General features: G+C 38.3%; 1 long non-coding RNA gene across 1 annotated transcript; it reads left to right on the top strand.

Moving 5' to 3' along the window:
- The first annotated feature begins 22,104 nt into the window (after nt 1-22,104).
- Nucleotides 22,105-31,789, top strand: LOC148116921 (uncharacterized). Its single transcript, XR_015731550.1, has 2 exons — nt 22,105-22,480; nt 30,961-31,789. It is a non-coding gene; the product is annotated as an uncharacterized LOC148116921 (long non-coding RNA).
- The last annotated feature ends 40,300 nt before the right edge of the window (nt 31,790-72,089 follow it).

Genomic DNA, 72,089 nt, shown 5'->3' with positions numbered 1-72,089 from the left:
TAGAATTGTAGATTTGTACATTCAGGCCATCAACTCCAACCCCCAGCTCATTCCACATTCAAGCACCATCCAGAGAAAGCTATCTAGCCTCTGTCTTGATGCGTGTAGTAAAGGGGAACTCAGCCTATCACTGCTCTGGTAACTAATTCTACAATTAGTTTAGAATTAGTAGAATACTGGTTTATCTAAAGCTTTAACTTTTGAATCTATTCTTTGATATATCCTTTGCTAGTGTGTCTTCATTTGCATAGGTTTAGATTTAAAGGGCTTTAAACTGTACATTTTTGGAAGCCACCAAGTCATAAACTGACTTGAAACCTGTTTCCAATTGCAACCCTTCCAGTACTTTATGTCCAGCACTAAACTGTAATTTTAAATATGGTGAAGCATTCCTCAGTACTGGCTAGGAATCCTGGAAGTTATGATTTAATAATTTCAAGAAACTTTCAGAATCTGGAGTTAAATTTTGAGAGTTGCATTCCAACAAATCCAGAAGCTATCAGTTTAGGAAAGGCTGGTCTACAGAATTTCTATCCACCTTAAGAGAACTGAAGAAATACCTGTTCATCTTCATCCTTTAACTACTATTGCATAGTTTTCCTGGAAAACATCAGCCCCAAATTCTGGCTATTTTGGTCCCTTCTGTTTGACCACTATTTCTACCCTTAAAATCTGCAGAAATACCTTCAAACAGATTCAGATTGTAAATCCTCACTGCAGTGAACCTTGAAACACTAAGTATATCACATGAACTGTTCCCTTCTGACCAGCAGTTCTCCTCACATGCTGTGTTTGCTTCTTTGGTGCTTTGTAAAAATCACCGAGAGGAGGAAATTACTTAAATGGGGCAACTGCCATAGCACTATCCCTCTTCCCAAAATGTAAAAGAATTGTGAATGTTGAAATGGTGGATGCCACCTTGGCTTAAATTTATTTGTTTTGTGTGTGTCTGGTAGGGGGAGGTGAAGGAGAGTTCAAGAGCTCATTGTTTTCCTCCTCAAGCTTTGCAGTGTACCAGATGAAAAAAAAACCTCTGGACTCATTGGTTGCACTGCAGTTGAACTGGAATGAAATAAAATCAGCTGCTGAAGAGGACCAATATCATGAGACCACAGGGTATGCTGTCTATCCTGGAGTGGTATAAATGCCTTAAGTAGAGGTGCTCTAGAACAGCAAAAGCCAACTGTTTGTTGAAGCAATAATCCTCCCAGATCAGATCTAGCAATTGAGCAAAGAATAAAAGGAAAAAACAACAGCTTCATGGAACAGAAAGGGACAAGCATGGGTGTAATGATGGGATATCCAACTATTATTGTCTTTTAGTTGAGAGCCACACTTCACCTTAGAGTGAGTGGGAAGGCCATAGTACATAAGTGGGTGGACCTGCATAAAAATGGGTTCAGTCTGCCAGGGCAAAACAAAATTTCATTTAATATACTGTAATTTAAATGTAATGTAAAACTAATACAATTAATTAGCTAGTTAATATGTCTAGATGAAATTGTTATTCTTTTCTGTCGCATTAAAAATTATAATTCACCAAATGCTACTATAAAGTGTTTCAGACTGCAGTGGGGGTGGGAATAATATATTCTATTGGCAGATGTTTAAGATGGTTTAGGACAGGGGTCTCCAACCTTTGCAACTTTAAGACTTGTGGACTTCAACTCTCAGAATTTGCTGGCTGAGGAATTCTGGGAGTTGAAGTCCACAAATCTTAAAGTTGCCAAGGTTGGAGACCCCTGGTTTAGGAAACTGCATCTTAGCTATCTGCCTGAATGTTGTTAGTCAAGACTCTTTTGTCTTTGCTCCTCTTTCTGTAGAGAACTAACCTCACTTAATTTGGGAATGTGTGTTGCAAAAGAGAAGAAATCACCATAGTGCCACCTTTCCAAACATTCTAGGCAATACTATTGAGCCATACCAAAATACTGTATATAGAGGTTAGTTATAGAGAACTTACGGAGGGGGGACACACCCAAAGTTTTGTAAACTTCAGACAGCCCTTAGATCTCAGATTGTTTTCCATGCAGTCAATCATGAAGCAGCAGAGTTATAGGATCTGGGAGCAAAACTGACTGACATTTATTTAGAAACTAGGTGACACTTCTTCTGCCCTAAGTAAGTATGAAGAAATGGGATGTGCAGAGAAAAATAAAAGAGTAATGGAGGGTAGCTCACTAGGAGTCATCTTTCTGGAAGTGCACTCAGATTGCTTGGCTATTTGAACCAGGAACAGTTTTCTTTATGCATTATGCACATAATCTAAAAAAAAGATTCTGAGCCCACTATATAACCAGCTTATTTAGAAACGGCTCATGGTTAATGCCTGTTGTCTGGAGGAAACACCCTTCTCAATTCAATAAGGTTGTATTGCAAGTCAGAACCAGTAATATTGCAATAATTCATTTAAGCAAAAAAGCAGACAAGTCTATAGCTGAATTAAACACAAGCCATTTCTAAACTGACTAGACTTGCATTTGGCCCAATGTCACTTATTTAAGTTATGTGCATAATATGCCCTGAGAGATTATGCCACTTGAAAGTTTGGGGGTATTTCTAGACAAATGAAATGGCTCCTGTAATATTTAGAAAGTCTTCCATATTTCCTACCTTCCTTTTTGTTGTGTGAAAAGATAAGTGGTGGAAGAGCTTAGGACAAATTACATGGCGGAAAGAGACTGGTGGATATCTGATGTTTGAGAGTATATAACATAGCTTCCATCAGGGGGTTGCCCATTCACAAAACAGCAACTTTACAATTTTTTTTAAAAAATCACTAAAAGACAAAGAACAATAAAATCTTTATTTAATAGACCATTTGGTGGGAGGGGTGTTCATTAAAGCCAAATGTCAAATCCAAATTTCTGTAAGCGTCATAAAACCCATTTACAAGTGGACAAAAATGACATCAATTATGTAACTGAATTATGCAATAAAGTGTCAACAATGTAATTACACAAATGAGATCAATTGCACTAACCATCTGGTCTGCTTCAAAAACAAAGGACATTGCGGTATAGTCTGAAGAATAATTTTGTCCACTGCAACTGAAATCTGTTGAATGGAGGTTATACTATACAGTAATAAAATTGTTTAGTTGTTATGGGTAGCCCCCAGGATACTCCTAACAATCCCCAGCTTTCCTTTATAGGTGGCCCACTTCCAAACCAAACAATCGGCTGTAGACAGCCACCACAGTACTGATTTCTTATGAAGGCCTGCGCCTCTATGGGGCCAGAAGTATTTTGTAAATACACAAGATACTAGATGTCTCTTCTTTGCTGTACCTACAATATTAAATTTAAAGTTTTTACTTTACAATTAAGCATATCTTTTTTTTCCCTCTGTGAATTATACAACAATAAGATAAGTAGATAGTCTTTCTCCCAAGTAACTTCACTCTTAAAATTGTTAAAGTAATAATAAAATGAGGCAAGTAATCTGATGAATGTGCAACTAAATATACATTTGCAAGTTGCCTATCCCTGAATTGGAATAACACTTCGTCTTTTTGTTCAGTTGTGTCTCACAAATGAAACAACAACAACAACAAACAATTGAAAAACTGCCCTCAAATGTTTCTAGTAAAATATTGATGAAATCTACATTCTTAAGAATGCAGTACAATTTTGGTACTTGCTGTTTGGTTTCATAATAGTGGCACCAATTGTTTTTCAAGCAATTTTCAAGCTGGGTGTCCAGCTTTAAAAAGTCACCATTCTGTTCTGTTCAGATGAAACCAACAAGTCTCCTTAAAATACCATACAAATAGCCTTTAACAATGAGGAAATTGGTTGAAGGCCAACCAATTACAAAAATTGATTTGACTGCAATCCTAAGCATGCTTTCATGGGGCATGCCCAGCTGAACTCAAGAAAGAGATTGCTTTGTTTGTTGTTAATCATATGCATTGTTACTGATTATTCCATTAAAATAATTTGAAATAGGTATATTTTAAAGCATTTACAAAGAAAAAAAAATCTTCTGATGATAAGGAAACTTTAAAGTGTGGCTTTGACCTCAGTTAAAAATAGAAAATTATAGGTACGAGGTGGTACCCATAATGTCTTATTACCAATTTTCTCTGAGTAAAATTGGTAATAAGACATTTCTAACTGACTGGTTGACCTCAGATTTGTTGCTAACTCTCAGCAAGTCTAATCTCATAAGATTATTGAGAAACTAAAGGGGAGGGGGAAAAGTACAAATGCTATGCTTTTGTAAAAACAACAACAACAGGAATGAGTTTTTATTAGAATAAACAAAATTGTGCTTCTTTGCTGTTAGAAGAAACATATTTAGAATTGTCTTCATTGCTCGGTACAGCAACTACTAGAAATATCAATAAAGCTTATTTTGCTTCCTTACCAATTAAAATGGATCAGGTTAATTAGCAGATAAGACTGCAATCTCCACACCTATGCACACAATCAGGATTGGAATAAAAAAAAATAAGGAATTTTATGGCACCTTAAGGAGAATGAAATTATGATCATATTTTGAAGATCACACTTCACTGTTCTTAACCAACTATGCTGGGATGCACATAAGCTTATGGGACAATCAATTTGTTTATGGTAAAGTGATATAAGACAATATGAGATTGTTTTGTTGCTAACTGTGTGTGGGTATGTCTCTGGCAAACTATTATTAGGGAATAAGTTCTACTGAAAAACAAGGGGCTGGCTCATGGGCCTTTCTAAGTAGTTTGTTTAGTTTTCTGTTAAAGTAGTATTGTGAACCTAGACACTAGTAGTATGTAAATCATGGTTTGCATTTTAGCAGATTGATCAATCTCCCAGTTTTATTCAATAAACCATAACTAAAATAAACTATGGCTTGCATGTTCTGTAATCCCAAGAAGACATGTGTAGGAGTGCATCATTAAGATAGACTTTTTAAATGCTTATCTGGGACTAAATTCCATCAAACAATACAGGTCTCACTTTTGAGTTGGTATCTATATAACTGCAATTTTGTTCATGGATACTTTGGAATATGATCCACAAATCTCACTGAGATTAATATAATATAATATAGCAATTTTATGATGTTTGTGTGTCTATATTTTTCTTGACTGTACACCGCCTTGAGTCCTACGGGAGAAAGGCGGTATAGAAATATAATAAATAAATAAATAAATAAATAAATAAATAAATAAATAAATAAACAAACAAACAAATAAATAAATAAATAAATAAATAAATAATATGGCATCCAGATTAAAATAAGCTTTACTTTATTTTTTAAAAAACTATTTAAAAACCAATCATGCTACACTATTCTGATTGGTATATAATAAACAGAAACATCCTAGAATTAGGGACACTTCTGTATTTTTCAAATGTTCCTGTTTCTGAATGGGAGTGAGCTCATGAACATCTTGAATCAAAACACATTTGCTTCCTTCCAATACAGAATGCACTCTTTTCCACTGGGCCCCTAAGACCTCTGCTGTGTTCTTACCTTTGCATTTCATATTTTCACTTCAACATAACATTCCCCTTTCTGAATTATACCAAACAAATGGGATCACAACTTGGTGTTTAAGATTCTCTTTCTTGTTCTGCTGTCTATTGCCTATCCAACGTGAAAATCCTAAAATGTCTGGCTATTGTTCCTGGGTTATGGAAACATGATTTTTTCCTTCCTTCCTTCCTTCCTTCCTTCCTTCCTTCCTTCCTTCCTTCCTTCCTTCCTTCCTTCCTTCCTTCCTCCCTCCCTCCCTCCCTCCCTTCCTCCCTCCCTTCCTTTTCTATGTAAAATCATATTTATTTTCTGTCTACAATTGTACCACCATTTAGGAGCATCTTATAAAGATAAGAAAAGACCCTTGTAACTATATGACTATATATGGGAAATATGATTAAAAATTATTCAAAACACATATGTACTCTAATAAGAACATTTGGAACATCCAGACAAAATGGAAATAAAACCATGTAAAAATAACCACCTCCATTTTTGACCTCTTCTAAAGGACTGCATAGAGGATGCTTCAGCCTGCGTTAGCCCTTCCATCACTCTGTATGAATGAGGCAGGAGGCCATTCATTCATCATTCCTATACTGATCACAATCAGGTTTTCCAGGCTGCATGTTGTGGAATTCTGTATACAATTAGAATTTGGTGAATTTATAAGATCAGTGAAATGACTGACTGAAACTCAAGGTCATTACAGCAAAAGCTCAGAGTTTCCTTAACATGGCACCATTTACACATTTCATACTATATCCCACCTAGTCTCTGCATTAATGGTTGGTTATGGCAATCGCAGTCCAGCATCTCTGGTGTCCACCAGACTAAGGAAGAAGTTGAGCAAGATATACAAATGGACTGTTTCAAGGACAAAGTTCATTCATTCTCAACTACAAACTTGGGTTAACAAAACCCAGTCTCTGTGTTTATATACCACTATGTACTCAAACAAATAAACCATATTATAGCCTTTTGTGATGGTCTGGTTCATACTATCCAGTAAAACAGCTGGGTTCCCAGAACACAGTGAACCACAAAACTACCCATTGCTATTTTAACTTCGTTTAATGTGCTACGTGAACCCAAAGTCAGTATCTTTTAAATTGCATTTAACAATAAGCCCTGCAGTTATACAAGCAATTGCTACAAATAAATATATGCCTGGGTTGATCCCTGTTTATGACTGATTTGTGAACACTGTTTGTCCCAGTGACTTTGTTTTACAGTGCAGATGAAATAAAGGTGTGCTAACTGAAAACGATGCAAGCACATTGGCTCTGAAGGTCATAGTATTAAGCTGAGGGCTCACCTCTCATGTAAAAAACAATGACACCTTAAGAGAGTTTGAAAAATCAACAGAATAAAAGCAACGTTTATCAGGTTGTAACAAGTAGGAGAAAAACATATTGCTCTTATTGCTTTCTGAAGTCAAGGAAGTGTATCTACCCAAATATACAAAATTCAGAAAGTAAAAATAGGATGATATTCACAAATATATCATATAACAGAATAACAGAGTTGGAAGGGATTTGGAGGTCTTCTAGTCCAACGTCCTGCTCAAGCAGGAAACCCTATACCATTTTGGACAAATGTTTGTCCAATATCTTCTTAAAAACCTCCAATATTGGAGCACCCACAACTTCTGGAGGCTAGTCATTCCTCCAGAAGTTGTGGGTGCTCCACATACATTACACGTTACTGACAAAAAAAATCTTGTAACCAAGAGCTCAAAACTACTCAAGCAGGAAATATTCAGACCATCTCGGTTTACGTTCTGCATTATACCATGATCTGCTGAACAAGCCATAGTAACCTTAATCATGCATGTTACTAAGCCATCAATCATTATTTATAAAGCACAGTGGCTGGGATTATACATAATGGTAAATCAAAACACATTATGGTGAAGTAAAACTGTTTCTACTTGGATTAGGTTATTCTAGTCCCAAAGCTAAAGTGTATAGATAATTTGTGGCTGTGGCCTAGATCTTTTGTCCTTGAAAGTATGCTAGCATATAACCTAGTAGTAATCAGAACCAAAATCCAACATTATGCACATTTTTAAAAAATTGGCATAATTTCAGTATGTAGTCCTGACTCTGTGATTTTGTAGAATGGAATATACATTTTAAAAATAAATATGAATGATGAACGTTGTTAAATGTCATTTTGTACATTTAACTTGGAGTAATATTTTAAAGATAAACAGATTGAAATCCTGAATTTTGCTGATTTAGGAAGAATTCTGAAAACTTCCTTACACCGTATTAGTCACTCCAGAGCTCCTAGTGGGGTTAGAAAAAGTGATTACACATACTAATATTAAAATTAATTATAAAAATAGACAAGTAATATAAGCAACACACCCAACCCAGCTTAGTTTGCAGTGGTTTTACAAGCCTTACCCTTATTTGATTTAAAACTAAAAGAAAAAGCGCCTTCTAAACTCATTAAAAATAATTTCACCTGTTTGAATTTGGAAACACAAATTGCTAACCACTCATAGCCTCCTGAGTTGTCATTGTAATTTTTCATCCTCTTTCACACACATCCTGTAAACAAGATGAATGTCACAGAAACTGCTCTTCTGCAGAAGGCTTTATACATGACTGGAAACCTTTATTTAAACTTGGCTTTGAAAGTGGGTTTGTAAAACATCTGTAACAATGATGTCATAGTTGTGGAGTAATTCAGCAATTTCTGGGATATGTAAACACACGCAAACAAAGGTATATACAGTATGGTTTCCTCCCAGTGTTGCTTTGGCCTTGCTGGGATAATAATATGCTGTCCTAAGTGATGAAATGACTAACAAATAGCCCATGGGAAGATTTTCTGTCACCCTAGAATCAACCAGGCTTGATCACTTGAAAACACCTAACACAAAAGGAAAGGGGGGGGCACACCTAAAGTCATTTACACACTATATTTCTATAGTTGCTTCAACAAGAAAAACTGGTTATTTGTTGTAACATGAAAGTTTGACTAAGATTATTGACATTTTTTGCTGCAGGGCATGGTGGTTGTGGGAGGGACAATATTGGGCATTCAGGCATTCAGGTTCTGATGTAAACAGTGAGTGTTGACGGGGCCTAACCCTATTGCTAGCTAAAATGTGGCTAGACAATGATTCTGCTTCCTTTTTTTTTCTCTGCAAAAACTAATTCTCAGACTAATCAGTTGTATTTGGCAAAATGAATCACAAACCATGCAGACCTGATGCATGCAGATCTACATGATTAATCTACTCCAATGCTTCCTGCAATTTAGGATTATGTCAGAGGTAGCTAAACTATAATTCCGAAACGTCCTAGTTTTGAATAGGATGTTGGGATTTGTAGTTAACAACTTTTACAATGTCTCATGGTGTTGTATTTAGCTATTTTTTTTTTCAGGGAACATGTGTTCCCCACATCAACTTGTCCTTCACATTTTTGTTCCACCTTATCTCTGTGAAATTTCATTACATGCAATGTCATGAAAATGTGATGTTAAAATGTGGTGTATGAATAAATAAAACTCTTCCTTCACCTCAATTTTATTAAAACTGCAAAATTCCAAATAACAACTAGGTGGCATGGAAGAGTGTTTCTTATATCTGTTGGAAGGGACATCTGGATTTCTGCAACCTTGATGACATTACCACAACAATACAATGTCTCTTCTATTATTTGGACATGGGATGACAATTAATGGAAAGGGTGGCTTCTATCTGTATAATAGATTTCTCTCAACTAAAACCCATGATTTGTGTTAACATGATTGATTGAACAGCCCTGGGAGATCAAAATGATAAGCTTAAGCTCTCCCCACTAACTGTTAGCTAGAATAGAATAGAATAGAATTTTTTATTGGCCAAGACAAGGAATTTGTCTTGGTGCATACGCTCTCAGTGTACATAAAAGAAAAGATACGTTCATCAAGAATCATAAAGTACAACACTTAATGATAATCAGGGTACAAATAAGCAATCAGGAAACAATATCAATATAAATTGTAAGGATACATGCAACAAAATTACAGTCATAGAATCATAAGTGGAAGGAGATGGGTGGTGGGAACGATGAGAAGATTAATAGTGGTGCAGACTTAGTAAATAGTTTGACAGTGTTGAGGGAATTAGTTGTTTAGCAGAGTGATGGCATTCAGGAAAAAACTGTTCTTGTGTCTAGTTGTTCTGGTGTGCAGTGCTCTATAGCATCGTTTTGAGGGTAGGAGTTGAAACAGTTTATGTCCTTCGAGACCGTCTTCTGCCACCAATAGCCTCCTACCGACCAGTCTGCTCCCACAGAGAGGGTCTCCTCAGGGTGCCATCAGCCAAGTTATGTCGGCTGGCGACACCCAGGGGGAGGGCCTTCTCTGTGGGAGCCCCAGCCCTGTGGAATGAACTGCCCCCGGAAATACGTAAGATCTCCGACCTCCGGGTGTTTCGCTGCGCATTGAAGACCCTGTTGTTCCGCCAGGCCGGGCTATCAACATAATAATTTTAAATTGGGGTATTTTAAATTTTTGGGGTTTTAAATCGGCCAAATCTATTTAATTATTTTAATTTTTAATCATTGTTGTGTCTTGTGTTTTTAAATTGGCTGTACACCGCCCTGAGTCCTTCGGGAGAAGGGTGGTATAGAAATAAAATTATTATTATTATTATTATTATTATTATTATTATTATTATTATTATTATTATTATTATTATTGTGTGAGGGGTCTGTAAATATTTTCACAGCCCTCTTTTTGTTAGCTAGACTATACAAACTTTGGAACTATACATCTGGAATTCTCTGGGTGGATAGAAATTAAAAGGTAGCTTGCAGAGGAAGGATTAATTATCTTCACTTTCAAAGTTGTTGTCTTCCAAATCTAAAAAATAAAGTCTCCTTTGGGTGTAGTGTCTTTATGGCTTTGGTCATGTAGGGTTTGTTTTGGCAGTGTTACAGAAGTAGTCTGTCATTATCTTCTTCTCATCTAGCCTCTCATCCTGATGTTACTTGAAGTAACCCCATCCAGATCAATCAAGCTTGACCCTATTTAGTTGCTGGACTCAATCTGTGACCTGCTAAGAACGTCTAAGTATTTGGCTACTAGATGTGGGCTAGAAGAAAAGCAGACAACCACTATATGGCAACTAAGAGTTAAAGGTTCCTGTATCTCTATTTCCAATCTAATGATTATTCAGTACTAAGCTTTATCAAACTCACATTTTAGTTAAAGGGAAAAAAAGAGAGTAAGTTGCTGATTTGGGAGGTCTATTTGCATAGCATACATGCTTGCTCTCAGAACTGCTAAGGGATGTTTTTGTTTACCTTCCAATAATTTGCCCACAATTTCCTGGCTTTTATTATGCAATTGCCTGCCTCATTCATAAACTTTTGCTCAAAGTACAGAGGATGTTGTGTTCTATTTGAATTGCCCTGTGCTTTTGTATCTTGCATGTATCTTTCCCCTATCCCCAAACAAAACCAAACAGAAAACAAATCTCTGATAAAGAAATAGCAGAACAGCAGTGCAAGTTTTAGTAGATGAAGACAGGAAAAAGTACAATTGTGGCAGGGTGGGAAGAACAGTTCCTGAGATGCAAAGGGCATACTGAGGATGCTGTCTATCACTTGCTGGATATTTTTTGATTGCAAAGCTGTTTTGTGGCTTGCAAAGGAAGCTCTTCCTTTCTCCTAAACAGCCTCTGGGGTTCTTAAAACCAGGAAGATTCCACGGAACATAGCAGGACCTATATCTGAGCAAATATATACTCTGGGAGCTGGCCACAGTTTGATATAAAATGATACAATTTTGATATAACATGATACAACAGTGTACCGCAGCAGTCAAAAAAACCAATGCAATCCTAAACTGCATTAATAGAGGGATAGAATCAAGATTTACAAAGCCTTAGTAAGACCACACTGCATCCAGTTCTGGTCACTACAATATAAAAAAGATGTTGAGAGTGCAGAGAAGAGCAACACAAATGATTAGGGGGCTGGAGGCTAAAACATACAATGAATGGTTACAGGAATTGGGTATGTCTCTAGTCTAATGAAAAGAAGGATTAGGGGGACATGTTAGCAGTGTTCTAATATTTGAGGGACTCCTACAAAGATGAAGGGATCAGACTAATTTTTAAAGCACCTGAAGGCAAGACAAGAAACAATGGTTGGAAACTAACCAAGGAGAGCAGCAACCTGGAACTAAGGAGATATTTCCTAACAGTGCGAACAATTAATCAATTGCCTTCAGAAATTGTGGGTACTCCATCACTGAAGATTTTCAAAAAGAGATTGGACAACCATTTGTCTGAAATGATATAGGATATCCTGTTCAAGCAAGGGGTTGGACTAGAAGACCTTCGAGGTCCCTTCCAACTGTTTTATTATTCTATTCTATAGGCAGCTATAGTAATATAAATAAATAAATAATAAATAAATAAATATTAAACAAATAAATAAATCTGGAATTCTTGTGCTAGGTTTGGATTTATTTTTTTATTTTTAAATGTAAAATGTCACCGTATAGGAGAAGATATAGTTTCAAATAAAGCGAAGGCTATTTTCTTTATTGTTTAAAAAGAGACAGGGAGAATAAATTCATGTTGTAAATTCTGAGAACTGCCTGCCCTCCTTCTCAAGCTTTAGAAACAGTAAATATATTTGGAAGTGCTATTGAAATATTAGAGTGTTAAGAGGATAAGAATCCACACTTCTTCACATTTGGTAGTGAAACTGGTAGTGTAATTGACTAAAAAAAGGTCAAGCTTATAAGATTCCAAGGTTGTGAAAACTACAAGGAAAATCAAGTGGCCAGTTTTTAATTATGTATCTAGAAAAAGTAAGCAGTCTGCTCTCTAAATCTGTTATGAAGCTAACTGAAATACTGTGTGAACCCGGCCACTCAGGTTTATGGCTTGGCAGAAAATTGGGCAATCTAAGTTTCCATGGCTACATTCAGCTCCTCTAAATTGTTTTTCAGCCTCCCGAATCCCCTCTGAAGAGTTCCTCAAAATAACTTCCTGTCATTTTGATTTGGGAAATACAAACCAACAATGAAATGCAAAGCTCCTCCCAAATTCACTTTCCATGGTGGCTCAGCAGTTAGAATGCAGTATTGCAGGCTAACTCTGCACACAGCCAGCAGTTCGATTCTGAAAGGCTCAAGGTTGACTCAGCCTTCTATCCTTTTATCAAGGTTGATAAAACAAGGACCCAGATTGTTGAGGGTAATATGCTGATTTTTGTAAACCACTCAGAGAGTGCTGTAAAGCACTATGGAGTGCTATGTAAGCCTAAATGCTATTGCTATTGCTAAATACCTGAGTTGTTGTGAACTTTAAAAAACAATTTTCCCAAATTCTGGAATTCCAGAATTTGAATTTACTACAATGAAAGTTTTGTAACTTTATACAGGCAGCTGTATAATCACAAACATTTCTTTGTCAGAAGAGAGAACAAAAAAAAAAAAAGAAAAAAGAAAAGAAAAAGAAGAAAGAAGGAAGGAAAGAAAGAAAGAAAAAAAATTAAGAAAGAAAGAAAGCTAAGGCATGTAAGCTAAACACGTAGAAATCTAAATGCATGCTCTCGTGGCAGCATCTCATAGGTTTCTTGGAAATAAACTAGAGATCCAGAATGAGCTATATGGATTTCATGTAATAGTAGTGCAAGCAATTGAACAAGAATACAACGAATACAATAGCATAATACCCATAAAACTTAGATCTGGGTTCAGTCCTTGTTAAGCTTTTGATATCCTAGTATGTTGAAAAGGTCATGTATGTATTTTACTTGCTGCTGGCCTGACATCACCTAACAGAATCAAGCAGCTGCTGAGGCTCTAGTTTTGCAGCAGGGAACATATGTATAGTTAACCAACTCAATGAATCTCCCTTCTAAATTTCCCCAATTTAAAATAGAGGTCACAGCTGTTTACCTTACTACTTTGTGAGGCTGTGAATATGCAGAATCTGTGTCCTGATTTTCATAAATAGCTGAAATGTGTGATGGCTGAGGGTAGGAAAATCCAGGTTCTCTTTCCACGCTTGAAAAACTGTTAGAGGAAAATATCTGATTTTGCATTTATGCAATCACTTACCGCTAAGTATTTTAAAGTTTTTCAGTACAGGTATGTTTCAGGGAAGTCACTGCAACTCCTTCTAAAGATGGACAAGAAAACAAAGTGGTAAAAAAAAAAAGAGATATCTGTACTATATTAATGTTGGTTTTATTTCTCTAAAGGCAAGCTGAGGTGGGAAAGCCAATAAAAAATGGTGTTATTACTCTTTCTAGAATCAAACTCAGACAGTGAGTGTCAAAGGCCATCCTGGCTGGAAATTATGGAAGCCCCAACAGACCTGGAGGGCAAGAGTTTGAGGAAGGCTTTTCCCAACTTTTACTGTGCTTTCATAGTTTTAAGAACACAAATGAGTTTTATTCCAAAAAATTAATTCAATTCAATTAATCAGGCTCTTTGGAGAATACATCTTGATGAAACTGTATTGTTCAGATAACAAAACTGATGTGTTGAGAAGCAAAGCAATTTACCTAAGGTGGGGGATTCTGCTTAAAATGGATGCTTTGTTTATAGCATAGAACATTTCCATTTGGTACTATTAGGTGTGCTTCCCCAGTAGGGCCATCCATGAAAAAGAGTGGAACAACCTTTGGCATATCTAGCCAGGCATAGTGCCTTATTTGTTACTACCCTCAAGAGAGAGGAAACATACAAGCCAGGTAATCTCCCATTTTCATGCATGTCCTTGTAACTTTTTCTGTAGTCCACCTATGATGGGGTTAAAGATCTACAGTAGGGAAAAGATTTTATTCCCACAGCTTTCCCACATCACTTTAGAAGACCAGATTTTTGAACCAGACAACTATGCAACCACATAAAAGAGACTTGGTAAATCCACATATTCTTCTTGGCCCATCACTGGCATGGGCCATTCCTGAGGGCAAGAACAGGTAATGTCATCTTCCTCCTACTCCTAGCCCATTGTAAATGCATCTCACACCTGTGTTTTCCAGCAATTCAAAACTGTTTTCTAAACTGAACCATTTAAGTGAAGAAGTCTTTACCCAGCTCTGCATATCTCGCTACATGGACTAGTTTTTACTAGTAGTTAAGATGCTGACCTAGAGACCAGGAGACTATTGACTTCTACTTACACGTTAGGCATGAAAGCCAGTTGGGTGACCTTGGGCCAGTCATTCTCCCTTAGATCAACCCACCTCACAGACTTGTGGGAAGAATAGGAGGAGGAAATCATATTAAGTATGTTCACGGACTTATTTATAAAAATAATAAATATGGGATTTAAATAAATAAAATTTGTGATGGTCTTAAGTCAGCTTTGTGCCTGTGTGTTCCCAGACAGAATCTATTTATTTGCAGATCAGATTCCAGTTTAACATGAAATATTTTGAATGTCATTTTTCACCAGTCATTCAATTTTGTTGAAGTTGGGGAAGAAGTAAACAGATTTCCCATTATTGGGACATTTTGCTTTGCCCTGCTTTCCAACTCTGTAGAAATTAAGCCACTGAAATTTCCTGCACTGATTTGTCTGTGGCTTCAATAATAAAGAGGAGCAAGGGAGTTTGGGAGCGTGGTGTTGTGGCAGTTTTGTAATTCCCCTCCTGGTTACAATTGTGCTATTGTTTAAAATGCCAAATCAAATTGTGCAGCCTGGGTTTTGTGTCCCATTTTTAAGAATAAATGTTGGTCAGTTGTTTTTAATGGTTTGAGAAATGAAAACAGTGGGCTATAAGAACCCTAAAAGTCTTGAATTCGAAACCTAGATTTGACTTAATTCAGATGTGAATTGGTAGCTCAGCCATATATTTCTCTGAGCTGTCATTTGGCATTAAGATGTGTTCCCAAATCACTATGCCTGGATTCAGTTCAGTGGTGGGTTGCCCTCGGTTCGGACCAGTTTGCAAGAACCGCTAATAAAACTGGTGGGACTTCTGCCCACTAACCCGGACGTCATTATAAGTGATCTGCACATGCGCAAAAGAGCGCGCGCAGGCACGATGAGAACTGGTAGTAAAGGTAAGTAGAACCCACCCCTGATTCAGTTAATAGGCACTGAAATTCCAAACAAAGAAGTGGAAGGTGGAAGAAAAAAAATGGAAGAAAATCAGAATTTCAACCAAGAAAATTTGCCCCCACTCCAAACCTTGGTTCAGTTTCTATACTTCTGGCTTCTCTTATTAGGTGTTTCTTGAACATATTGAAATTTTGGTTCAATGATTTTAAAATATGGCCTTAAATCTCCTAATATTTTCAGAAGTTCTTTCTGCATAATTGACTTTAAATTACATTGTAATCAATAAAGTCAATTATGTTGAATGTTAGGTAAACTATGGAAGCAGTAGCTGTTTGGGATACAGCATTTGGGCAGCATTCTCATGGAGGAAAAGCCAATTTTCTCCCAACCCTCTCTGCTTTCTGATGAGACATCTTTTTGTTAACTATCAGTTCTGTGGGCATGGCTTGGTGGGTGTGGCATGGCTTGGTGGCAAGGCAGGGGAAGGATACTGTAAAATCTCCATTCCCACCTCACTCCAGGGGAAGGTTACTGCACAATCCCCATTTCCTCCCAATCAGCTGGGACTCAGAAGGCAGAGAGTACATGGGGCGGGGCCAGTCAGAGGTGGTATTTACCGTTCTCCAAACTATTCAAAATTTCCGCTACCGGTTCTTCAGAACTGGTCAGAACCTGCTGAATACCACCTCTGTATAGACAGATACATAAATGCATACTTATCATTGCAGCTATATTAATTACATTTCCAGAGTGTTTCTTTTTTGCATAACTGCTATTGCCTCTGTTAGTCATGGGAGCTATAAAGAATTATACAGGAACTCAGAATCACTCTCTAAAAATCATCTTAAAGCTTGTTTAAAACGAATTCTGAGAAGTCAAATCAGTTGACTTGGATACTTATGGATACCTATGATGGATTTTTTTGCCTTTTATATTCTGCATTCAATTGTTTTTTTTCCCCCTGAGAATAAGAGCAACAAGGTCTTTCTCCATACATGTGTATAAACTTTCATTAGGAAAAAGCCCAAGGAAAGAATTAACCCCCCATCTTCATGAGGGCCATCATGCTGAGCCAAACCTGATTTCTGCAGTCTGTTTTTTTTTTTTTTTGCAAAAAAATAAAAGGGAAACCCAATTAATCCTTAATATTACCACCTCATCTATTCAAGTCTATCTTTAAAACCATGAAGACATTTTCTAAAGGGAAAAAAAAGGATAAAACATTTTAAATTTTGCTTCAAGTAAAAACTCCAACAGAACTGCAGAATAACCAAAGCCCTAGGTACGATCCATTTAATTTTTAAACCAAAGGATGATTCATGGAATCCTTGTGGATGTTTAATGTGCTTTATTCTGTCAGCTACTAAGGTTAAATTTCAGTTTTTAAAAAGTTTTAGATAAAAGTCTGACCCAGATTTATACAAAGAAATTTTTTAGAACAGTTTGGCATGTAGTTCTTGCTGTCTTGACTTATAATGCAGCAACAGATGGCTTTTAACATTTGCTATTGGAAGGTTGAGGTCCTGCAATAATAGAATCCATCTGAAATCTACTTGCAGATCTGTCTGTTAATGCTTGAAGTAAAATTTGCCTGGAGATTCCCTGGCCCCATTTCATATTAAAATGCTGGACCTCTGAAAAGCAGAGGATTCATCTGATTTGAGCTCCTGTTATAACAAAAGGCTGAACAATGATAGAAATTCCTAATCATTTCATAGAAGGGGCAATATGCAGCTTGTTATTTTGGTGATAGTGGACTTCAGCCATCTCACTTTTGTGCTTTCTAAATGTGCTAGTTACAACTCTTATCCTCCCCAATTAGCACAACAACTAAATTTTGGAAAATGTATTTTAAAACATCTGGATGGTTTAGGAACACTGGATTTAAAAGTTAGGGTTAAGGAAACTCTTAAATGTATTTTAATCCAATTACAATAACTGGGGACAACAGATTCCAACACTTTATTTCCTTGCTTAATTGCTATTTTTTTTAACTACACCTGATAATCAAGATACTAGAAAATGAGTCAGGTTTTTGTGACATCATGAAGCTGTGCTTCTCCAAATAAAGCACCATAAAATCAGCCAAAGGAAAAGAGAGTACTCTGATAAAAGGGACAAGTTGAAACATATGTCTTGGATTCTTAAGAAAAGTGGTTAACACATCACAGACCTGCTTCCAGCCATAATACATTGTGACAAGAGCTATTTGGCTGCCATTTCACTATTATAATAATTTCTAAATTTGTGTTGATACATATCAAACACTAAATGCACATTTTATGCAAATATGTGCTCAGTTTGTCCTGTCAGCTCTCTAAACAGAGAACTGTCCTTTTAAAGTAGACAAATGGCTAGGTTGTAGATAACTCCGTCTCTTTTAGTTCAATGAGTCTTTTCACAGAACCATTTTGAAGTATATCACACTGATATTCCCTCTCAGTCTTCTCTTCTGAAATTTCCTGAATAAGGGGAAACAACAACAACAACAACAACAACAACAATAACAACAACAACAACAACAACAAAGGATGGTGGGCAAATGCCATAACTTTAATTATGTGGATATTAAAAAAACAAGCAAATTCCTAATGGAAATTAGAATTTCTCTCTTTATAACCTTTTAATTCAAGCTTGTGAATTTCTGTTTGAAAGTCACCCACATCTAATGTGTTTCATCTAGTTCTGAATGAAGATACTTCTAAATGCCTGTTTCATAAACAAGGAGAACTCTTCTGACTCAGGGCTGCAACTGAGCTTAACTGCCAGCCAACATTTCTGTACTGAAGCAGATAGGAAAAATGAGTGTTAGGCAAAGACGTTGACAACCGTGCCAACGTCAGCATGGCAGCCTCCAGCAGGTTGATGCCTGCAGCAGAGCTACTGATTAGGGTACCTTTGGCAAAAGAGCCTTGGTACTACAGTGGTTTAAAGCACCCTGTTATTAACACAGCTGCCTGCAATTTACTGCTGGTTCGAATCTCTCCAAGGCTCAAGGTTGACTCAGCCTTCCATCCTTTCTAAGGTAGGTTAAATGAGGACCCAGTTTGTGGGGGCAATAAGCTGACTTTGTATAAATATACAAAAGTATGAAGGCTATTGCTTAACGCACTGTAAGCCGTCCTGAGTCTCCGGAGAAGGGCGACATATAAATCAAATTAAAAAAAAAAAAAAAAAGAACTTGGCATTGCTTATAGCCAATTGCTGGAGAGAAAGCTTCCTTTCTTACCAATGCTTGCCACACCCCATTACCAACAATGGCACAAAGAACAAGGTACAAATGGCAGAAAGAACAAGGTACAAAGACAAAATGGAGTCTTTCATTACATAGATGGACCTCTTTGTTATAAACATGGGCAGCAAACAAGCATGTCAAGCATGATAAGAGCTTCTTTTGCCTCTGTTTGCATTTTATCAGAATAACTGCTATAGTGACATGTCTCCAAATAGCAGGGAATACTTTTTCTATTCAGTTACAATGGAAGAGGGGGAAAATACCCTGAGAATGTCAGTGAAGTTCCATGGTTGGAGTAGTCTTCCCCAACCTGGTATCCTTCACCTGCATTTATTACCCTCGCATCCTGGACATAAACTGTTTCAACTCCTACCCTCAAAATGACGCTATAGAGCACTGCACACCAGAACAACTAGACACAAGAACAGTTTTTTCCTGAATGCCATCACTCTGCTAAACAAATAATTCGCTCAACACTTAGTTACTAAGTCTGCATTACTATTAATCTTCTCATTGTTCCTATCACCCATCTCCTCCCACTTATGGCTGTATGACTGTAACCTTGTTGCTGGTATCCTTAAGATTTATATTGACTGTGTCCTAACGTGATTTGATTGCTTATTTGTTCCCTATGACTATCATTAAGTATTGTACCTTATGATTCTTGACAAATGTATCTTTTCTTTTATGTACACCGAGAGCGTATGCATCAAGACAAATTCCTTGTGTGTCCAATCACACTTCTCCAATAAAGAATTCTATTCTATTCTGTTCTGTTCTGTTCTGTTCTGTTCTGTTCTATTCTATTCTATTCTATTCTATTCTATTCTATTCTATTCTATTCTATTCTATTCTATTCTATTCTATTCTATTCTATTCTATTCTATTTATTTGATTTGGTTTCTGTAGCTGCCCATCTCAATGAATGACTCTGGGCCATGTATATCATAAAATATTAAAACAAAACAGTACAAAATAAATATATATGCTACCTAGTAAAACTGTTACTATGGATATTGATACAGCCAGGAAGCTGCGTCCCTTTCTGGATCGGGACTCGTTAAATACGGTCACTCATGCTCTCGTTACTTCCCGCTTGGACTACTGCAATGCTCTCTACATGGGGCTCCCCTTGAGGAGCACTCGGAGGCTCCAGCTGGTCCAGAATGCGGCCACGCGGGTGGTTATGGGAGCGACGTGGCGCTCCCATGTGACCCCCCTCCTGCGCGAGCTGCACTGGCTCCCGGTGGTCTTCCGGGTGCGCTTCAAGGTTTTGGTTACCACCTTTAGAGCGCTCCATGGCATCGGACCGGGGTATCTACGAGACCGCCTTCTGCTACCAATAGCCTCTCACCGACCAGTACGCTCCCATAGAGAGGGGCTCCTCAGGGTGCCGTCGGCCAAACAGTGTCGACTGGCGGCCCCCAGGGGGAGAGCCTTCTCTGTGGGGGCACCTACCATCTGGAACGAGCTTCCCCCAGAGATACGGAAGATCCCGGACCTGCGCACGTTTCGCCGTGCTCTCAAAACTTTTCTATTTCAGCAAGCTGGCCTGGCCTAACTCCCATTTTTTAAATTTTTTAAATTTTTAAATTTGTGATTTTATAAATTGGGTGTTTTAATCTGTGTTTCGGCCGAAATATTTAATAATTTTAAGGGATTTTTTAATATTTGTATTATCTGTATTTTATCTTGGCTGTTCACCGCCCTGAGTCCTTCGGGAGTAGGGCGGTATAGAAATTTGATTAATAAATAAATAAATAAATAAATAAATAAATAAATAAATAAATAAATAAATTAACCCTTAACACACTTAGACCCTCAGGCCTATGCACACAACCAAGTCTTCACAGCCCCAGTACAGGTCAACAGGGTCTATCACCAACATGATATCTGAAGGAAGAATGTTCCAGAGAGCAGGGACTATGACAGAGAAGGCACATCTTCTGGTTCCCACCAGCATCATTTCTTGGCTGATGAGACCTGCAGCATGCCCAACCTGCCTTACTGAATTGGTTAGAAACAACTGGGATAAAATGGTTCCTAAATTAACCCACCTCCAAGTCAAGAAGGTCTTTAAAAATGATAAGCAGCACCTTAAATTGCACTTGGAATCATACTGGTAACCAATGCAGCTCAAAGAACAGTGGTATTATATGTGATGAATATCTGACAACCTTCATTACCAGTCTAGCCACATCAGTTGAAGCTTCCAAATTTCTTCAAGGGCAGCCCCATGTGGAATGTCTTGCAATAGTTGAGACAAGTCACAGGGGCATGAGTGAGCAAAGTCTCCCAATCCAGAAATGGGCACAACTGGCATACCACCCTAAGATGTATAAAGGCCCTACTGGCCATGGTGCTACCTGCTTTTTTAGCAGGAGCCATGAGCCCAAGAGGAGATAGTATACTGGCTTTGTCTGGGGCAGTGCCAACCCATCCAGGAATAGTAGTGGAAGAATCTTGTCACCAGGAGGCCTAAATATTCAAAGCCACTCTATTTTGCTTGGGCTAATTTGAAGCCCATTGCATTCTATCCAGATCCTTAGAGCTTCCAGGCACTAAGAAAGTATAGCTACAGCATCATTCAGGCAGTCCAGAGTTTAGATATAAAGATAGGAATCATCAGTGTTTGGTCTACAGCAATGGTAGGTTGCTCCTGGTTTTGTCCAGTTCTATAGAACCGGTAGTAAAACTAGCAGGAGGCTCTGCCCACCTGCCATGACATCATCAGGGATCATCTGTGCATGAGTTGCAATACCACTGCAAACCGGTATTAAAGGTAAGTAGAATCCACCCCTGGTCTACAGCTCCCATTATTCCTACCCAGAACTGTAAAATTAAGTCCTAACCCTTTTGGAGAATGCCAGACTGGGGAAGGCTAAGCTGGAAAATATGAGACTCTAGATTCAGATTCAAATTCATACTTATGCATGTGGTTTGCTGTGGATGATCAGTTGCATTCTATACCCTCTTTCTTAGGTTAAAAGGACAACTTTAATGGATTAAAATATAGCACCTTGAATTCCTTGGAAGAAAGTTGAGCCATAAATATGCTAATAAACGAATGAGGAAAAGCAGAGTATGCTCTAACATATGTTTTCTCAATGGCAGTTCTAATTTCAGAATTTTCAGGGTCTGGCAACTTGCCACCAGCCATCATCCAGCCACCATCAAGAAGAGACAATGTGCAGATGGAGAATTTGCTTGCACACTCCAGATGTGCTAGACTACAGTTTCCATAAATCAAAGGACATACTGGTCGAGAAAGATTAAAAATGGTAACATATTTGGATTGGGGAAGGCTACAGTAATTCTTTTGCTGAAATTAAGCAGTGTATCATTTGAGTGCAATTCAATCACAAAAAATAAGCATGTAATTGTTTCTCTGGTTTTAGGGTTTTCAGATTATTTTCTTCCTTAGTATCAGAATCAGGATTCCAAACCAATATTTAAAATTGAATCATATTTGTGCAAATATATTTATTGACCAATAAAACTGGATCTATTTAGCCCCTTCTTTGTCCTTGTTAGAACAGAGTCCCAACAGTTATGTAAAGCAGTAGTGTTTTTTTTTTAATTTCCCCTTTAACCTCTTGACTTTTTTCTTTCAGCATTTGAACAAACATGTAGCAACACCTCAACCATCAAAAGTCACAGAATATTCACACTATTTCCTACTTGAAAGGAAAAAATCAGATGGAAAAAGATACCATCACCTGCCTGAGGTAAGTTCATTACTTCAGAGTTTTTGTTGGGTTAACAGGACTGAAATAATTAACAATGTTGTTTTAAAGGGAGGGGGGCTGTGTAATTGAGCTTCAAAGCTAACAGCTCCCCTATAAAGTTGAATGGGACTTGTTTACACTTCCTAGCTCCATTGTTTTTAGCCTGGGTTTTATGAAGGTTTTAAAGAGAAAACAATGGTACATCTGTTGACACTCTCTTTCCACCAACCCAGATGGGCTGGAAAATCAGAGCTTTAAGTTTTAAGAATGGAAGGATACAGCAATTTTTGAAGGGTGAAAAGCTTTACTCTTTGATAATCATATGTAAATACGATATGTATTTCTTTAAATGCTCTTATTCAGGATCTTGAAGGTGTCAAAAATCTGTGCCTGGGTAATTTTGTAATTAAAACAAAACCTTATTTCAACATTGCTTTTTAAATATTTATTTTTTAGAAGACCAAATTGGAACCACTTAAGACATATAGCTAAGATGCAGGAAATCCAGAATAATTTTCTATATTCAGCAATGAGCTCTTAGGAGGCATGTATAATGTATTTTTCCAAACTGCTGCACTGAAGTATTCTACAGAGCTATCCCATGGTTTTCCTGCCCTTCTGACCACCACTTTCAAGCTGAGCAGCTTCTCCTGAGAGCCCCTGTTTGGCTTCCCACAGCTTGGCTCCTAATGTTTTAGCCACTTACCTTGTCATTGCCCAGTGATCTATTTATTTATTTAAAATTTGAATATGGTTAATAAAACCCAGTCCAGCCTGCTCCATTTGTTTGGCAATTTGCATATTCTTTTATTTTAAAATAATTGGATTTAAAATAGGATTCTGGTTTATCGCTGTTGAATTCAGTAAATCAGAACTTTGTCTATGTCCCAGAAAACTTGCAATCAGTCTTAGATCAGGATGATATTCCCATCTTGGAACTACCACAAGCGAAAGAAGAATAAAGAACCTATAAAGAGAAGGTTACAGGATTCCTAAAAGTCACACACAAATCTCTATGGAGATTTGGAGCCCAGTAGTCAGATGGAAGGAAGCAGTCCAGTGGTGGGTTTCAAATTTTTTTACTACCAGTTCTGTGGGAGTGGCTCAGAGGTAGGTTTCAGCAGGTTCTGACCAGTTCTGGAGAACCGGTAGTGGAAATTTTGAGTAGTTCTGAGAACCGGTAGTAAAAATTCTGACTGGCCCCGCCTCCCATCTATTCTCTGCCTCCCAAGTCCCAGCTGATCGGGAGGAAATGGGGATTTTGCAGTAACCTTCCCCTGCCATGCCCACCAAGCCATGCCCACCAAGCCATGCCACGCCCACCAAGCCACGCCCACAGAACCAGTAGTAAAAGAAATTGAAACCCACCACTGGTGTGGCTTGGTGGGCGTGGCATGGCTTGGTGGGAATGGCTTGGTGGGCATGGCAGGGGAAGGATACTGTAAAATCTCCATTCCCTCCCCACTCCAGGGGAAGGTTACTGTAAAATCTCCATTCCGTCCCCACTCTAGGGGAAGGTTACTGCAAAATCCCCATTTCCTCCCAATCAGCTGGGACTCGGGAGGCAGAGAATAGATGGGGTCAGGGCCAGTCAGAGGTGGTATTTACTGGTTCTCCCAACTACTCAAAATTTCTGCTACCGGTTCTCCAGAACTGGTCAGAACCTGCTGAAACCCACTTCTGAAGCAGTCCCAGGGCAGATTTGTCAGGTCAGTTAGAGTCCAGCAGAAAACCAGTCACTGAAATCTCCTTCACCATGCACTATTGATTGTCCTCAATAGTGGATAGCTTATGGTGCCAGTATAAAATGGAAAACTCTACTTTCTTGCTAGATTACCTTAACACAATTTCAGCCTAAACCAGTGGTGGGCTGGCCGTGAGATTGAGTATCTCCTATGAGATGATGTCTTTGGCAAATTGTAAGGTGTTTGTGCTGTTGCAAACAGGCTGGGTGGCTGAGCCCCATGCCGACTGCAAAATAGGAAATGTAGAGTCAAGTCATCAAGAACTTATCTTGTGGTGATGTTGCCCATGCCTGTTTCCTATCCTGTGATAATAGAAGTTGCAGTGTGGCTTATTTCCACCCTCATTCACGTGCTCATAATGGGAGACAGAAATTGCCAAGACTATTGAGCTTTCATTTCATCTGAAATGAAGCCATATTCCACATTACATATCAAGCCATATTCCACATTAATGTTATTTTGATGAGAGGTGGCTTAACAAGAGAGACAGCAAAAAGATATTCAACTTACATTTATTTTTGGAAGCATCTAATTAACACTGTGTGGAATACTTGCAATAATACTAGCTATATAATAATGGCATTTAAGTCCAGAAAGACAATTGGTTGAATCTGAGAGAAAAACCTAACAGTAAGAGTAATTAAACCAATTACTGTAGGAGTGGTAGACTTTCCTTTTCTGGGTGTGTTCAGGCAGAGGCTGGCAGGGATTCCTTAATTTGAACAGACAGGTTGGACTTAATATCTTCAATATAACATGGAGGTAAAAGGTAGGGCTGATGTGGACTTCTCTCCATGTTTAATGTGTGGGGAATAACTTCCAAAAGGGACTTTTCCCTTCCAGTTATATATACAAAGATTAAAATGCATCTCTGATGTGAGCAGATCTGCATTACATGGAATCAGAGACACCCAAAAAAGAAACCCAAGCCAAATATTTACATTTAAAGTTTGACTTGAAAAAAAGAGAAAAGAACAGCCTGTTTAAAAACCATCACTCAAAACCAGTATGTTCATTATGCATAGTGGAAAAAGGCAATTAAAATGTAATGGAGCTTGCATGGTGTGCTGAAAGGACACCCAAGACTAGTGCCAGAAGCAAATATGTTTTTTGAGCAAATAGGAGAGAATGAAAGCAATGTTTCATTTATAACCTGGTCATGCACGTTCAGAGATTTTTAAACACAACATAATAAGCAAATCTTACAGGCTCTATGCTGAAAGGTGCAGGTTTTATCTGGTGATAGGTGTTGCTTGGGAGTTAAAAGCCTAGCAATATGCTTGGGCCAGATCTCTTTAACAAGGACTTCCCCTAAGCAGATGCCAGAGTGTTAAAGGGATCAACCTTCTCATTCTTGGTGGATGGTGATTTTGGATTCTTTAGAAAAGCAAGCCAAGCCATTGACTAAAGTAAGGGAATAAATGAAACCAAAGTATTCAGACAAGATTGTTTCCAACCTTTACTATTGTAGTCCATAATCCAAAAAAAAAAAAGTTTGTATTAGAAAAAATTCTTGGAGAGTTTAAGTTCAAAACATAAATCTTCTGTCGTACAGGAACATTCTGAATTTTAGAACATTTTTAAATATAACCTTCTTTGCTCATTCAGCTCAGTTGTCTTTCTTTTGGTCACATGAACAATTTCATTCCATAAATGGGAGACTAATGGCACATTTGGGGAAACTGCAAGGTTTGGCCATCCATTCAAAGCGTGGGTGGAACAGAAGGAACAGAACTCCATTAAATCATAAATCAACTTCTCCTATATGCAAAGTTGAATGCATATGTGAACTGAGCATGGCCTATTTAAGAACAACTTACATAGGGCATGAACAGTCTAAACATAGAATGAAGATTGTTTGTAAGTCCCAGTAAACTCTGGAATGTTTCACATGAGCATGATACACATTTTTAGAAAAGGCTGGAGATTTATTTTTCCAGTACTTAACAGTCTTTCAGTTTATTTACTTTGTCTTCAGGTACGGTTCATAGCAGTAGATTTAAAAACCCCATAGCTTAAAATCTTGGTGGTGAAAGGACTGCTTAGCTTAGCTTTCTCTATTGTGGTGACTCCAAATATTTATTTATTTATTTATTGTTCATTCATTCATTCATTCATTCATTCATTCATTCATTCATTCATTCATTCATATACTGTAACTGCCCATATCACATACATGACTGAGCAGTTCACACAATTAAAAACAAATAGTTACAAAAAAACCCTAAAATAAATTCCATTAAAAATTAATTAAAACAATTCAAAGCTTAATTTGCAGGAGAGTAGAGTCTAATCCACCCAATTACTAAGACTCTAACCAACTGATAGGCTCCATACCACTACTGGGCCCCCAAGCACAATGGCAAACCCATTAGCTCTTTGGGAAGATCAGCATGGTGGAGCCAGTTTAGCTTTGGAGGGACTGATGTTATGGAAGATTGGCACAATGATAAAAAAAGGTTCTTTTCCTGGGTCCTGTCAGATGACATTCTTGGTAGAGGGGACCATGCTTCTTCTGCTGGTCATGATGGAATGGGTAGATGTAACTGGGCTGCATAGAGGTTTTATAAGTCATTATCAGCATCTTGAATTGAATTTAAAAGTTATACAAGAACTCTTACCAATCCTCCAACAAGCTAGGGAGTAGTGAGATGGACTCTTGCATCCTTATTAAAAAAAATAAATACAGGAGGTTTAGATCATGGTTTCGATAGACCTTTCTTCACATGGGCACAATCTTATCCATATGAATTTTTTTTGTATCTGCCCTTAAGAATGGCTGTAAGCAGTCTATTAATGCCTGTTAAAATTAGTGCCCGTGGAGTTTAGGGATAGTTATATAGTGTGGATACTTTGCTGGCTTAAAGAAGGACCCTGACAGCTCAGGAAAACATTCCTGGGTAGGGCAGATTGATCCAGTTAGATCTACAGATCTTGGACACATTACTTGAATGGAATGAGTGTTGAGCCTTATGGCTGAAAACCCATACTACTCTATTGCAATTTTTGCAGAATTGTCTTAGTCCATATTGATTCATAAAGTGTCTGCAAAAAGAAAAGAATCCAGACATTCTGAAAAGAACATTAACTTCCAGAATGCAGTAACGGAAATGCTTTGCTCATTTCAATTTTGGTTATCCTTACCTCCCTCGTTAACAGTACATTAGGAATACATAACACCCTTGAAATCTAGAGATCTGAGGAATTTGGATTACACTCTTTCCAAGGACAAAATAACAGTAAGATTCCAAAAATGCATCAATAATCACATAAGTACTTTTGCTGAATAAACCTTTAGTGTTGCTAGGATAGAGTGTGTCTGTTCTATTTTGAAAGAACAGGCAGGGAGACTGAGGCAACGGTTAACAGGAACGGTTTATTAAAATATTAACAGCAACAGCAAATGTCAGAACCAACTCGAACCTCTTTCTCTCACAGCCGCTATTTATATACCGGCTGGTAAATGCAGCAGCCAATGGCATCTCTTTTAATTGTCCCGCCGGCTGAGCTGTCAAGTCTCAGCCAATCGGGAGCGCTTCCGTGTTGCCGGGTAGTGAAACGTCGCGTCTGTAACAGTGTCCTTCTGTTAAAATGGAAGGAGTGTATAGCTGCCATTGTTTTCTGTATATTTTGTATGACTTAATTCTGGTGTGCACGTCATTTAATGGCACAATGAAAGATTATGACCCAATATTTAAAGACTTTTACTTTGTTTGGGAAACAGTTGAACTCAAGTGCTATCTCAGAGTAATAATTGGCTATATAAATTTTTCTTCTGGAATAAGAAGCTTGTGCTATGGCCAAGAGTAGATGACATATTAGACAGATGTTCTCAGTTTATGGAACAATTTTAAAAAATACTTTTATGCAAGTAGTTATTTTATTTATAGAAAAGAAGTGTCCTCCTCTGCTAATAGTTAAAGCCCATTTGTAATTTTATTTACAGAATGAGAATTAATTGCATAGGGCAGCAGAGGGCAACTATAGGGGCCACACTTTGTATTTGTGACCAGCTTGGTGACATGAGCAGTGACATCACTAGAGGAAGTAAAACAAAGTAGAACCTTTAAAAAATAAATCTTAGGGAATTTGCAGAGGTTTAAGGTACCCATTTTGTTCTTTCAATTCTTCAAAACAGGAAAAATTTCCTCAAATTTTAAAGGTTGTTTTCAAGGCTTTAAAGGAGTTCAATGGATTGCTTAACTCTTTGTAAAACTTAAGGTTCCTATTCTGCCCTTAAAATCCTCAATTTTTCCCCAAACAAAACATGGGAATCTCTCTGAAATTACAAGAAAGTATTGGTGGAGGAGGGCAATTTGCCCTCTTTTGGATAAAGTCTTTCAGGTTTTTAGCTCTGGTTTCAAACCAATATGTTGAACAAATCATCACTTCTTTGGTGCTTGCAAAGGCAAGATGAGGCTCTTTGCTTTTGGACTTGTGCTCCATTCAATTTTCTTGTAGCGGAATTAAGTTTGTTTCAGGAAAGTCTCTAAACAGCCTATAAACTACACATTAGTAGAGATACTCCACCCCCCCCCCCCCAATTTGCAAAGTTATCAGGATTGCAGCTCTTAAAAAATGATGCAGGGGAAAAATGGGAACCGAAGAAAATAAAAACTAATTATTTTACAAGCAGAGTTTGTCCACTTGAGTGCCTTGTCATCATGATTTGGAAAGTTTGGCTGTTGTGCTGGACATCTGGCTCACTTTGTACTCTGGGATAGATTGTGTCCAGACAGACAGCAATGCCAGCTGGGGAGAGTTAAAAAACAAACAAACAGACAAACAAACACACATTTCAACAAGCCAGAATAGAAGGGTTTGGAGATAACAGCTCAAGGAAGCAACTTTAACAAGCAAAAGATACAGGGCCAAAAAAATTGTGAATATGAAAACAGGGCTTGAATTACTGGCTTTCCCCCACCAAGACTGCTTCTAAATATTGAACCTTGTTAGAGATTCCCTGATATTTCATTGCATTATAAGAAAAGCACACCTATCATATGCACATACTCCGGCTTGTTGCAGAGCCGTGCAAAGAAATAGAATGACCAGTTTATTGCTATGGGTATAGAAGAATATCGATTTCTGCTAAATTTAGCTGGCTAATTTTCATTTGCTGAAGTTGGTGTGCTCCTAAGGTATTTACTTTGAGTACCCAAGTGTTTTGGGATAAACTGCACATCAAAATCTTTGCCACACTTTTATGACCAGAAGTTCCTGTTCCTGCAGCTGTACCTGCCCTAAAAGGTGCCTTAATGTTCTTTCAAAGGGGGCCATTTCCTCCTTTTATCTCTCATCCATTTACACAGAACAGTTGGCCTAATTTCCTTAATCTGTGATGCCATAAAACTTGCTCTGTGCTGCGCATTCCAGCTCTTTCTTAGGAGATACCCTTAGGAATAGTATTGAGTTTGCCCCTCACTTTCTCTGTTTGCCTTGGAAGGATGTTTTCAAATGGTTTGTTTCCAATAGTTTATTTTGGACAAAACAGCACTGGATGCTTTCATAATGTTCATAATATTGCTTCATTAACAAATATAAGGAGAGCATAAGGGGGGGGGAGCCTATATGATTATCCTGCATCAAGTTTATGAAAAAAGTATAGGCATTCTTCAGCCGTACTTCTGAAATTTGAATCTGCTATGCAAGAATAATTCCCAATCAAACTAAAGTCTAGCTTTAAAATAGTCCTACACTAAAAGAGAGGGAGCAGCCATTGACACTTAGTGAAGTTACTTTACTTCAAAAGCTGGAGAAAGATTCTTAGTTATCCAAAGTCTCTAAATTGTTAATAGTTATTGCTGATGAAATAGCAGTGTGATCCTGTACCATTAGCATGTCAAATAGGCTAATGTTTTTCAACATCTAAAGCTACAATTCTTTAAATTATTATTTAAGTAGACATTATTAAAAGTCAGTGGGAAAAGGTTTATTTTATGGTCTTCTTAAAGGCCATTGTAGATAGCAATCTCAATATATTATTTTGGAATATATAAGCAAGTTGAATTGCTTATTGGATATATCTGGGTGTATTTATATGTACTGTATGTGCATTTTCTGATAATTCAGCAAATAAAGCTAGACAAGGCTAAAAATAATTTATTGTCACATAAATGAAAATGGGTCACATGTGCCTTCTAGATGTTACTGGATTATAGTTCTCACCCTCTCCTACCTATGATTGAAGAAAGCTGGAATTCGGCTGGAACATCTGGAAGGTCATGTGCTTCTCATCCTCATTTCCAATGTTGCAAAACTAGAATATTTTTTCAAGCAGAAGACACTATTTTTTTAAAATAAATATCTGTACAGCAGATGTGTTTAAACATGGCTTCCTTAAAATGTGAGCCTCTGATCCAGTGAAAATATCATTTATAACTGGAAAAGAAAAATAGTTTGTGTTAGTGCTTACCTACACACGCAAGGCTGGATGCCAAACTTACCTGCTCTATACTAAGAAAAAGGCCTCTTTCTGTATACCATTTATAGATTTATATATTGAACAATTGCATCAGCCAAGGGCCCTGTAGAGTGCCAAAATGTATAATATAAAACAGGATGTCCAAAGCATGACATCATAAACAGATAATGCAGCCAAAGTTTGCATCCAAGGGCAGATTGTGATAAATAGCTGTAGTACTTTCTATTTTTGTAACTGTTAATTTTGGCTCCCCATCTGTAACAGAGGGAATATGTAAACCGGCCTATCCATTTCTCTCTCTTTATGCACAGTTTCTTGCCTGGATTTTGGAAGAGTGTTCGCTGAATGCTATTGTACTTACGGATATTTTCTCTAATCTCTCTGAAGACTAAACACCCAAAGGATACATCTGGAATGCCCTTCTCTATTTGGATGACATGTGATGGGACCAGCTAACAAAACAAAGAAGGGACGACTGGAAATTATAATTCTATTTTATGTAGAGCTACCAGATTCAATTTTCTAAAATCTGGATAATCATCAGATGGCAGGAGAGATGTAGAAAACAGTAGCTCTTTGGCACCATCTAGTGATTATCCAGAGTTCTGCAGTCCATGTTTGATTGCCTGAAGTTTTGAAACTCTCAGTTGATGACAGCACCTGATGGATTTATAGTATGAGTCTGAAAGTTAAGCAAGGTCAGAGTCCTCTGTAGGATTTTGCCAGGTCAGGCTAGAGTAGAATATTAGCAATTTTTTTTTGTATCTCTTTGATGCCATCTTCTGGAATTTGCTGAGCTTACTCTTATGATGAATTTGATGGATCAAAAACCTGTTGCATCTTCCAATGTTCTGTATAGTAGAAATATATGTATTAATATTGGTACTTTCAGTTAATAAGCACCAGTCTTTTCCCCATTTGCTGCTGCTGTTGTTTTTGTGCCTCTGTGTATATACTTAGGCTATTGCAAATTCTATGAAGTACATTTGCCATAGGGAGGAGTAGGATGGATTCTTAAGTTTTATCAGTAGTTGGACATGTCTTTAGAATTAACCGGTCATATCTTTGGCATTGACTTTAATTTCTATAAAATGTAAAAGAAATGGGAGAGCAAATAAATAAAAGAATAAAAAGGAACAATGGTTAAAGTCAGACATAATAGGAAACCGCATTTGATACACGTAGCTCGTGACAAACCTTCTACAGTACTTGTGAACACAGCTCAACAGTGCCCTCTAAAGTGTCTGATAAATTAACCCTATCTTGGGAGGTTTGAATAGGTTAAAGCATAACTTTTAATCCCTAGGTACATCTCTGATATTTTCATATCATATTATTACTGGTTAGAACTAATAAGCATCTTTCTCTCTCAATTCCAAAGTGATTAGAAGGTGGACTTTTCTGTCCCTGAACTATTTTCTGATTTGCTGGCTAGATTGCTAACAACAAAGATGGAGTATGTTTGACTGAGCAAAAAAATAGCCAGTTTTTTTCGAAGAACTTGTCTTTCACTTATCCTTACCATTTATCAGCTCATGAGAACATTTCTTTTTTTAAAAAAAGTGTGTGTGTGTGTATGTGTGTGTGGGAGAAAGAACCTAACAGCATCTAAACTGGAGACTTAATACTGACTGGAGAACTCATAGGCAATGATTGACTCACTAACTTTATTAGGATTTTTCTCTGTGTGAAAAAGTCCCTTCACTTGTCCTTCCTGTTTTTTTAAAACTACATTTTTGTCTGTATTGTTCTAAAGGGGAATGTCGCACTAAAATATTCCTCATGTACAAGACTGCCTTATTAACCAGTACTCTAGATTTGGGGATTCAGAAAGTTCAAAAGGTTTTTGTTAAATTCTGTATATCTGGCTTATGGGCTAGAAAATCCAAAGCATCTGTCTTTTTATGTAGGATTTCTTCCTCCATGACTGGGCTAAAGGGCGAGGTCCTCAGCTTGATATATGAGGTTGCGTTAGGCAGTTCAGTGTAATAGCATACTTCTTATTTACTTGAGGAAACCCTGGAAAAAAAAAGTGTCTACTAGCAGGATAAATCTACTTTTCCAGCATAGTTGAATTGTAGCTTTTGACCAGAATTGTCAGCATTGGAAACAAGGACTTCTGCATGCAAAATTGTCCTCAAGTGATGGTGTATTCCCTGTTCATAAATCTCAGAGTGAATGCAGGTTGGATGGGCACAGGGAAACAAGCAACACTCTTTTTGTTCTACAGGCAGTAAATCATCCCTTTTCAAATAGCTGTAGGCTTGATTTGCAGTTATGCCAATAAGTAGCTTGTATGCTGCTGGCAAACAAGTTATGGGTCTGTAGTTTCCAGACTCATTTCCCTTCTTCTTGTCCTTCTGAATTAGGAATGTTCTTCCAGTTGTTAACCAGTCTTTATTTTCTAGTGCTTCCAGAACTCCATTCATCTGGTCTGCCAGTCTCGAGTGTAAATGTATCATTGATTTAAGCCAGAATCCATAGAGCTCATCTGGTCCAGGAACACTCAAGTTTTTGACCTTCTTTGATTGCTTTCATACAATTTCTTCAGTTATCTTAATGTCTTCTGTGCTGGATATTTTCCCTGTGTTTTCAACTTGCACGATCTATTTTGCATTCCTATAATGATTCCTGTTTTTGTCACACAAATTTCTCCAAAATTTTAAGCCTTTCTCTTTATCAGGTTTTTCATTATTTGTGGATGATTCTTTCCTATTTTCAAGGGTTTGTAGAATTGCTGCAAATTTATTCTAACTGTGAATTCTCCTGGAATTAGATTATTTAATCGTCATTTTATTTACTTACTACAACTCCTTACTTCAGCTGTTCTACGATGTTTACAATTCCTTTACTTTCTAAGTTATAGTTCACACACAGCCTAGTTTTGATTTTCTTATTCTTCAAATTTCCTTGCTTCAAATTCTACAGGTTGCACAAATTCAGTATTTTCTCTATCTTCAATTCCAAGTTAATTTTCCATTTAGATTTTTCCTTTTTAATGACTTCATTCCTTTGTATGATAAGATACTGTTCCTTTGGAGGGGCAATCATCGTCATCATCATCCCTGACCAGAGCTTACAACTTAAAAACCAAAGGCATTTTCTGAAACAAAGAAAATACTGTAATTCATTACATAAATGCAGGTAATAAAATACTAAGGGATCTAAATATTAAGACTAGTTAAAAGGATAAGAGTACTTTTTGAACAAAAAATAAAAATGCTTACTAAATACAATGCTGCAAAGCAAATACATATGGTATGTGTGTGTGTGTGAGAGAGAGAGAAAAGGGGGGTGGGTGGAGATATGATATGGCCATGATGGCAAACCTATGGCATGCGTGCCACAGGTGGCATGTGGAACCATATCTGTGGGCACACGAGCATTGCCCTAGCTCAGCTCCAATGTACATGTGCACGCTGCCCCGCTGATTTTCGGGCCTTCCAGGCCCTCTGGAAATTGGGAAATGGGCTGTTTCCAACCTCCAGAGGGCCTCCATTGGGTAGGGAAGGCTGTTTTAACCCTCCCCAGGCTCCAAGAAAGCCTCGGGGGCCTAGGGAGGGTGAAACATGGGCCTACTGGGCCCACCGTGCCATCGCATGCCAAAAGCAGGGGGAGCACGGGGGGTTGTGTGTGAAAGCACGGGGCGGGGTGCATTGAATTATGGGTGTGGGCACATGCACGTGCGACCCCCCGTGCTCCCCCCACTTTTGGCACGCAACAGCAAAAAGGTTAGCCACCACTGTGATAGCGACTCTGATTGTGTACTGGTAAAATATAAGATGACTAAAACCATAAATCAAGAAAAAATAAATATTAGAAGGTCCTAAAATTAGTTTCCTGTATAAATCTATGGTGGCTGAAATTTGCAATTCTCTTAGAGAAGTTAGATTTCTAGTCTAGCTGTAAATAACCAATGTCATTGCCCTTAGTACTAGTTGGACCATCTAGTAGTAAGCAGGTAGAAAGGTAGGAAGCAGGTTGCTGTAGAATATGGAAGAGAAAGTGATATGGCAGTGATATCTGTTACTGAAAAAAAAAATGATTATTTTTAATGTAAAAAGTTTAGGCTGACACTAAAAGCAAGGCTAAATAAAACTATGTGCCTAAAACATCATGTAAGATGAAAGTCTAACTTTTTGGGATCAGCAACTTGAAAGAGACCCAGAGTCAGCGCCATAAAATCATAAGAGTTGAAAGCAATCTTAGAAGTCATCTAGTCCAATTCATGCTCAGAGCAGGATACGTTAAAGTACCTTTGACAAGATTCAGCCTGTGTTTGAAAATTGCTGACAAATGAGAACTCACCACTGCACGTGGTAGTCTATTTCACTTGGCTGATAGCTCATATAGTGAGGAACTTTGTCTTGATGTATTTCCCCTGGAAATCATAAGATTATCCTTATGCAAGGATAACTTTATCCCTTTTCCCTGGAGTACTAATCGCCTTCATATCTTCAGTCAATTACTTCCTGTTGGTGAGGATTAGGTCCAGGTAAGAAGAGCCATTGTTCATTCTTCCTCCTGACAAATGAATTGTCAGCAAGAGAAGACAAAAATTTGTTAGAACTCTGATTCTTGGCATAGTTAGATACCCTGCAAATGTCAGGATAGAAAGATTGACATAGAAAGGCCTCACCTACACCTACATGTTCTGCCTGACTTGGTAGTCTGTAAAAACAAACAAAACAAAACAACCTCCCACAATGACATCACTTTTTGTTTTTTGTTTTTTCCTTATCAAACATTTCAACAGGAAATGTTTCAGTACTTGGGTTTCTTTGTATGTTTTTTCCCCCCTTCATGTTCAACTTAACACATCCAGGTTTTCTGTTGGCTCCATTCCTTTTGGTTAGGCTGTAACCTTCCAACCTTCTAACAATGTGCCAATCACAAGTATTTTCCCACCACATGCAAATAATAGTACAAGAATAATACCGAATGACTAGAAAATTGTTTTTAGGGCATTTCACAATTGCTGTAGTTTGGTATATTTGTAATGTATGCATAAATATTTTGTTATTGTATTGATCTATTCTCATTGTGTTCTTTGTAATTGTTTATTTTCTTGTTCTATTATTTTACTTCTGTTGTGTTTACGCTCTTTTCCTTCCTTTCTTTATATTCTTATAAGCTGCCTAGAGTAGCTTATAGATAAGATAAGCAGCAAATAAATTTAACAAACAAAAATAAATAAATAAAAATAAAGTCATATCTATTATTATATATTTCTCTCTTTCTGATTAAATATGTGCATATAGGCATCTATCCTATATAAATTTCTGTTCAGATAATACCGGTATATTTACAAGGCAGTTTTATGTAGCTCATTGCTCGACATATAGCTACAGTCTTTCAAGGCAGGCCAGTTATTAACATTCCCAAATAGTAGATAAGGACTGATGATGAGAGATTAAAAGTATGCCTTTAGGCCAACTGAAGAGCTTTTGATTCAGGTAAACCATAGGATTTCCCAAGTAGTTTTGAGCTGAGCAGCTGTACTTTTTGAAGTGCATCTAAGGAATGATAAACAATCTAGAAAGGAGGGCTCTTTGCAAACACTTGCTTTGTTACTTAAGTCTGTTAAAGTAAGAGTTGATATTGGAACAATTGTGGCATGCATAAAGGATAGGCAAGGCATCCATGGGTAAAGGAGCTCCTTTGAACAAATTCAGATGCTTTCACATCCCCAAATGAACAACAACAAAAATTAATTGATGGAAAGGTTCAATTAGGAGTAAGGAGAAGCCAATTTACATCTTCTCCTTCAAGAATACAAGTCATTTTTAACTGTAGAAAATGTCACCTTATTTGAATACTGTTTTCAATTCTTTGAGGTGTTTTATTTTTCCTTTATTTCTGTTTATAGAAATATAGTATTTCTATTTTTTAAATCAATAAATAAAAGAGAAATAAATTAAATTAAATTAAAAATAAAACAGAAAAAATCCAACTTGCTTTCAAGCTGGATACACGGCAGGTTGTTTTTTTTTACTTGCAGGCATCGAGGGTTATTGTGAAGATAAAATAGGGTAGTCACAATAGAGAGCAATTCTGAATGAAATATGCATGTGCTAAGGTAAGTACATGCAAATATAAATTTAAAAATCACAATTATAATGGAAATAAAAATAGAAATATATCTCATCCCTACGGGTGTAAGACTGACCAATGCACCTCTTAGTCTGTTGTTGTAGGAGAAGGAATAGTAAAGCTAGGGGGAGGTGTAAAAAGAGGGATCATCTTGAAATCCTTATGCAAGCACAATGTCCACTCGCCTTTGATTTCCATTGACTCTAACTCTAATCAAGTGCTGATCGTTAGTTGAGAAAACTCCAGTGCATAGGCATTTAGCAATAAATCAGTTACATTTAACTTTTACTGGGTGGACCTGGTTTTTCACCTCTGACAGCTATCAAGGACAAAATCAGATTATCACTCAAGTTCTTTACAGAAGATTGCTTTGATGATTGCTTTGATTAGATATTATATAATATAGAACCGAGATGGCGAACCTCTGGCACATAGCGCCCTCTCTGTGGGCACACGAGCCATCACCCCAGTTCAGCTCTGCTGTGCATATGCGTGTGCCTCCTGCTGGCCAGCTGGTCTTGGGTCTCTGCCATGCATACGTGGGGCGGTGGGGTGCATGTGGGGGCCGTGTGAGGGTGTGGGGTGTGTGCGGGGGGGGGTTGCATGTGCCTGCACGGGGGTGGGGGGCTGCAGAGGGGGCTGCGCACGAATTGCATTTTGGGGGCTCAGTGCGCATATGCACGTGTGCATGCTTTGGGCACTCAGTCCAGAAAAGATTAGCCATCACTGATATAGAACATTAGGCAATACAGTGCAAAATAAGAATTAAAATACTGCTGATCATTGCAGCCATAATTCACTCTTCTATTCTGGTACAACATGTTCTTTATACCAATATAACTGTGTTATCTTTGGGATATAAAATGAGTCCTACAGATTTTGAAATGATTTGTATTAAAGAATTCCAAAATTAGCCATGTTACTAATCTTACCATGTTATTGCTAAGTGAGTTGTAACATAAAATATAAATTATTTAAACAATGCAAACTTAAAATCTTGCTCGTTGCCATCATTGATGTGACTTGAAAACTTTTTTCTCCAATCGTAAACTCCTCAAGACTCAAGATACAATTTTGTCATATAGCATGGACAGTTGTACCTGAAAAAAGTTCTGATTTATTACAGAAGGTGGAGGAGCAGATTAAGAATTTTGTAGAGATACGTTCTTAATATTTAAGCCTTTAAAATATTTTGAAGTATTTCAGGAAAAAAAGATATGCGCTTTCTGGAAAACAATTATTTCTGTTTTTCCAACATATCCTCTTTTAGGGTGCCAAAAAGATATGGAATGGATCAGATTCCGTACATTACATCATAGTACAGTATGAGCATACTTGTTCACCTTCCTTTTTTGGTAAAAGCTAAAAGGAAATATTAAATCACTTCAATTTTTTATCTAGTTCCATGCTTTTAATTGTTTGGGGCTAACATGGTTTGCATTTGGAAAATGTCCTATTAAATTCCCTTAATTTCCCTACTGTATATTGCTTTTACTTGGAAGTTTTGCTAGACAAAAAAAAATAAAATAACATGAACGCATTATTCACAAACTATATAACAGTTTGTCATCTACTTTCTGTTTGCCACAAAAAACCAAAAGCCTCCAAGATACATGATGATGATATCATGGGACTACATTCATTTTTCTTTGTAAACAATTGACTTCTCAGAAATCAACTGAAAGAACAGCCATCTGGAGGCTTCTAATGTTAGAATGTGGTGAACTATGTCCTGAACTTTTCCCTTTTTGATGTTACAGATGATGGGCATATCTATGTGTGAAAAACGAAGTCTGTGGTTTCCTTCCTGGACCAAAGTTAGGAAGAGCTCAATCATACATTCACTAAATAGGAAATCTTCCACATAGACAGTAAATTTTATATTTGTGGCCATTGGGTAGTAACTGCAAGCATCATAGGCCTTTTTATAATTTTGTACTTGGCTTGATTTTTAAAAAATGTTTATCCTAAAGAATGTTATATATTTTATAACATTGAATGTTATGTTATTTTTTGAATGTTATATATTTTATATTTTTCCTGTCCTATTTATTAATTGCATTTTCCTTCCCTCCTTCTCTACCAACAGTTGGAAGTTTACAATTAGACACTAAACATGTGTAACACAGTAATTAATAACATTGACAATAAAAATATAAAATGATAAAATGAAAACATTATTATATTAACTAATAACTCTGACAAGAAGAAGAATAAAAAAAAGATGGCAAAAATTAGTCACTGAACTCTAAATGTTTTTGGAAACTTTTAATGTTTTGGTTACTGGGTGAACTAAAAATAATAAAACAAATTCAGCAGCCATTCCCTCTATTTCATTTTCTTAAAGAAAAACAATCCTTTAAGAAAGAGAAGATTAAAATAATTATCCAATGACTTTTGATTAGTACAGCTTGCAAGCTCAGATGTCATTCCATTCTTAGTCTAAAATATATCTGTCAGGAGGAAGAAAGTGGCAATACGAACAAGGGTAAGCTTCAAAAATTTTAGCAAGGGGTTCTCTGCTGGGTTGCTGGGTGGGCGTGGCCATTGTGGGTGTGGCCTAGTCGGCCTCCTGCACCACAGCAGGGGGACATTTTTGCCTCCTGGTGCTCCGGAGGCTTTTCTCGAGCCTCCAGGAGGGCGAATACGGTCTCCCCAGGCTCCGGAGGTTCTCTGGAGGCTGGAAATGAGCCCGTTTCCGGTCTTCCCAAACTTCCAGTAGGCCTGTTTTTCACCCTCCCTGAACCTCCACATGCACCCTGCCCTTACCTGCATCCAAAATGGGCCGTGTGTGGACTCCTGGGAGGGGGAAGGTGGGCGGGGCCAGCCAAGAATGGAATTTGGGGGTTCTTTGAACTGCACAGAATCTTAGCTAGAGGTTCTCCTGAACCCCTGCGAACCCCCAGCAGCCCATCCCTGAATACGAACTAATCAAGATATTCAGCAGCATGACCAGGTTAGGGTCTAATTCAGTGTTTCTCAACTCTAGCAACTTCAAGATGTGTAGACTTCAACTCTCAGAATTCCATAGGTAGCATTGAAGCCCACACAACTTAAAGTAGCCAAGTTTGACAACACTGATCTAGATGTATTTTGTGCTTCTTGGCATTCAATGCTAACTTGATCAGAATAGTAAATATTTACAAAGACTTTGACAATAAAAACTGGTTTCTGTAGCTTAGGCTGCTTTTACAGGCACATATGCAATTCAAGCCCTTTTCTGCAATAGTACACCAATAAGCTGTGCTTTATTTTCTACTTTTCTTCCTCATTCTATTTGATAAGCTCCCACTATTCTGTACATGGTTTGCTTGCAATCACTTTGGAAAGAAGCAACCCAAGCCCCGAAACCAAATATTTAACACTATTTTATTCCAGAAAATGTTGGGGGAAAGTGTCCACAGAAAATTGTCCTTTCCTTCCTTGACTTCTCTGTATGTGGCAATCTACCAAGCATTGGAAATGTGAGCTAGTTCTCCAAAGAAAGAATGAAGCCACATAGCTAACCTGGGGTTGCCTTTTATTCACCCTCATGAAGTCTAGGAAGTTGTCCTTTAAAACAACAACATTAGCTGGAATTTCTTTGGTTTAACCAAGTTTAATATCACTAGGGCTGGGGCCCAGGTGATTAGTGATTTTGCTCCATATTAGGAAGAACTGCAAACAGCAGCAAACAACCCTTCCCTCAGGGGTGAAATCCTGCAGGTTCTGGAGAACCAGTAGCAGAAATTTTGAGCAGTTCGGAGAACCGGTAGCGGAAATTTTAAGTAGTTCAGGGAACCGGCAAATACCACCTCTGGCTGGCCCCAGAGTGGGGTGGGAACGGAGATTTTGCAATATCCTTGCCCCAGGAGTGGGGAGGGAATGGGGATTTTACAGTATCCTTCCCCTGCCATGGCCACCAAGCCACGGCCACCAAGCCACACCATGCCCACCAAGCCACGCCCACAGAATTGGTAGTAAAAAAATTTGGATTTCACCACTGCCTTCCCTCCCTCGTCTTTCTAGTAAGAATTGCTGCTGATGTGCAGAATGTCTATTTGAGGGCCTCTGGCATTGTGGAGAAATTGAAAGATGGGTGCCATTTGTAGCAATTTGGGCTGTAGTGCTGAAAGAAACTTCTGATCCATAATTAGCACTGGGGTCTTCTCTGGGAACCTCTGACACTAATCCCAATTATAACATAAACCTAGATGCAATTATTTCTAACTGAGGTGTACCCTTACAAAATGGCAACTTGGTCTGGTTTGTATTTGCATTCCCGCTTAGTACAAAGCTGGCTCCAGATATTGTAGTAGATTTTGGTCAATATGTAGCTGAGATTAAAATGAGTCTGCATGACTGAAGCATGGTATGTAGCAAATGTAAAAATAAATAGAATGTTATCAGGACTGTGCTTGTAGCAACATGCAGATTGTTTTTGATAAGAAGCAACTTCATGGAAGCTCATTTTCTTAAAGAGACAAATTAATTCCTCTCTGACCAAGAAGCTCAAATGTCACCTAAGTAGCTAGTGGCATTTTGTGTTGCCTTGAAGAAGACAAGACAAAATCTTTGGGGGATTTTTTTTTAAAGAAGGAGGCCTTCCAAATGGGAACAGTGCCTCTCAGTCCCTCAGCTCTAACAATGAAGCACAGGAGGTGAGCTGTTTTAACTTTTAAAATGTAAGTAGAAGGATGACCATGCCAGTGCTCTGTTTCAAGCACCTTCAAAGTAAAGTCCTCTATTTGGAGGCATTGTCTGTTTGAAGGACTGTCTGCTTTCAAACCAGAAAGCAGAACAAGGGCTTTGAGATTATCATCAGATAGAATCAGGGCAACAGAGTGAGCAGGAACAGAGGTCGGTTGCAACTAAACTATTGCTGAACTGCGTCTTTGGAGAATTTACGTGACATTTATATTTGGGTGCATCTTTGTATGAATGATGTGTTGCATTTTTGAATCAGCAGAAGAGTTTATAGCAGAGATATGCAAGGAAAATCTATCCCATTAGTATCCAACTTTTTTTTTTCTTGACCCTGAAAGGAACCAAAAAGAGCAAAAGGCAAAAGTGTAAAAAAAGAAACACATCTTTCCTTCTTTGTGTTTGCTTTTAGAAGACTTTTTCCAGCAAAGAAGGCTTAAAGCAGAGGTCTTCAAACTTCGCAGTTTTAAGACTTGTGGACTTTAACTCCTAGAATTCTCCAGCCAGCTATGCTGGCTGGAGAATTCTGAGAGTTGAAGTCCACAAGTCTTAAAGCTGCCAAGTTTGAAGATCTCTGATTTAAAGCATTGGGCCTTTTTAGTTTAGGATAACATTGAACCATAACATTGAAACTTATATTAACCTGAACCAATTCAACATTGTCTTACAGGTTTCTGACAATAATCTTTTTTGAAACTTACAATAATAGTGACAAAAATTGAATATGGACCTTTTCTGAATCAAATCACACACAATGCCTGAACATAATATATCTTCTATGTCTCCAAGATTTCCTGCAAAAAATGATTTGATTAAATGAATGTTGATTTCCATCCCAATTTTAGGATGTATGGGAGAGTATAAAATGCACATAAAAAACAGGCAGAACTTTGTACCATCATAATTGCCATCTTAACTTTTTTGACCAAAGTACTGTGCACACCTCTGTTAAGGATTTGTAAAATAATGCCAAAAATGTGATATAAATGTGCTAAAATAGGACATCTCTGAATAGGAACGTCAGCACAATTTTCTTATGAGAAAATTAAATTTCAAGTTAATTTCTCAAATAAAATCTAAAAGAAAGCTTAAATTATCTATTCTGCACTCCCTCCACTCTTAGTTCATGAGAGAGAGAGAGAGAGAGAGAGAGAGAGAGAGAGAGAGAGAGGGAGGGAGGGAGGGAGGGAGGGAGGGAGAGAAATAGAGAGAGAGAGAGACAGACAGACAGACACACACACACACACAGAGAGACAGAGACAGAGACACAGAGAGAGAGGGAAAGAGGGAGAGAGAGAAAGAGAGAGAAAGAAAGACAGAAAGAGAGAGAGAGGGAGGGAGAGAAATAGAGAGAGGGAGGGAGAGAAGGAAAGAGAGAGGGAGAGAGAAAGAGAGAGAGAAAGAGAGAGAAAGAGAGGGGGAGAGAGACAGAAAGAGAGAGAGGGAGGGAGAGAAGGAAAGAGAGAGGGAGAGAGAAAAAGTGAGAGAAAGAGAGAGAAAGAGAGGGGGAGAGAGACAGAAAGAGAGAGAGAGAGAGAGAGAGAGAGAGAGAGAGAGAGAGAGAGAGAGAGAGAGATTTCTCAAGCTCCTTGGGGCTGAGAAGAATTGCTGCAAAACTGAGTTTCCTGAAGTGGACCACTAGACTCCTAAACAACTGAAAAAAAGATCTAGTAAAAAGAAAAGACAATCAAAAGAGTAACATGCAAACAAAAGCAAATAAAACACCCGCAGGAGCAAAACAAGTTAAAGTTTAATTTGTGTGCATTGTTCAATGGACTGTTAAATTGGCCACGCTCACCTAGTCACATGACCTAGCCATACCCACCTAGCCACATGACCACCTAGCCATGCCCACCCAGCTGAACCGGCCCCCCAACAGTCTGAGGGACTGTGAATTGGCCCCCTGTTTAAAAAGTTTGAGGATTCCTGTTGTAGGTGATTCATCATTAGAGGTTTTTAAGAGAAGACTGAACAGCCACCTATCTGAAAGGGTATAGGATCTCCTGCTTGAGCAGGGGGTTGGACTAGAAGACCCCCTAAGGTCCCTTCCAACTCTATTCTGATTAAACTAGAGGACAAGGCTGCAAATAATGGCATTCAAACTTGGTTACTTCTGGGACCTAGCATATAATTTTTTTTGGCAATAATACAAGCATTGTTTGCCATTGAGTCTAGCCCACAGATAAAGACCCAATTCTATTTAGCTTCCAAGCTCAGCTTTCTGATTCTAGTTTTGGTCTGGTTTGCATTTTTATTTCATATTGTAAATATTTAAAAGAATTCAAAAGCAAAAAGTAATAACTCTCCAAATTTTTAGTGCAGAAAAAAGGACATGGTTTAAACCAGGTATCCTCAAACTACGGCCTGCGGGCCAGATATGGCCCACCAACGCAAAGTATGCAGCCTGATTAAGCCCCACCCCTTGCCCTGTCCCTCACCTTGAGGGCCAGCTGAGGGGTGATCTCGCGGTGCAGCCTTGAAAAGCAGCTCTGGGCTTGTAAACTACTGCTTTAAAATAAAAGTCTTTGAAAATAATTTAAACAGGAACGTAGGATGGAAAAAGGCAAAAAAATGGACTGTTAAATTGGCCACACCCACCCAGTCACATGACCAACTAGCCATGCCCCTCCACCCAGTCCGCCCCCCCCCCAATAGTCTGAGGGACTGTGAATCGGCCCCCTGTTTAAAAAGTTTGAGGACCCCTGGTTTAAACTGTGATATGAGATGCTCTGCAGGTCATCTGAAAATAAAAAGGCCCAGCCATCAAATGATGCCAGGAGATCACAAGAGAGGTGGTTACCTGGGATAACAGGTTGAAGAACCTGTGTGTAAAAGTCCTGTCTTTTAATTTTGTTTGAGATGTTATGAGTGCAATATAACTTAAGATGTGCAGTATCATGGAGGTTTATCATAGCTATAAACTCAGGTGCTTTTAAAAAAGGAAACAAATACAACAAAATCATATAGGTTACAGGAATTTTATTTTTTTAGATGCAAGTGTTAAGATTTGATATTAGCATTTTCCTAGGACTTGTATGTGTGGTTGACCCATGTGGTGAACCACAACATGGCAGTTTGATTTCAGGAAAGAAAAAAAAACCTGGTTTCCAGAGTTATATCTTTTACCTACGGATGACAAGTCCAAACATTGCACACGTCCAAATGGCCTCAGATGCTTATAGGATGAAATGGTATTAAAAAAAAAAATAGTTTCTGACAGAAAACAAAAAACAAAAAACAGCTCATTCACTTATTCATAGAACCTACATAAATTTTTCATGAGATTAGCTAGAGGTTGTTTTTTTTTTTTTTGGCAACAACAAATTCATTTCTTAATAGTGCAGCTTAGTTTTAAGGGAAGAACAATGCAGAGCACCAAACTCAGAGTTCTGGAAATATTGTCAGGAACTTTTCTGTTTCTTTGTCAGCCCTTCATTGAGTCATTCCACAGGTGGACAAAAATGCCAAATCCAGTCTAAAGAATTGGCTGACTGTGCAACTAACCATAATTTAATAAATGTATATGCTGCAGAACCCCCAGTGTGACTCTACAGGCTATGTCTGATATGAGATTTCTTTAAAAAGGAGAAATTTTTTTTTACACCCAGAATCACATTCTATACCAGATGAGTTCCCCAACTTATCTGGCTTTGTGGACTGATGGGGGAGGGAATGGTTCCACAAGAGCAGCATGCATGCGAGTGCACATGCGCACACCTCCATTTGCAAGAGCGGTGGGCACATTCACCCACTGCTCGTGCAAATGGAGTGCACACATTTGCCCGCTGCTTGTGCATGTAGGGATGTGTGCATGCAAACTCTCCTGCCACTTCTCCGGCCTGGTTCTGAACTGCTCATTCCTGGTAGTGGGCCACGGCCCAGGGGTTGGGAACCCCTATTCTATCCTGTTCCTTTTAATAGAACACCTAAGTAAATGGACAGAGTGTTTTGTGGCCCGCCAGCGGATCTGGCAGCAGATTCAGACAGTGAGGAGGTTGGGGAGGAACATGGGCCAGTCCTAAAGTCTGGGGAAGGGTCTGATGAGGCTTTGCGTCGGAGGTAGAAAGGGGGCCAGAGCTGTATGCCAGTTATCAGCTGCCTTTGGAGTCAGACATCAGTGAGACAGATGAAGCCTGTATGTAGGGAGCCTGTTCCCAGTGTGCACATGCGCTGAGTTGCCAGATGAACAGCTAAAGAACAAGGGTTGACTTGGGAGTAAGGCCACAGGTGGACGATGAATGGCCCCTCCCAGAGGGAATAAAAGAGGAGCGAAAGGGGAGTGGAGTTTGCAGGAGATAATTAGTTCATTACGCATTCTTGCCAAGTATTGCGGGTGTATGAAAGATATCGGCCTAGCCACTCTCCAAGCCTGATAAAGATTGGTAATTGTGAACTATCTTGAAAGACTGTGGGAGAGGAAAGACTTTGCTGGAGAGGAATTCACTGTAAATTAAATAAAAGGAGTTTATCGGGATGTGGATTCGGCTTTGTGCTGCTGGGGAAGCCTTCGTCAGAACAGAGGGAGGGGAGCTAGTGATGTGAGCATGCATCATCAAAGACAAGATGGCAGCTATGACTGTGTGAATGAAGCCCTGTCTTCTTTTTAAATGTGTGTTACAACATACATAAGAAAGAGACAACTTTGATTGCTTGGCTGTGGCTGCAACCTGACTTTTTGATGCTTTCCCTTGGATACTCCTGGACAGTGAATTTGGGAAATTTTATTTGGGTTAAAAGAAAAAAGTTTTTAAAAGTTCTTTAATAAAGTGTTCAGCAGACCGGACCAGCCTGGAGAACACGGAACACAAATCCTTACAACTCTTAGCACAAACTCTTTGAATGCCATGTGGTTGCTAGGCAGCATGTTAACAGAACTCTTAATTAGGTCTATAGTCTGAGTTACCCTAGTTGTGCATTTTTAAAGCATGAAGGAACAGAATCTGAATGTGATTTATTGCCACTGTTATTCCTACATTTCTCAGAAGTGGAGTTTATAGCTGCCACTGCCCATTTCCAGCTGTTGGTTTGCTGTTTCAAATCTGATTTTACCAATGCCTTCTCAAATGTCTTTAAGAAAGTTCCCCCAAACATAGCAAAGGAAAAATTTCCCATGTAATTGTATTCAAATCAGTCAAAAATTTGCCCTTAACCAAAACAACTATTGGCTTCCTGTTTTTAGATCATCCTCTCATTAAAAAGAAAAGCTAACATGTCTGGAACAGTGTTTTATTGGATTTGAAACAATAACAGTTTGCAACAAAATGAAGTTTAGCCATAGTGCTTAGAGAAACAGACCACAACAAATTAAACAGAAAAAGCCCAATGACTTCACTAAAATCCATGTATACGAGAGGAACATCAAAACATTAATGATCATAATTAATAACTAATATAGACAGAATTCAGAGACAATAAACTAAATGAAAGTAATCTACAGTATAAAAGGCCAAGCTCATATATGCCTGTGGTTCCCAAACTCTGTGCTATAATGCCCTGGAAGAGCCATAGAGAGCTCAAAGGGACACCACAGAATGTTTTATTATTTAAAAAATTGAACTATTAGTGAGTATGCTGTAGTGCTCCAGAGTGCCATGGCACATAATTTGAGAACCGGTTGTCTTGAACTGAGAAGGTTTGGAAAACTCTGATATATGAAATCATTGCTGTGCCATTGAGCCTTGGTGCATGATCAAAAGTGACTCTAACCTTAAGGTAACCCTCCCCACCCTCAATCCTCTTAAGGTAAAGGTAAAGGTTTCCCTCGCACATATGTGCTAGTCGTTCCTGACTCTAGGGGGCAGTGCTCATTTCTATTTCAATGCCAAAGAGCAAGCGCTGTCCGAAGACACCTCCGTGGTCATGTGGCTGGCATGACTAAATGCCAAAGGCGTACAGAACACTGTTACCTTCCCACCAAAAGTGGTCCCTATTTTTCTACTTGCATTTTTTACATGCTTTCGAACTGCTAGGTTGGCAGAAACTGGGACAAGTAATGAGGTTCACCCCATTACACGGCACTAGGGATTCGAACTGCTGTACTGCTGACCTTTCGATTGACATGCTCAGTGTTTTAGCCACTGAGCCCTTTTCATTTTTTTCCCAATCCTTTTACTGTTTCCAAAATGCAGATACACGGAACCTGACAAATTGTGAGTAGAACACTTGATAGCATTCTATCAGCTTCCAGATGGGAGCTGGGAGGTGAGGGTGTGGCTGATAAGTATGTGAGCATGCTGCTACGGGGTTTATTCTACTTGCACCTAACCATGCTCCAAGCGTGCCTTGGCAACATGTTTTTGCTACTGAGCCTCCATGACATTCCTGCCATCTCCTCCCCAGACAATGAATGAGATAGGCTTTAACTATATTATGGCTTTTCTCTTCAGGCAGACAAAGAAAATAAGTTATAATTCAACTGTAGCTGTAAAGTATATGCAGGCAGGTCTGGTCACTGTTCATCTGCCATGTTCTGCTCTATGGTCGTAATGCTGTATCCAAATCATGCAATAACATGAAACTGCTCAACCAGCAGTACTAAAAGAGACACTCTGCGAGACAGATGGGCAGTATCTAAATTTGATAAATAAAATAAAATGAATGCTTTAATGCTATGGTTGCATTAGTTTAGTGCAGTGTTTCCAAATCTTGGCTACTTTCCAAGGTATGGATTGGTAACTGGGCAATTCTGAGTACTGAAAAGAGGTTGCCAAGGTGGAGAAACATTGGCTTATTGCGAGCTTGAAATAGTGAAAGTGCGAAACGAGGGGCCCAGCACTTCCCATCCCCATGGTTGCAAAACAAGCACGAAGGAATCAAATTCAGCATTTTTTAGTACATCTTTTTCTTTTCTTTTCTGGTTTGTTTTTGTTTGTTGAACTGCTTTGTTGTTGCATTTTTATTATTGCTTTTAGCTGGCCAGAGTTGTATGCCCACAAAATGGGCAGCCATATAAATCTTTTAAATAAATAAATATCAGGAAAGGAAAGCCCAGAGAGCTAAATCTTAATTCAAATCATTGTTTGTTCTAAATTTAATCTGTTTGGGTTTCTTTAAAAAACTCTGTCCAGCTTAGGTCATGACAGAATGGGATATAAAGCAGGAGCACAGAAAGAAACCTAGACACAGAAGGCAGAATTTAGGGCCAAACCTGACCCATACCTGCTATAGTGTCATGCTCTATTAGGTGGGGATTCTTCCTGCTGTCTGAGGACCTGGAGAAGAGGGAGGCACAGACAAACTAGAACAATGCCCTTCAATCTTGAGTGACGAAAGTGGCAACCGAGGCAAAATGGGAATCAACAATGGGGACAGCAGTTCCATACCGATAATAGTTTTCTGTCATTTTGAGGATGGAGGAATACTGCAGCATTTTTACTTTAAGAGTGAGACGTTCTGCAAAGAAGCGTGAGAAACTTTTACAATAAAATTTCCACCCACGCTGCAGCACTAGTACTTTGAGTAATATGGTGATTTTAAAAAGCCACATCCCTCCACTTGTAATGACAACAGCCTGTCCTTCCCTGCTCCCTGCTGCTGCTGTAGAGGAATGGCTCTTGCTTGCTTTCTCTTCCACCACATTATCTTCCCCATCACCAGACCATCACTGCACCAATGCAAGGGAAAGCCCCTTTTGTTCTGATGGCTGATGGGGAAAAACAAAGCTTGCAAATTTACAATGCACCATCACAAGATTGCAAATGGTATCGTGCAGTGGGTGGAGCCTGACAGCATACCATCTGAGTGGTAGTTATGCCTGATTGTAGTTCTTATCTGTATAATTGACATAGGTTATTCATTTTAAAGTTCAGTCAAAGCAGTGGAAGAAGCAACTAATTGATGTACAATAAATATTAAGGCTTGAACAGTAAAACAATTTTTTTTAAATTTTATTTTTGTTGCATTTTTACAATTAAATAAATCTTACTCTTATGCATAATTGTGACCATTTACATACAATAACATTCCAATACAAGTACACTATACATTTTAATTCTGCTTCTATTTTGTCTATTTCTTTTCCCTTTTTCTGTTCTCAATCCAGTTGTACCACTTCTCCCATATTGCGTAGTATTCCAAATCTATTTGTCCCTTCAATTCAATTATTAATTTGTCCATTTCTGCACAATTAAATATTTTTTTAATTACTAAGCCTTTGGAAGGTATGTTTGTATTTCTCCAGCATTGTGCGAAAGCTATCCTGGCTGCGGTTATTATAAGTAAAATGATATAAATTATTCTTTTGTCATATTTCCCTTTAACTATCCCTAGGAGAAATAATTCCGGGGTATATTCTATCTGAAGTCCTGTGACAGTAAAACAATTTTTACATAGGCTTTAGAAGTGTTGCTTAAGGCTCACCTCTAGTGTAGTATCTCAGTTCCCTTCCCTTGGACACCATTTTAAGATTGCTCTGGATGTTCCTAGACCGCTTACAAACATTTACAAACCAAATAATTTGATTAATTCTCACCTATTCCCACCCTCCTTTCCCCCCTGAGCAACCTGTGGAAGCTGGAGATGTGATATTTCCACTTGTTTTTTTGCCCTAGACAAAGACTTGCCTTAACTCAGGGGTCGGCAACCTGCGGCTCCGGAGCCACAAGTGGCTCTTTGGGCCATGTGCTGTGGCTCCCTGTCCCATCACTGGTTCACCACGCCCCTCTTATTTCTTTTTTGGACTCCAGCCCGAAGTGGCAGGAAGCAAAGGCTGCCTTACGCGCAAATGTGGCATGAAGGCAGGTATAGGGAACCTTCACTCCTGCACTCTCCTCCCCCCTCCTCCTCTCATAACTTCCTGGCCAGCTGTGGCTGAGCTGGAAGTGTGTGCATGTGTGGAGAGACCCTCCTTAAGTGAGCCACTGCCCGCCCCCGCGTGCCTTTCCTGAGCTTTGGCGCTCGCTTGAGGAGAGTCTTCCAACACGTTGCATGCTCCTGGCTCAGCCACAGCTGTCCCGGGAGTCCTGAGAGGAGGAGGGGGAAGAGGGTTGCCAGAGAGTGCAGGAGCGAAGCTGCCCTGTATTGCCTTCGCGCCACATTTGCACATAAGGCAGCCTTCGCTTCCTGCCACTTCAGGCTGGAGTCTCCCTGTGCATGTCACAGCCGGCCAGGGAGTTACAAGAGGAGGGGGGAGGGGAGGAGAGAGAGACACACATACAGAGTGATACACAGAGAGGAGGTGAGAAAGACGTAGGGAGACGGATACAGAGGGATACATAGCGGGTGAGAGAGGAGAAGAGAGGGAGAGGGAGACACACAGAGATACAGAAAGAGTGGGGGAGAGGGAGAGAGACATAGAGAATAATTTTGTGGCTGGGCAGGCATGGCTAGGTGGTCATGTAACTGGGTGGGAGTGAGTGACATCGAATTGGTCACGCCCAACCAGGCTTTGTGGCTCCCCATGTGTTTTTTTTCTGTTGGAAACGGGTCCAAGTGGCTCTTTGAGTGTTTAAGGTTGCCGACCCCTGCTTTAACTAAAGCAGAGTTATAAATACACAAGATGCATTTACATGTGTGAAACTACGCAGGACGAAATTATGGTTTCTAACCAGCAAGGTCCTAGCTGTGATTTAAGGAAGTTGAAATTGACACATTTGGGAGATGCCCATCTTTCTAAGATTAAGATAGAACTTAAACTAGAACCTCTTTTTCCAGACACGAAGATTGGATATTTTTCAATTAGGGAGATTCTCTCTCTAAACCGTAGTCTAAAGTAATACAGACAAAACATAGTTTCATGACTTCAATGAAAACTCATCTTTTTTTGGAGATAGAATTATATTTTTTAACTAGTGTAGATATTGTGTGTTTTTAAATATGTATACATAATAAAAAACAAAAGGATAGTATTTCATAGTAAATAATATCAGGCTACCCTTTCAGTGGTAAAGGAAACATACCTTGACAGGAAAAGTGCATCATTTCCTCTTGAGACTTATTTTTACTTTAAGCAATTTGTCCTTATATTGTCTTTACTTTATATTTGTCTTTACCTTATATTTACTGATGCTTTTTAAATATTTGTTTTCACATATACCCAATATGAAATTTTATTTCTGTGTTAGAATAATAACTAAAAATTTCCTTGGAATAAATAAGAACATTGAAATGGAACAGAAAAAAAAAGTTTTGTGGCATCTAAATGCTTACAGTACAATGCTGGGCTCCTGAAAACGTTTTCCAAAGTATTCAAATTATGGGATGCATATTATTTGAATGGGGTTCATGATATAAAGGTAGGGAGTAATCCCTTGCTCTTGCTTCAGTTCCTACAGGCAAATTCTCTGCTTTGACAGCCACTAACTGTTGTAAGAGGAAGAACACAAGATTTCATAGTTTGATTCTTCATTTTTCTCAGTCATGGAATTGCATTTTGGAATAAAAGAGCTACTGTAGGCTCCAAATATGATATTGTTGAGTTATGCTAGTTTTGATCAAAGGTATTAGCTTGGGTATAGTATTTTTTTTTCCATTCGAATGTATTTCCCCATTTGGAAACTTACACACAAACACAAAGAAAAGAGTTGCAAATGGGTCAAAAGGCCAGCAAATCATTTTAATGAATGGTGAGTTTTTAAGCACAACTGCTTAAATCCCTCCTCCCTTAAAGAATATCTGTGTAGATCAGTATTTTTCAGTTTTGGCAACTTTAATCTGTGTGGACCAGAATTTACGAGCCAGCATAATGGGGATTATCGGTAAAAAAAATATATACTTCAGATACTTTAAGAAATACATAATGGTATTGTAGTCCTCCAAATATAAGGTTTTGCATACCTCTCGAAACTTTTCCAAATGCGCTGCCACTTGTTATTGATTTCTCCAAAATAGTAAAAGAGTCTCAGACACAGATAAACCAAATTCCAAAAAAAACAAAACCAAACCTGTAATCTGATTCCAATAGGTTTCAGAAGGACATGGAGCAGATGGTGAGGATGGCATATATGGAATGGGAGGAGAAAGAAGGATTACAATGACTCCAAGCTTGCTTAAGAAGCTGGTTCATATTCTATAGCCTGAATCTCCAATCTGCACTGTTTAGGAAGATAGAAATCTGTCCATTTTCTTCTGCATTATTGACTTTAAAAGCCTTTGTAAAGCTTCTCCAGGCTCCAAGCATATTGGAATACAACCACCTCATCTGCAGCACATTGACTTAAGGTGACTATCCAATAATAGTGTCAAAGATGACCGCTACCCTGACAAAGCTAAAAGCTGCAAAATGGAGAAAGTTGATATCAGTAGTTGATTTATGTAGGGTTAAAGCAGAATTATTTTTGTTTTAATCACCAGGCCTAAAAATGCTGAAAATTGAAGGCTCTTCCATTTGAAGCTGAATAAATAGTTGCTGTAGCAAGACTTTTTCCAGCATCCTGACAATTATAAGGCCTTCTGTCCTCTGGATTGGGTACACATGTTCTTTCACTGCTACTCGAGAAATATTTCTGCTAGCAGAAGTTGGTTTAATGAATTGCCTATTCAGTTTCTTTCCCAATAGAAAAATTTAATTAATTTTTTTTCCATGGCTGGAGAAGAAAAACAACCAGAGCACAATCCATAGAAGCAGGAGGAGGCAACTGAAAATGTTAATCAGGAAAATCTGAAATTTTATAGCATAGGATTTTGATATATTTTTTTAAAATGATCAATAGCTGCTGCCTTTTCAAACAACGTATAAAAGAGAAACTCCTGATGTTTGGAATCTTGTGTCAGTTTCCCATTCAGTGATTAACAACATTTTAAATTGGAAACTTGACATTTAAAGGGTGTGAGATGTAAATCAGGCCAAGATCTGGCTTTAATCACTGTTTGGGCATGTTTCTCCTTTTAGTCTAATGAAGTTGTAGAATTGGCAATTGTAGTCCATGAGAGTGGATTCAGATATGTGTCTTGCAAATGTCCTGAATTGGCACCACAGTGTAGGGTCTGATTTTAGGATTGTTTTTCTCTCCTCTCTTCCTTCTCTGCCCTGCCTTTTCCTCCTTCTTCCACTCCCTTTTTGTCTCACTCAAAATGAATGCATAAAAATAGAAGGTTCTTTTGATTTATAGGGTGTCAACACACAAACTAGTGGGGTTGCAGAAAGCAAGATCAAACTGAATTAGATGCTATTTAAGAGCAGCCTGCATCTATTTTCCACAAGAGCAATCTCCTAGCACTAGGGTCCCATAGAGTTATTGCAAATTTCCTCTGGACTAATTTCAACATCTCAAAAGGATCTTTCCATGTGTTTGAGGGCTACTTAAAATTTTCCTCTCAATAAAAGAGGGCACAAAAGTATTCTGCAGTAATATTGCATGCCTTTTATGCAAATATGTAAGTGTAATGTACATTTACTGTAATTCAAATACATACAATATAATGAAGGAGAATATTTGTAGCTGAGGGTTGAAATGAGGGGTCCTTGGTGCTCTCTGAGCTTGGTTGCTTTCTTACAGATGTTTTATTACCCAAACTGTTCTGATGGTTTATGGGCCGGTGCACTGATAATATTATCTAGTTTGGGTAATGAAACGTCTATAGGAAAACAACCAAGTTCAGAGAGCAGCATCGAGGACCCTTGATATACAATATACTTCCAATAATGGGGAAGATTTCTTCTTACCTGTGTTCATAAGATTTAGAAAGCTACTGAGTTTATTTTGAACTAGTGTACTTAGATCCTGCCATGAACTTTATAGAGATATCTAATGGATCAGTGAAGAAATGTCTATTAGACAAATTTACTGTTTGTAACTTGTGACATGATTTCCTCCCACGCACATCCCATACGTATATGAGATCTCTTGAGCTGTGCAAGAAAAACATTCTCTTTTCATTCTGAAATCCAATTTTCTATGTTTTTGAAATGGCATTGTGGCAATCACTGGGCTTTTCTGTCATCCTCACCCTCTTATTTCTTTTTCTATAAAGTTGGTGCAACATTTGGGGATTAGTTTTTCTAAAAATATTACCTTGATATTAAAAAAATATAGCTGTAATCAACTAACTATTGGTTTAACATAATCTTAGATTTAATATTTAATATAATCTGGAAACTAACTAATAATGAATAGCAATGTTATGAATTGGCTTTCTGAAATTACTTTTCCCTGAATTCATTCATTTGCTTAGATGTTATCTGATTTTTCTATAGTAAACCCTACTCCATTAGCCACAATAGCTAAATTAAACCTCCATATCTAATACAATATTACTTGTAGTACAATATATATTACATGATGTGGAGAGACTTGGCCCATAGAATCACCGAGAGTCAGATACAATAAAATGGATGATATCAACATCATCATATATTACATGTTGTGGGATCAAGTTATCTCTCCTTGGAAACCTGCAGCACTGTAGCATCTGGCTGATGGCTACTGAAAATCATGCTGCCTCCATACAGAAAGAATGGTCCTCATTTTCCTATGGCCCTTCTGGCACTGTCCTAGGTATTGTATTGCCCTAGGAATTGCCCATCAGTCTGAAATCTCCCCTTACTTGGATCATTGAGCAGACTTCAAATTAATCTAGTTTAAAGAATCACCAACAAATGTCTATTAAAATTCTACTTGAATACGTTTTTGGGGAAAACCCCCACCATTGGCTTCCAATTCCAAAACTGCCTTATGGTTAAGAAGGTTTTGTAATATTAATTTGAATATTACAAAACCTTGTAATATTCATTTGAAAATTTGAATTCATTTTGTAATATTCATTTGAAACTGGAACGCTGGAGTGATAGAAAATAAGCTGTGGCCTTTCAGATATTTTAAGAATACTGTCATATAAGTTCACTCAAGAAGATAGATCCAAACAATAATGAAGAGTGGGGTTATTTGAATGGTATAATACTATTGATGCAATTTAAATTAACATTTGGTTTTTCTGCATCTATATTAGATTACAAACTCATATTCAGCTTGTGATCAAGTACAATTCCAAAATCCTTCTCACAAGCACGATAACAAACCAGATATTAATATCCTACACTTGTACAATTGATTTCTTTTCCCAGATGAAGAACATTTGTCTCTCTTAAATTTCATTCTGTTATTTACAGCTCATATCTTTAATCTTTTCCAATCATTTTGTTGTTTCCTCATCTTGCTGATAATTGGCTAATGCAACCTACTTTATCTCATCTGGTAATGTGAAAAGCATTCCATCCACTTTGTTGCTCAAGGTTTTGATAAAAAAATACTGAATAGTGCTGAGCATAGAATCAGTATCCCTGGTGCTCCACCTTCCTTCAATTCAATAAAGAACCTTGATGAGCATTCTTTATTTGCACTGGCGCATCATGCCAGATTGAGCTGAAATAAGATTAGTTTAGTTTAGTTTATTTGATTTGTATACCGCCCTACTCCCGAAGGACTCAGGGCGGTGAACAGCCAAGCAATAAAATACATAAATACACAAAATTTAAAACCAGATAAAATCAAATTAAATCATTTTGGCCCAGACAGATTAAAACACCCCAATAATTTAAAAACAGATTAAAATTTACATATTAAAAGAGGGAGGAGATTAGGCCAAGCCCGCTTGATGGAATAAAAAAGTCTTCACAGCACGGCGGAAGGTGCGCAGATCCGGAATCCTCCGTATTTCTGGGGGGGGCTCATTCCAGACGGTAGGTGCCCCCACAGAGAAGGCTCTCCCCCTAGGGGTCGCCAGCCGACACTGTTTGGCTGACGGCACCCGGAGGAGTCCCTCTCTATGAGAGCGTACTGGCCGGTGGGAGGCTATTGGTGGTAGTAGGCGGTCCCGTAGATAACCAGGTCCTAAGCCATGGAGCGCTTTGAAGGTGGTAACCAAAACCTTGAAGCGCACCCGGAAGACCACCGGGAGCCAGTGCAGCTCGCGCAGGAGAGGTGTCACATGGGAGCGCCATGACGCTCCCATTACCACCCGCGCAGCCGCACTCTGCGCCAGTTGGAGCCTCCGGGTGCTCCTCAAGGGGAGCCCCATGTAGAGAGCATTACAATAGTCCAGGCGGGAGGTGATGAGGGCATGAGTGACCGTGCGTAACGAGTCCCGATCCAGAAAGGGACGCAACTGGCGAATCAGGCGAACCTGATAAAAAATCCTCCCGGTCACGGCCGTCAGGTGCTCTTCTAAAGACAGCCATGAATCCAGGAGGACGCCCAAGTTGCGAGCCCTCTCCGTGGGGGCCAGTGATTCGCCCCCAATAGTCAGTGATGGCGTCAACTAACTATATCGGGACGTCGGAAACCACAGCCACTCGGTCTTGGATGGGTTGAGCCTGAGCCTGTTCCTCCCCATCCAGATCCGTACGGCCTCCAGGCACTGGGACATCACTTCAAGGGCATCGTTGGGGTGATCCGGGGTGGAGATGTACAGCTGGGTGTCATCAGCGTACTGATGGTACTCCACCCCGAAACCACGGATGATCTCGCCCAGCGGCTTCACATAAATGTTGAACAGGAGAGGCGAGAGGACTGACCCCTGTGGCACCCCACATATGAGGGGCCTCGGGGTCGACCTCTGTCCCCCTGTCAACACAGACTGCGACCGGTCAGAGAGAAAGGAGGAGAACCACTGTAGAACAGTGCCTCCCACCCCCAACCCTTCCAACCGGTGCAGCATGATATCATGATCGATGGTATCAAAAGCCGCTGAGAGGTCTAATAGGACCAGGACTGAGGAGAAACCCCTGTCTCGAGCCCTCCAGAGATCATCAACAAATGCGACCAATGCTGTCTCTGTGCTGTACCCGGGCCTGAATCCCGACTGGAACGGATCTAGATAATTCGATTCATCCAGGTACTGAGGCAGTTGTTGTGCAACCACACTCTCAACAACCTTTGCAACAAAGCGAAGGTTGGAGACAGGACGATAATTTGCTAATAAGATAATAAGATTGAGTAATTTGTAGCTCAGCTTTTTGAAAGGAACCCAACCATTGTTGGAACAATAAAATATAATTTATTTCTGGGCCTAGCAAGCTATGTGAACCCAGGAATTACCGGTAAGATTTCTGACTTGAATTTAGAGTTTAGCTTGTTATAGGTATCTAGCATTTCAGTATAGTTTTTAAAGTCAAGAATGGATACCTGTCATGTTATCCAGTTCCCCTGAAGTAGGTTATTAATCATAGGTCACAGGGTATCTTTCCAATGGTTTAAGAAAATCCAGATAGATTATAATTTAGATGATCTCATAAAGAGCAAGGATGTTTTGATAACATAAGCATATATACTTGAATATGTCATTTCTCTTTCCTCGGAAACTGCCACTTCACTATAGTCCATCACATCACCTTCCCCTTTGTAGGCACAATTAATTACAGACAGTGTTATCTGACCATGGCAAAACAACTGTTATGGTAGTGTGACGTTGTGGCAAAGTGATGGCGATCTTTTATGTTCCTAAATTATACCGGTATCACAGCTTCTAAGACGTAACAATGGGATCTAAAGCGCAATACCTGATGTGTATCAGAGAGCTTCTGAAAGCTATTAAGATTTTATAGATCATAATTGCTGATCTACCTCTCCATCCCCATTCTGGGCTTGTGGTAGGTGCCATATGTAAAATTGAGGTGGTCATATCTCCAAAGGGAGAAACTCTAGGTCTACCCAGGGCTCAGTTGTACATGGAAGGATGGCTGCCAACCTGGTATTCAATAACAGTAGCTGGAGTTCAAAATGCCATGAATCCAATGATCTGACCCTGGGGATGAATATTGAGAATTGAAGGGTAGAATAGATCTTAGTCACTGGCCCTACCATTCCCATCAGTAGACTTGTTATTACTGTATATCTTATACTAATGTATATCTTCCTGTGCTACTATATTTTCACAATCTAGATGGAACTTTCTGCCTTTTCCCCCTTGACTTCCACTCCTCCCATGCTCTCCTAAGCCATAAGACATCCAACCAACCTTGCTGTCACCCTTGCTCTAAATTGTACAGTGATGATCTGTGCCTGCCTTCAGACACTTGGCAGCCTAGGCTAAAATATTGCTGTGGGCAACCAACTATCCATACCCATCCACTTTCACCTACCACTTTCTCACCCTCTACTCTCTGGCCTCTGCACAGACACAATCTGGAACAAAGTGCAGATCACATCGAGGTCAGTTCACTCCATACAGCCCAGAGGAGGTGGGGACAGATGGAGGAGAGTTGAATGGGACAGATGCATCAACAACAGCCTAATTTGACTATAGATGGTAAAATGGCAGAGCAGTTGTGGGGCTTGGTTCCCTTAACCTGCTCCTGCTCCTGCCACCCCAGATCTCACCAGGTGCACTTTAGGAACAAAAATTCCTGATGTCCAAAGTTCACTGATGATCCTCGGTCAGGACATGCAATGTGCACACAATATATTTCACGTTCAGATTCCTGCAAACTTATCTCAAAATTCACTTAGAAGTTCAGCTGAACCCCATTAACGAAACCTTTCTGGACACTACTCTCCAGAATTGTACAGATATAATTATGAAAGTTGACCAAGAGGTGTACTTTTTTCATTTTTTGCTATCTTTGCTCTTGATTCATTTTTTGTTTTTAAATATTTTTAACAATGTGTAAACCCCCCTCCCCCGGTCACTGGGACTTGGGAACTTAATAAATAGCTTTTTAAATCCCATTTAAAATAGAAAAGATAGCACTGCATTTTAGAATTACTAACAAAGGAGTAAAAACGTCTGTCTTGGACTGTTTATCCTGTTATCCTAATGAAGTTCCAAGTCTATTTGTTTTTTAAACTTTCCATTAGTGTTTGCTTTTGTTTTGTTTTAAATAATAATATAGTCCTTGGAGTCCATGCACGATTCCTTTTAACATTCTGCCTCCATTTCCTGCAAGAAAAATGTTTTATATGAAAGCAAATCTAACCTTTTGAAAAAGTTCATTTACTGTTATATTTGGTATTAGCTTTCGGGGAGAGGGAGAATGGAGTGGGCTTTTTTAGAATGGTATACCTTCTGTTTTCAATACTGGGCATGAGAAAAAAAGGCATGTGTCAGAAATAAAATATTGTGCCAAAAGACTCTCCCTGCATGAATTCAGCATATGAGCAAATGAGTAAGTGGTTTAGAATAACTCTCCTTCCTCAAAGCCAAGAGCTGGGCTTGATGTATCCAGGAGCATGCTGGTAACAAATAACACATTGAATCCCTTGGCCATGAGAAAATGTCAAACTGTCCTTTGATAGATGGCGACGCTCATATAACTAGTGGAGTGCAGGAGAGAAGCATATGACCATTAAAGATTAATCCCACTGAAGTGAAAAGAAAGGCTGGTTTGAGCTTTAATTAATTTTCCCCCTGCTCTTGCTTAATTAGCCTTTTCATGGGTTATTGGCTCTTGGTTACTGAAGTCTAAGTATTATTATCTTTGTTCTGTGGATAGCGACACACCCAATACCATATTACAGTTCTATATGTATGTATGCATATGTACACCCTCCACATGCACATGCTTACAATCCCCCCTCTTTTTAGTACAGAGAGCCTAACTAGATGTGATATGAAATATGGATAGGTTACTGAATTTTCTTTAAATAGCACCTGTGAGTCAGCAATACATCCTGAAAGTGATTTGCAACCCTTTTAATCCATATTATAATGTGGGATAAATCCCATCTTCCAAGGTGCTATTAACCCTGTGAAAAATTTTCTCCTTCCTGCCTGGTAAGATCTGGATGAAGATGATGATGGACCTTTTGCCCAAAAGAGCCTCTTGACTTTGCCCTCAAATGTAATGCTTATGTAAGCGCATTCACACCGACCTATAGAAGAGAGAAAAATACTATATTTTAGTGGGGAAATTATGTTTAATTTTTGAAGTAAAAATTAAACGCCTCTTCCAGGAAACCAACTTGTGAAACTTGTTTTCAATGAGTACCGGATGACCGTACCTTTAGCATTATCCTGGCATTTATATTTCATTAATGTGTCCTCTTCAATTAATATGCAGACGAATGAAATCTGTAATGGGCACAAGCGTTAAAGCCAGAACTTCAGGAGATGTGGTGATGAAGAAGAGTTGCTTGCATGTTAGATGATCCTGCGAAAGAAAATGCAGATATCAAAATAACTTTGAAAAGATATATTAGCTATAGCCTCAGATTAGCAATCCATGTCCTGGTAACTTCTTCTCTAGATTTCTCTACTTCATTATACATGAACTTGAAGATGAACTAAAAACTTCAGTTTCATAATAAGCCAATATACATGATTTTTCCAGTTTGATCTTTTTGTAGTTGAAAAAAACTAATATTTCTAGATCATGGTATTTAAAGGGATAACTCTTCCATATATTGTTGCCCATATATTAAGGTCATTCTCTTGAATGCAAGTCTGAATGCTTTCCCATCCTGATATGTAATACATATCTTCTTAGTAATCTCTAAGTAATCTTAGTAATCTCAGCTGGATCTAGAAGGCCTTTCTTGGGAGATTTGCCTGGTATCCTGGTATCTATGTTGTTATCTTTCCAATGTCAGGCAAAGAGGTTTTTATTTTCCTAGGCCTGTGTGAATATATTATTCATCCTGTACATGAGGTTTTTATTCATCTGGCAAAATCTATTTTTTTTACTACCGGTTCTGTGGGCATGGCGTGGTGTGGCTTGGTGGATGTGGCAGGGGAGGGATACTGCAAAATCTCCATTCCCACCCCATTCCAGGGGATGGATACTGCAAAATCTCTATTCCCACCCCACTCCAGGGGAAGGATACTGCAAAATCCCCATTCCCTCCCCACTCCAGGGGAAGGATACTGCAAAATCTCCATTCCCACCCAACTCTGGGGCCAGGCGGTTCTCCAAACTACTCAAAACTTCTGCTACCGGTTCTCCAGAACCTGTCAGAACCTGCTGGATTTCACCCCTGACACACACACACACACACACACACACACACACACTTTTAACTTTAGTTTTAAGAAATGCTGTACTGTGATTCTAGTAGGTTGCAAACTGCCCTGGAGCGATGCTGCTAATGCAGATTAAAAAAAAATTATAGTTTTGAATTATCAGAACCACCCATTCATTTTATATAAATGGGTCACTTTTGCAGTGCAGTTTAAATGGTACTCTGGGACATCTCTAAGAGAGTGGACACAATGCAGAAGAAAAACTCTCATTTATTACTTTTTCTTTTATACAGGCACAGTGAATACAGACAGAATCATTTTATCTCTCTCTCTCTCTCTCTCTCTCTCTCTCACACACACACACACACACACACACACACACAAATGCACACACACACACCATAGTAGAAAGACAAGATAATTCACTGCCTGAGAAACAATATTCAATCAGGACTGAATAAAAAAAACAACAATGAACAAAAACATCTGAGAAATATATTTAGTTCAATAGGATTCCCTTCTAGGTAAGTAATTACAGGATTGCAGGATCATGTGGCAATATCATTTGCTAAGACAGCACTGGAGAATTGCTCTATAAAGTTTTGCATACATTTTTAACTTCATTCTAGTACTTGAGCATCAACAGTCACATCTTTGTTTCTATTGGTTACATATGTTTTGTTATAAACGTGATTAATGATTAACTTGGCCATGCTCATGCTTTGAAGCAGCAGATCTGTAGGTTGCATGTGACACATAATTCATTATATCTGGGAATGTATTTTGTAGCATAGCAGGACTTTCTCACGTTTCCATCCCTTTACGCTGCATATGCACAAGATCTGCATGGAGTTTCAGCAGCATCTCCATCTGGAATGGATCAGGAGATACCACAGCCCGACAGTGATAGATGGCATGTGAACAAAACATTCAAAGTTGTTGTTGTCAAATACTGTAAACACTATGCATAGATGGAATCAGTGATGTAAACCAGATCAGGCATTTATTTATCTCTATATTTTATAAACTCTATTGATAAATTCCAAATGTGCAGAAATAAAAATATTAAATTAATACTTAAAAAAAAAAATCTAAGCCTGTGAGTCAAGAAAAACGGAAGCAGGCAAATAAGTTTGTTGGTAAAACAATACCCATTTTGGGCAATACTTTTGGAAGCATCTTTTTGAATATCTGAAGAATAACAATATGGAGTATAATTAGATTAGAATGACCAGGATCCAACAAACACTTTTATGTTTTGTAAATGTGTACTGGGGCCAAGTCTATTTTTTTTTTTTGTATCTGAAAGTGCTCTTGATTTTACTTTTTTTAAAAAGGGGGATTTTGGGAAACGAGATATAAAACATTTGTTGATAAGATGTCCTATTTTAAGATGGCTCATTCAGTATTAAAATAGCATTTAAAAAAAGAGTGCAATCATTTATTTGAAAGGAATCCAGGTCAAGTCAAGTTTAAAAATAAAGACGGAACCTAGAAATTGTTCATTGAATAGGTGCAAATATCATAAGTTTTTCCACCCTGGGCAGGTATGTTATTCATGTTTATTATTTTTTAAATTTGCGTCAGATATGTATGCATGAGTACATTCAATTTGGTCGTAATGGAGGCAAGAAATGTGTATAGCTATTTAGGTCCCTGAAGCTGAAGCTGCTAAAAGAAAATTGGGCTTTCAGGGAAGTTTGTGGAATGCATGTAGCTCCACTTTTGCCACAATTCATGTCTTTGGCAATTTCTCTAATTACAAACACAATCATTCTCTGCAAGTTAAAATATCAGTGTTTTGCAATGCAAGGAGGTTTTGTTTAAACAGATTGAGATTTCCATAGAGATTAATAATAAGCACCATGGCTAGAATGTGTTCAAAGACTTCCCTGTGTGAGTTACATCTGCCATTATTTACCAGCAACAGAGTAACAGCAACAGTGAAAAACAACACAATGATAATCCAGAACAGTATTTCTCAACTTCAGCAATTTTTAAATTGTCTGGACTTCAACTCTCAGCATTCACCAGCTAACCATTGCAGCTTAAAGTTGCCAAGATTAAGAAACACTGATTCAGAAATAAAGTACCCAACCACATTGCATGCATAGTCTTATGGATAAAATAGCCTTGCTGTTTGAACTGGAAGAAGTTTCAGGAGCTTCCTGTTATATCTAAACCTTGTTTGAGCAATGAACTCTTTCTGACCTCTGGTATGTTCTAATCCTTGGTTTTTCTTTGTTCATGATCTCCGACTTGTTCCGTGGTCCAATCTTCTGGCTTGCTGTTCTGTTCCATTCTAAGCATGGCTTAGGTTCCCAAATCTTGATTCATTTCAGACTGCTAATCATTGTTAGCTTATCTGCTTACTGCTGGAAAGTGCTGAACAATAAACAATTTAATTATTTGCATATTACTTTTTAGCAGAACTTCCAGTGTAGCTCATACAAGCATGCCAAATAATAAAATTAATACCCAACTCAGCATGGCAGTATGAAGTCCTTTCTTGTTACATTATGCTTTTAGCATCTCTTTATAAGTGTATATATAGAGAACAGAACTACAGCATTTCTCCCAGTTCATTTGATCTAATCAGAATCAGAATAGAGCTAGAACGGACCATGGAAGTCTTCTAATCTAGCCCCCTGCTCAAGCAGGAGACCCTATACCCATGATGGCGAAACTATGGCATGCATGCCAGAGGTACCATGCAGAGCCCTCTCTGTGGGCATGTGTGTTGTCGCCAGCTACTCTTCTGGTTTCTGGCCGAAAAATGAACTGGAAATGGCCTAAAAAACAGCCAAAAAACAGGCCATTTTCTAGGCTATTTTCTGGCCATTTTCAGCCCAGAAAATGACCTGAAAACAGCCCAGAAAATGGCCTGAAAACGCCCCCAAAACAGTAAAAAATGGCCAAAAAACAGGCATGCGCACACCGGCAATCTGGTCTTCGGATTTCCAGTGCTCCAGCATGCACACATGCACGCACATGCACACATGTTCTGGTTTGGGCACTTGGTGCTGAAAAGGTTCGCCATCACTGCCCTATACCATTTCAGTCAAGTGACTGTCCAGTCTCTTCTGAAAAACCTCCAGTGATGAAGTACTCAAAACACCTAAAGACAAGCTGTTCCATTGGTTAATTGTCCTCACTGTTATGAAGTTTCTCCTCAATTCCAGGTTGCTTCTCTCCTTGATTAATTTCCATCCTTTTTTTCTTGTCCTGCCCTCTGGTGCTTTGGAAAATAAATTGATCCCCTCTTCTTTTGTGGCAGCCTCTGAAATACTGGAATACTGCTATCATGTCACTCCTAGTCCTTCTTTTCTCTAGACTAGCCAAACCGAAATCCTTCAACTGTTCTTCATATGTTTTAGTCTCCAGGCCTTTAATCATCTTAGTTGCTCTTCTTTGCACTGGATCTAGGATCATTCCTTTTCAGTCTTTAGGATTTGGGACAAAAAACTATTTTAAAATGTTCAGTTAATTACTATTTATAATGCAAATTGCTCTAGTCATGTTTCAAAACCCCAAAGGTTTATTGTTTTCGAACATTTATTGTTTTGTTTATCTGGCAGAAGAGTAGTGGTTTATAATCTATAAAGGAAAAAAAAAAACACCTTTAGCACAAAGGAAGAGAGCTGCTAATTATCTTGCATTATCTATGGTAGTGGTGCTTATGATATAGACCAATAAGCCATTTCCCAAGATGCAAGGAATACCTCACTACTCTTTTGAATGTTCGCTCAGTGAGCTGTGGAATTTGTATAGCTCCCTATGATCTCTCCTAATCTTTTTAGAAGTCTATTAAACAGGACATGAAGCTGTGATTATATCCTCCTCACTTCTCTCCTTGCTCTGGACTTGATAGAAGGCTTTAAAGCAGGAACAATTTCTGCTCTAGCAACCTAGAGGTAGTTTCTGTGAGTATCACTACTACAGCCATTGCCTCTTAAAATGTTTGGGTGATTTTCAGCTGAAACATGAAATCAGAAACTGGTTCGGTGATGTCATATCGTCACCGCTACCGGCTCGGCTGAACCGGACCGAACCGGGAGGAACCCACCACTGATATAAGCTAGAAAAGCACAGTCTAATTATGGCAGTTACTATGCCAATTCAAGAAACTATTAAGAGAAAATGCCACTTCAGATTTAATTCTAAGAATTCTTCAGTATGTTTTGCAAGATGTGTTACCAAACTATTAGGAGGCAATGAACACAAAGTAGGGTTACCATCATTTGATAAGTTCCAACCAACATCCAGCCAATGCCAATCATTATTCCCATCAATATACTTCTTTAAAGATAAACTGGAAGTATTCTGGGAGGCTCAAGATGGTGGCAGAAAACCACATTGCCTTTTGGTGGTTGTGACCAGTCATACCTGCCATGGAAGACTTTCTGAACAGCGTCCATGGCATGTTCCCAAAATTTCAAACACCTCATCCTGAAAGTGAATTGTCCTCAAAATTAAATGCACTTTCTTTCTTTATATACTTATAAGACATTCCAACTAAAAAGCAACATTTCTGCACTCTGATAGCTCGTGATTTAACTCTGCACTGCAACTATGTCACTCTATTGCTACTTTAACACTTTAAAGATAACTAAGGTTCAATTTGACTCTCTTCTGATATCATTGTTGGCTATCATTCAGACATTTTAAACTTTAATAGGACAATAAAAGCACTTCTTTTAGAACTATTAAAGCATTTCTATTTTTAAAAATTCTTTGTTTGGTTGACCATCCACCAATTTCAACTCTCTAAAGAAAGTATAAACAGAAGGAAGTTCCTTTTTGTCACATGCAATGTATTTTAATTCACCCCTCAGATTTTTTATCCATCTAAAATTTTTCTCAATCTGCTCAATAGGCTCTGTATCAACCACTGCAAGTGTGAACTCCGAAGTATCGATCACCTGAAAGAAAAACCCATAAGCCAGTGTTGATTCTTTTTTTTTTAAAATTTGATTTATATGCCGCCCTTCTCCGGAGACTCAGGGCGGCTTACAATGCCTCTTGTACACATAAACTGATATAAAATATGAAAATGCGTCTTTTAAAAAACTGGGATCGATGGATGAACATGCATATGATCAGACTTATAATACATGCATATCACAAGCATTGAATAACATGGAATGCTATGAGTTTGGATATATACATTGTTAAATGGAAAAATATAAAATATTTAATCTCTTCCTAGATAAATCTGAAGATGATATAATGTAACCATAGTATAATCCATGAGCATAATGACTCATGGAAGGTTTATTGTGACCAAGGCCCAAGTAGTGATTACCAAACACAATTCAGTCTTCAACAAAGTTATTTTATTAAAACAGATGAGAATTAATTTATTCTCAGCTTAGTCCAAGCTGAGTCTGGACTGATTACTAAAAACTTAGTAACCAGTCTGTCGTCCTTATCACCAACCTTTGATGTTTTTGGCAACCTGCCAAAGCCTTTTCTTGGCAAAAGCCCCACAAAGTTCAAGAGACATTGACAAGAAGCACGGGAATCAACGTTGCTTTTCTACAAAGAACCCAACGGCTTGTTGCTGCTCTTTTAAGCCTTATGGGAGTGGCCAATCATCTTCTGGCCTTACTCCTGAGTTGTCCTTTTTTCTTCAGCTGCTCTTGTCTTCTGGCAGCTCTTTGCACGCATGTTCTAGGAATAGGCTCCTCCTGTTCCTCTGCCTCTCTGCTGTCCGCGAAGCTCCGGAGTCCGCGCATCACTCCCAGATTTATTTATTTGTTTATTTATTTATTTTATTTTATTTATTATTTATATGCCGCCCTTCTCCCGAAGGACTCGGAGCAGCTCACATAAATAAAAACAATAACAATAAAATCTAAAACCAATCTAAAATTAAAATCCCCAAATTTTTAATTGTTTAATTGTTAAATTTTAATTTTAATTTTAAATGGGGCATTTTAATTGTTGGGCCAAATTGTTTAATATATTTTTAAATTGTTTTTAAACTTTGTATTCTATGTATTTTACTTTTGGCTGTTCACCACCCTGAGTCCTTCAGGAGAAGGGCAGTATATAAATTTAAATATAAATAAATAAATAAAATAAATAAAACCTCTGCCTCCAACACAGAGCCCTCGTCCAGGCCTTCCCCTGACTGGCCCATTTTACTCCCCAGTCTCCTCACTGTCCGACTCCACTGCCAGGTCCGCAGGCTGCTGATGGACCACAACAAAGTTATGGAAATTAACTAACATGCCAACCTGAGTGTGGTACCATTTGAGATTCTTGAAATAATCTTCTTCCATGCTAAACTCATTTTCACTTTTACCATACTGTAAGAATTCTTTTGCCCTGAGTGTTCTTTCAAAAGAGTCATCCAAGAATCGAAATGGGTATTTTGGGATCTTTTAACTGAGTCTATAAAAAGACTGTGCCAATAAAACCCTATAATGCCTCTCTTGAAATATCACAATTATATAACAAAACAAAATGAACAATTGTCCAAAGGGATTGCAATTTTCAGACCAGTAATTTTCTCACATGTTAATGTTTCATCAAGGAGGAAAAGGAGAAGGAGGAAGAACCACCCATGGGGATGTCAAAAAGGTGTAGGTTGATGTGTGAAGAATAGTATCTATCTATCTATCTATCTATCTATCTATCTATCTATCTATCTATCTATCTATCTATCTTCATCTCTATATCTCTCTTTATCTCTATCTCTATCTATCTCTCTCTATTTCTATCTCTATCTCTATCTATACACAACAGATCATTGGATTCTATATTTTTCTGACTAGGTAAATAATGGACTTAGTTACTGGGCAAATTTTGTTTAGAAAGGAAATAACTATCAACCTTATAGCTATCAAGACAGCTGACAACTGTAAAAGGAAGAAGGCAATAGGTCAAAAGTAGAGGAGATTTGATAAGGAAATGTGAAGTTTTATTGTGTGGCTTTTGGCACACTTTCTATGGGACATTTCCTTTCAGGTTGTTTTGAGGACAGAACAATAGAAGGTTATTTGGTAGTACATCAGCCTTATAAAAAAATGATGTACTATATTCAAAAAAGACAAAAAGGGGTTAAGTTTGAATTGTGGGTTTTCCAACACAGGATCTTCCTTTCTCTGGTCTTTAACAAAAATATGATTTGTTTATTTTGTTTCCTGAATATTTTCAGAACACTTTGTACCACCTTCATTTTTACATGCATTTTTCAGAATGTATGCAAAGTGGATGAGTCACACACCATGAATTGGTTCACAGAATTCAACAGAATGTACTTTCAGCCAGTTCTTAGTATAAACCATTGTTCTATCTAAAATCACTCATAGGATTGAGAATTACTGTAAATTTTCTGTTCAGCAATCAAGATTGCTGTTCTCCATTATTAGAAGCAACACAACATCCCACCTACTTTTTTTCACCCTACTACACTCCACTTCATCTACTTTTTTTTTTACTCCTGTTATGCACTGCTGCTATACAGCAGGTCCTGACAATATAAGCAGTCATTCCTAGAAGGAACTTTGATTGGTCATGGAGTTCTTTTACAGCACCTGTTAATATATGGCCATTGACAATTTTATCATCCATTTTAGCATGGATTATCATCCATTTTAGATGTTCAAGCAGATGTTATAAAGGCTTCTCACAGAAGTTGTCAGAGGGGTTGCTAATATTTTTAGAGCACAAATAAATTTGTAACATCAGTACTGTATTGCATTTATTAATCATGTACTCAAGTTGGCATGGTTGTACCTGATTGAATATATGCCATCAAGTCAGTGTCAACTCTTAGTGATCACATAGTTAAACTTTCTCTAGGGTGATTTGTCCTCAGTCTGACCCTTCAGCAGATGATGCACCTAATACTACTGTGATTGAGTCTATCCACATTGCTGCTGGTCATCCTTTTCTTTTTCTTTGTATATTTCCCAAGTATTATGGATGTGTCAAGGGGGCTGGGTCATTGCATAATGTGTCCAAACAATGGTAATAAAAGCCTAGTCATTTGTGCTTTGTGTGAGAGATGTTGATTTTTTTTATAAATCATATGTTTGCTTTCTTGGCTATCCATAGTATTCTCAAGTCTTCTTCAACAAAGTTCAAAAACATTAATACTCTTTACTGTATTTGTTCATATTCCATCCAGGCTGTAGCTTCATGTCCTGAGTATAGGTTTCTCACAAGGATATTCTGGATTTCACATTTTCCTAAGGACATTTTTCAGCTTGACGTGATCAACACAATGACGACCTTTCAATAATCAGTGTTCTTTGATTTTCTCAATAATCCAACATGCATCAGCAAAAATATTTTTCTTCCTCTTCTAAGACCAGCTTCAGGAGTGGGATTCAGCCAGTTCGCACCACTTTGGGAGAACCGGTTGTTAACTTTCTGAACAGTTTGGCAAACTGGTTTTTGGAAGAAATCATTAGGGCAGAGAACCGGTTGTTAAATTACTTGAATCCTACCACTGACCAGGTATGGCTCTAATCAGTGTTAGATGATCCTAACCATTATTTTGGTAACATGTGAAATATCTTCTCAAATATCTTGGATGTTGACCCCTTTACTAAACAGAATGTCAGTGTACGTCTTGGTATGTTCTTCTTTGAATCAATTACTGGTTTTTTTTTGGTATACCTCTTTAAATTGGAACTTTTTTCTGAATTCATAAATCTTTCCTCATTTTCACAGAGTCTTGCAGCATCTTTTCTGACCAATAAATTTTATTAAAAGATATAAACTTTCATGAATTGCATGTTACTTCAATTGCGTACAGAGCAACAACTTGTCTCCCAAGGAATAGATTTTCTTTACATTCTAGTTTTTAATTCTTGAAGTTTTGAGGATCTGGTTATTCTGTAGGACATTTGGGTATTAAACTGACTTTACTTAATTGGCTGGGTTTTTTTTTTGGTATTGCTTATGTTTCCTCATCCTAAATTCTATGTTATATTGCCATGGGATTTAAAACCTTTTGAAGACCTAGAAAATAGTCGATAAATAAAACCATGACTAATGAATTTTATCAAACTTTCTTTTTCTAGATTGGCTTTCAGAAACTAGTAGTTTTAATGTATTCTTCCTACTAAAAGCCACTTTTAAATGCTTACAATTAGCTTTCATTCCATTTTTAAAGTATTTTAGATGATTTTATACATTGATTAATGTTATTAATTTTGTAAGTTTTTTAGAGAGAAGAGTTCAAACAAAGAAGTGTGGTCCACCAACATTCCTAATTCCCAAGTGTCTCTAACTTCAATAAGAATATACATTTTATGTTCTGTATTCCCCCACTGAAAAAGACAGCTTTCAAAATGCTTTGGTTGGATTATACTTAGTGTTTTTTGCAGGCTGCTTTAAGAACTTTGATAAGAAATGAGCAACACCATCTACAGGAGCTCTTATCATCTATCCATCTATCTCTTTATCTTCCAAAAGATGAAGTGAGATTAATTTGCCAGATACTAACAGAATAGTGAGCAGGCTAGAAGTTGTGTTGCAAGAAACAGACCCAAAAATTGTTTTTTCTGTTCCATTTCAGCTTTCTCATAGTTGCCTTGCCAATCCCATGAAATACGCAGTGTGAAAACAAGGTGCAGATCTCAGTAAAGCACCTCTTTGCTCTGTGTAGCCATTCCATATCAATGGGCTTTGGTTTCTCAGGTGGTTTAAATCAAACAATGCATTATTCATACAACATAATATGCATTCTCAGGCCTTCCACAAAGGAAATTACTTTTAGCTACTTCTGAGACTTCATCCTGTTTAAGAAAATTATCTGGAGTCTCTCTTAGAAATTTTAATTGCTTACGATTCAGTTGAGGAACTTCTAAGAATGGACTGCTTTCTGAAATGTAACCTGAGAGCTAATTTAACTTTTTACATTGAAAATTGAACATAATTACACCATGCAAAAGATTTTGATGTTGTAACTGAGTACGAAGAAAATTTGGAATGACAAAATAATAGCACGAGGAGCAATTGAATCTTGGTCATGCAGAATTGATGTGCAGACATGTTCAACAGATTCCAGTTACTTTGGCATAATGCTTCACTTTGTAGGTCATGCTAGGTTTTTTTAAAATAGAAAATTATAGATAAGAAAAATTTATGAGGGAAATTTGGGAAGACTAATATCTCATCTGTGAGTACCAAACACACGGCAATCCCAAAGGTTTTACTGGAGTTAGCGAGACTCTGAACAGTGCTTCTGTGTACATATTTGAATACCTATGGAGGATTTTCAACCCACACAACATAGATATACACTTTAAACCCAAAAATACACTAAGGTAGAAGCTTGTCCACCTCAAGGATAAAGCACCTAGACACAAACTCGGTAATGTGATATATGCAGTACAATGCAGTGAGACATTTCCATATCTGTACATTGTAGAAACAAAACAACCACTTCACAAATGCAAGGCACAACATAGGAGAACAAACCCATCAGGACAAGATTCAATACTCCATCTGTATTTGAAAGACAAAGCTCACTCTTTTGAAGACAAAGAAAGTCAAGTTGCCTTTTCAAAAAGCACCTTTGGGACAACCATGACTGGATGACTGAGAATCTCCATAGACATTAGAGAGTAGCCAATGAACTGCTGGGCTTAGTCTCCAACAAATTAAGACATTTAAGGTATCTGAAATGAACAGAAGCATTCAAGGGACATAGCACAGAAAATATATTTTGAAAGTGGAGCATAACAGTGTGTTCTTAAGTTGCTTTGGCAGTATGGGGAGTGGAATTAAAAGAGGACTATGTCCATTTCTGCCCTCCAGTTGCCTGTCTGTTTTGACAATGGGGCAACCCAATTGTGCAGATAAGCCTTAC

The sequence above is a fragment of the Pantherophis guttatus genome, chromosome 1 (genome assembly GCF_059756535.1).
Source record: "Pantherophis guttatus breed Tessera chromosome 1, ASM5975653v1, whole genome shotgun sequence".
NCBI classification, from domain to species: domain Eukaryota; kingdom Metazoa; phylum Chordata; class Lepidosauria; order Squamata; family Colubridae; genus Pantherophis; species Pantherophis guttatus.
The sequence above is the reverse complement of the archived record's forward strand: the minus strand, read 5'-3'. Positions and strand labels throughout refer to the sequence as shown.